A 72,089-nucleotide genomic window follows, 5' to 3' on the forward strand; every position below is an offset into this window, starting at 1 on the left:
CATGTTCATCAGGGATATTGGCCTGAAATTTTCATTTTTTGTTGTGTTTCTGCCAGGTTTTGGTATCAGAATGATGCTGGCGTCATAAAATGAGTTAAGAAGGAGTCCCTCTTTTTCTATTGTTTGGAATAGTTTCACAATGAATGGTACCAGCTACTCTTTGTAACTCTGGTAGAATTCAGCTGTGAATCTGTCTGGTCCTGGGAATTTTTATTGGTAGGTTATTAATTACTGCCTGAGTCTCAGAACTTGTTATTGGTCCATTCAGGGATTCGACATCTTCCTGGTTTAGTCTTGGGTGGGTGTATTGGTCCAGGAATTTATCCATTTCTTCTAGACTTTCTAGTTTATTTGAGTAGAGGAGTTTATAGTATTCTCTGATGATAGATTGTATTTCTGTGGTATCAGTGGTGATCTCCCCTTTATCATTTTTTATGGTGTCTATTTGAATCTTCTCTGTTTTCTTCTTTATTAGTGTGGCTAGTGGTCTATTTTGTTAATCTTTGCAAAAAAACAGCTCCTGGATTCATTGATTGTTTTGTGAAGAGTTTTTCGTGTCTCTATCTCCTTCAGTTCTGTTCTGATTGTAGTTATAATTGTCTTCTGTTAGCTTTTGAATTTGCTTGCTCTTGTTTGTCTAGTTATTTTAATTGTGATGTTAGGGTTTCGGTTTTAGATCTTTCCTGCTTTCTCCTGTGGGCATTTAGTGCTATAAATTTCCCTCTAAACACTGCTTTAGCTGTGTCCCAGGGACTCTGGCACCTTGTGTCTTTGTTCTCATTGGTTTCAAATAACTTATTTATTTCTGCCTTAATTTCTTTTTTCACCTAGTTGCCATTCAGGAGCAGGTTGTTCAATTTCCATGTAGTTGTGCGGTTTTCAGTGAGTTTCTTAATCCTAAATTCTAATTTGTTTACACTGGTCTGAAAGACTGTTTGTTATGATTTCCATTCTTTTGCGTTTGCTGAGGAGTGTTTTACTTCCAATAATGTAGTCAATTTTAGAATAAATGCGATGTGGTGCTGAGAAGAATGTATATTCTGTTGATTTGGGGTGTAGAATTCTATAACTGTCTATAGGTCCCCTTGGTCTAGAGCTGAGTACAAGTCCTGAATATCCTTGTTCATTTTCTGTCTCATTAATCTAATATTGACAGTGGGATGTTAAAGTCTCCCACTATTATTGTGTGGAAGTCTACATCTCTTTGTAGGTCTCTAAGAACTTGTTTTATGAGTCTGGGTGCTCCTGTATTGGTTGCATATATATTTAGGACAGTTAGCTCTTCTTGTTGCATTGATCCCTTTACCACTATGTAATGCCCATCTTTGTCTTTTTTGTTCTTTGTTGGTTTAAAGTCTGTTTTATCAGAGACCAGCATTGGAACCCCTGCTGTTTTTGATTTCCATTTGCTTGGTAAATATTCCACCATCCTTTTATTTTGAGTCTACGTGTGTCTTTGCACATGAGATGGGTCTTTTAAATACAGCACATGGATGGGACTTAATTCTTTATCCAATTTCCAGTCTGTGTCTTTTAATGGTGGCATTTAGCACGTTTACATTTAAAGTTAATATTGTTATGTGTGAATTTAATCCTGTCGTCATGCTAGCTGGTTATTTTGCCCATTAGTTGATGCAGTTTCTTCATAGCCTTGATAGTCTTTACAATTTTGTGTTTTTTAGTGGCTGATACCGGTTTTTCCTTTCCATATTTAATGCTTCATTCAGGATCTCTTGTAAGGCAGGCCTGGTGGTGATTTTCTTCTCTCAGCATTTGCTAGTCTGTAAAGGATTGTATTTGTCCTTTGCTCATGAAGCTTAGTTTGGTTGGATATGAAATTCTGGGTTGAAAATTCTTTGCTTTAAGAATGTTGAATATTGGCCCTCACTTTCCTCTGGCTCCTAGGGTTTCTGCAGAGAGATCCACTGTTAGTCTGATGGGCTTCCCTTTGTGGAAAACCCAATCTTTCTCTCTGGCTGCCCTTACCATTTTTTCCTTGATTTCATCCTTGGTGAATCTGACGATTATGTGTCTTGAGGTTGCTCTTCTCGAGGAGTATCTTTGTGGTGTTTGCTGTATTTCCTGAATTTGAATGCTGGCCTGTATTGCTAGGTTGGGGAAGTTCTCCTGGATAATATCCTTAAGAGTGTTTTCCAGCTTGATTCCATTCTCCCCATCAATTTCAGGTGCACCAATCAAACACAGGTTTGATCTTTTCACGTAATCCCATATTTCTTGGAGGCTTTGTTCATTCCTTTTCATTCTTTTTTCTCTAATCTTGCCTTCACACTTTATTTCATTAAGCTGATCTTCAGTCTCTGATATCCTTTCTTCCATTTGATCAGTTTGGCTATTGATACTTGTATATGCTTCACGAAGTTCTCGTGCTATTTTTTCAGCTCCATCAGGTCATTTATGTTCTCTAAACTGATTATTCTAGGTAGCAATTCCTCTAACCTTGTTTCAAGTTTCTTAGCTTCCTTGCATTGGATTAGAACATGCTTCTTTAGCTCAGAGGAATTTGTTATTACCCACCTTCTGTTCATTAGTTTTCCTTCTAATAGTCAGGCCCCTCTTCTGCAGGTCTGCTGGAGTTTGCTAGAGGTCCACTCCAGACCTTGTTTGCCTGGGTATCACCAGTGGAGGCTGCAGAACATCAAAGATTGTTGCTTGTTCCTTCCTCTGGAAGCTTTGTCCCAGCTGGACACCCACTAGATGCCAGCCGGAGTTCTCTTGTATGAGGTGTCTGTCGACCCTTTTTGGGAGGTATCTCTCAGTCAGGAGGCCTGGGGGTCAGGGACCCACTTGAGAAAGGCAGTCCGTGCCTTAGCAGAGCTCAAGCACTGTGCTGGGAGATCTGCTGCTTTCTTCAGAGCCGGCAGGCAGGAATGTTTAAGTCAGCTTCAGCTGTGCCCTCAGCCGCCCCTTCCCCCAGGTGCTCTGTCTGAGCGAGATGGGAGTTTTATCTATAAGACCCTGACTGGGGCTGCTGCCTTTCTTTCAGAGATGCCCTGCCCAGAGAGGAGGAATCTAGAGAGGCAGTCTGGTTACAGCAGGCTTTGCGGCACTGCGGTGGGCTCTGCCCAGTCTGAACTTCCTGGTGGCTTTGTTTACACTCAGTTGGAAATGCAGAAATCACCCGCCTTCTACATTGGTCTTGCTGGGAGCTGCTGATGGGAGCTGTTCCTATTCAGCCATCTTGCCCAGGAATATAATTTTGTTGTTTTAAGTCGCCAAGTTTGTAGTAATTTGTTACAGCAGTGCCAGAAAATTAAAACAAGGACTTTCCAAGCATAAAACCAATAGAAAAAATGGTTTAAAAATGCACTCGACAACATAAAATCTTAAACCTACGTATGTCGAAAATAAAATGAAATATAAACTGTTCATATGGTTTTGCTAAAAACATTAAAAAGGATTAATAATTTCAATATATAAAAAATGACTAACACCCCCACATTAAAATAAGACAGAGTTATATATAGTGACACAACCTCTGGAAAAATAAATTCAAGAGATAAAATATACATGTATATTATATATCCAAAATGAAAAGCAATCATATAAATGCAAATGAACTAATAATTGCTACTAACTTGTCAAAATTCTCAAACTCTCTTTTTTTTCAGTATAGATGAGGGTATAAAATTTAAACACTAGCATCCTCTTCTCATGGGAGGACAAACTGTATCATCCTAGAAAAGAGCTTGATATGTATACAAGTACAATGAACTATAAGTGTGTGTTTTTGACTCAGTAATTTAACTTTTAAAAATTAGTCTTAAGGGAGTCATCAGAATGATTTATACCAGGTTATTTTTCACAGAGCTATTTATAGTAGAAAATGATTGAAATAAAAGCAAGAGCTTAACAATATGAGAATATATCTATAATTATTGCAAAATGATATAATGTAATACATAGGGATGACATGATTAAAAATCATGGTTTTTAAGTGTCATTAATGACATCAGAAATGTTTTTAGTGGTGAAGTCTAAAAGCCTAAGGAAAAAGTAAAATATCAGATTGATATTTGATATCAGTATATAAAGATTTGTGGCAGTAAAACAAACCAAGAAGAATTATGAGAAGGTACATTAAAAGAGCAAGCACAGAAAGACTTATCCGATTTTTATAATAAGTAATTCTGCATGGCAGTTATGTAGGTGAATTAGTTTTCTTATATTTAATCTCTAGTGGTTTTATAATGAAGCTTTATTAGCTTTACAAATTTTTAAAATATAACTACTTCAACTTCACAGAATATGTATAGCACACATCCATGCATTCAGCATCAAGATTAACATATTGTAATATTTGGTTCTAGTCTATCATATTTTCTAGTTTTTAGAAAAATTGAAAAAATGACAATATTAAAAGTAGACTCCTTCTCTGTTAACAGTTATCATAAAATTGGTATGGATAACCTATGTGATTGGGAAAAATGATATTAAAATTGTAAAGAAAATAAAACCTTTGGTTAAGAAGGGTTAAGCCAGTAAAGAGTAACACAACTTCCCAATATTTACAGCAAAACATTTTGACTGGCCAGGCAGACAAAGGAAGAAGAAGAAAAGGAAATTATCTGCAAGATGTAGAATAAATAGCTGTTTCTGCTGGCCAGGCAGACAAAGGAAGAAGAAGGAAAGGAAATTATCTGCAAGATGTAGAATAAATAGCTGTTCCTGCTTCTAAAATTCATTTAATAAACTCAATGAGCCACTGGAGAGTATGTAAACCATAGTAACTCCCCTTACCCCAGTGACCACTCACCGCCTGGTAGCTGTTGGTAGTTGTCCAGAAGAGAGTGCGAGAGTACTGCTGCCTAGAAAGTATGAGTCTTAGAAGAACTTAAAAAACTACAGACAGTAACGACTCAGTGTTTAGAAGGTAAAGTATGTGATAAGTTTAAATTATTTCTTAAAGGTCCTTTAAGCATGATTTACCTTCTGGATTACATCTGCATGAATTGACTACCTAGGCTCTTTTATAGTTTATATTTTATGTTTGTATTTTCAACATGAATCATTCTGCTTTGTGTTGGACAGTATAAGGAAGTCATTCTCTTGTCACCATCCAATAAATAAATGCGTATGTAAACAAATAATCATTCATACTATCTACCTTTATTGCTCCAGTATAAAAACTGACATATGTGGTCTTCTTTCCAGTAAATGACAAACATAATGAATGCTTAAAAATATGTATTTAAAGATAGTTTTCCCATATTGATATTTTCCCTCAATTCTCTGCTTTATCTTCAAATAATTTTTAGTTCGTCCTTTAAAATGGCTGTTAATAATTTATTTGAGGGAAAATTACTAAAATTGATTTTTTTTAAAGTACTTCAAATTCTTGACCATGCCACCCTGACAAATTAAAAGCACAAGTATTTTCTGCAGCCCTCCTGTGTGTGTGTTGTATGCCCGGCATGCAAATACTTCACAGCAAAAGGGAACTGGGAGAAAAACCTTTTGCTTGGAGGCTGTGGCATGTGGTCAAGCAAATAATTTCATCATAAACTGAGCATTCACATGTCTTTTTTGTGAGAGTCAGCAGATACACATTTATGTTCCTCTACAATGTGTCTCTATTCTGCCTAGTGTTAAAAACTGCCTTTTTTTTTTTTTTGGCTCTGTTATCTATGAGTTAAAATATTTTTTTAGACACATGTTTCAATAAACAACACGTCAGTGATTGCTTATAGTGTTAAAAGGTTTTCTCTAAGCATATCACCTAAAACAACTCCACTCTTTGATCTCTCTCTCTCTCTCTGTTTCTCCCTCCCTCCCTCCCTCTTTCTCTTTTTAAAATTACACAGTGTGTTTTAGGAGGGCCTCTATCTAGGAGAAACTACAAAAATATTCCTTAAGATGTAATAGCCCAGCATTCCCACTATGAGGAAGTGTAAAGCTTCAAGGAACAGGAAACGTACTGCTCCTCAGAGACTGCTTCTTTCCTCATGGCATGGTCTGGGTCAATGGAAGGCTACATGTGACTAGATGTCTATGAACAAGTTCTAACCTCATGAGGAATGAGAGTCATGGGTGTGTCTAGGCTTGGTAAATCATATACAATATTTCATGCAGTTCAACTTTTAGCTTCCCTGTTTCAGAAGAATAAAGTGCTTCTCTGAACTCTGCTAGATTGCCAGTCCTGTGGCTCCTCAAGGGAGCCATGTTCCTGGCTTAGCTACTGTATCTGGAGATTTCCCAGAATCTAAAGTATCTCTTAAAGGGTCATTCTTCAAACCGGCCCTTCCACTTGTATTTACCCACACTGAAACACTTTTGTAACTTCAAGTAGATAGTATTTGTTCTGAGAATAGTAATTAAGACCAAGATGGAAAGGAAATTAGTAAAGAGGAGATTTGTGCTGGTCACAGTCTCTCTGTCTCTCTCTCTCGGTCTATATAGATATAGATATAGATATAGATATAGATATAGATATAGGTATAGATATATACATATTTAACTTCTTTTTGCCGCCACATGCAGGTAAAATAAACACATCTGGCTTTTCTGTTTCCCATGATGATGGGTTAAGATATATTTGTCATATATACAAATTTCAGTAAATAGTATGTCAACTATTGTTTATAGTGTTAAAAATGTATTCATTAGGAATGCCACCTGTTTTTTAAAGAGATAAAACCAAATACTCTATAATACTTAAAAGAACCATGATTCCAGATCTTATGTCATGTACATGTAATATGTGGAATTAGCAGTGCATTTGAGTCTGGTTCCAACTCTTAAAACATTAAATATGTCATCTTGGGGAAGTTACATCATCTTCCTGATATTCCTTTCTAAAAAAAAAAATGTCAAATATCTCTCTGCCTTATACAATTATTTCAGAAGTCAAGTGAGATAAAAAATATGAAAATTACTCACATAAAATAAATAGACTGTGCTTGCTTAATGCTCTAAGGAAGGAGAAACAGTTGCATCCTGTTTTTTCTTTTTTAACTCTGAGACTGGTGTTCTTTCTAATTGACTATGCTCAAACATATGAAATATTATTACCACATTTCAACAAGCCTGATTTCTTTCCTCTCTAATCCAAAATTATAGACTTCCCAAGTCTTCAGACAACATATTGCAAAGAGAAAATCTTATAATCAGTTACTTGCTGGAGACATACAAACTATACTGCTGTGTGATTTCTTTTGAAAAATTAATGTATAGAAACATATAATTAGGCATAAAATGCAATTTCTTATGTATCACTTTATTACTCAGAGATATATACAAATTTTCATTTTGGTTAAATTAATAATTTTTTTTTCCATCTGTGGTTTAAAACCAAACCAAAAAAAAAAGAAAAAAAAAAGTAACATTTAACTGTTTTAATTGCTTCCATTTTGTTTGGGAAACTTAACCTCAATTTAACCTTTGTGGCTACTGTGCAAGTCAAAATCAAATGACTTTGACGATCTCAGTCCCAGAATAATAAACTCATTGGGGGCTTTAAGACTCTTTACCTTAAGCAGGGGGAGCTGAGCAGTCTTCAACTTGTTTGTGTTCATTGATTGATAATGAGCAGTTTCTCTGTCTACATCTGTGTGGGACCATGTGAGGTCTGCTTTGGCCTGCTGGGAGTTGAGAGGAGGGAGAGGCAATCACAGTGTGTTTAAAAAATTGTTCTAAGGATGACATTTGGGAGGCAAATATTTTGGCCACAAGCCAATGTAATTTTTTTAATGCTAAGACAAGCTTGGCACTTTACATTTTAACTTTAATCTGTTTTCATAATTCAATATAAATTGACACATCATTATTTCTATGTAATGGAAAGTTTCTTCAAGTGGTTACTTCTATCAATAAGTTATTTTTAAAATACAGTTACAAAATTTTATTCTGATTTCATCATTTGCTTAAAAAAATCTATTAGTTCCCAACTCTTACTTGTCAATCATTAAATACCAGTTTCTTACTTTTGTTTTCTATTCAATTTGACAAAGTATGCATGTGTCCAGGATGTACATAATCTCAAGAGATAATTTTTTTGTATTAAATGGAGATGAGACAGTAGTGATTAAATTCTTAGAGCTTACTGTTACTAAGGGTTTCTCTTATCTTTAAAATTTCAAAGTATAAATAGGTTCAAATATGACCATTGCATTTTTTTCCATTTATGTAACAAAAGAAAGGTATGTCAAATTTCAACATATCTATGGTTTAATGACACCATTAATTTCTTTGTTCTTTGCTACTGACTAACTTTAATTATATCAACATTCTGGTTCAGTATTGTGTTTTCAGGAGTATTGGTTAAAATGAAAAATGTCATTTGTTGATCCAAGGTACTATGTTTTGGAAGTGATCAGGAGAGCAGCTGGGCTGGAATTTCTGATTGAGAAATTCCAGCAGGTTAGGAGCCAGGAGAGCTGATTTACATGATTGTTAGCCAAGAGTGTGCTTCCAAGTGGACAGGAGGACTTGAAGCAGGTACACATGGTCAGAAGAACTAACTCCAGCATAAGCAGCAGGTTCTCATTTATTTTTAAGTGAGGACATCTATGCTAAAGTGAAGACAGAGAGATTGTCTTTGAGCCAGAAGGCTGACTCAAGAAAACTATATTCCTTTATATCTTGAAAGGCTATTCATGGAGTGGGTGTCCCACAGAAACCATGCTACACAGTTAGTGACCGCCCTAGCACTCTTTACATAAACCTTATTATTATGTGACTCATCCAGCCTCACCACATACTGAGCTTCTCCTAAGCAGCAAAAGCCGTTTGTTTTATCCTGAGAGTAACTGGTAGGATTTCCTGGGTCACTGAATCTGTAGAATTCTTACAAAATTTAGAAACTCTTTTCTGATTAACCTAGAACAAGAGAACCTAGACCTTCTTTTCCTACTCATGTGAGCTACTGATTAAAGAATGAGGATTGATATAGTTAAGAATGTAATTCAGTGTTCACAAAATAAAAAGAAAACAATTGCAGAGAACATATACTTATTGAGACTAAAGAATTTGGAGGGGGAATTATTCTTATAATTAAAACCATGAAAATAATATGGCTTTCAAAATGTCCTATAATTCCAAAAAAAAAAATTCTACCTGAGGTCAAAATGATGTAAATTTGAATACTCATCTGAATCCAACAATGGACTCTACTGAGTAACTGCTAGACTGGATAGAAAGTACATGCTCCCAGCAATCCTCTTCTCTGAAAGTCACTGTTCCCTGCAGAGACTTTGGTAAGCATTCAACAGCAGTAAGATCAGTGTTAGACCACTTAATTGTTACCTGGTGGGCATTATTCTATGGTGTTGTTGAAGGGTAGCATCACATAATTTAATAGTCATGGGGAAATAGGATTGACAGTCACTTATGAAAGAAGGAAGATGGGAAAACAATTCATAGTCAAATAGAAGAGTACTGACCTCCATATAAGGGCAAACCACACAATAACACAGAAAGAAAGAATTTTTCCAGATGTGGCATTGAGTCTGCCATAGCACACACAACAAAATGGGCTACATGTAACAGAGCCATTGTTGAAAGTGAAGTCTCCTTCATCAGTTATGAGACTGTCATAAAAATTACTGCTTACCTCAGATACTTTCCTAATGCTTGAAAGACATTTACCATTTATTGAAAACCAGATTTCCCCATATATCAACCAGGAAAACAAATTGTTACCTATACAGTAATTCAGGATGACATGAATGTTAAGAGCTTCTGCCATATAGTGAATAATAAAAATATATGGATGATATAAAACATGATATTTCACTCTCTTATCTATTTATAGAAGTTATATATATAAAATTATCAATTTATTTTAAAATACTAAGTGTAAATTTTAACAAAGTTTCTAAGAAAACTCGGATCTAAAGAATTTGTGTGTATATATTTCTGTGCTGAAGTTACTTGTCTTTATTTTTATTTTATTTTTATTTTTTTGAGACAGGTTGGAGTGCAGTGGCAAGATATCAGCTCACTGCAACCACGACCTCCCAGGTTCAAGCGATTCTCCTGCCTCAGCCTCCCAAGTAGCTGGGACTACAGGCGTGTGCCACCATACCGGCCAATTTTTGTATTTTTAGTAGAGACAGGGTTTCATCATGTTGGCTAGGCTGGTCTCAAACTCCTGATCTCAAGTGATCCACCTGCCTCAGCCTCCCAAAGTGCTGAGATTACAAGCACGAGCCACGGAGCCCAGTCCTGAAGTTACTTAGAATCATACTTTCTACAAAGGCCTGGTTAAGAGCTACATGGCGTTTTATAACATTAATTAAATCACACAGTAAGTGTTTCTTGGGCATCTTCATTGAAGGGTTTGGAAGTATATGAGTAGCAAGACAGAACTAGCCTCAGATTATACAGATTCTCTAGCCTGGTGGAGAGTCCAAAAAAAAAAAAAAAAAAAAACCCAAAAAATGTGCTAAGGGTCACAATGTATCTCTTAGATTAAGTGACCCAGTTACTTGCTATCTGCAACTTTAATGAGGTCAGTTTTGTAGAGATAAAATGTGTGCAAGATATGGATATATATTATGTTATATATTTATGTGTAAACAGTATCCATTATGTTAGATATGGATGTATAATATATGTATTCCATATATATGCATATAATATGCACGCTTTATATTTAATACAGATGGTGCAAAATTGGGGTGGTTCTCTCTCATCTGATGGTTAATATTTTCTCCATTGCAGTAAGAAGTTGAATTGTAGCTTGGAAGGAGGGAGGGATAGAGGAGGGCAAATGCTTTAAGAGAAAAAGATAAAGATACCTTGAAATGACTTTTGTGGAGAATTGCAGAGAGGGAGTTGACACAACTAAGAATCTCTGGGCAGCATTAAGACCTGGCTGCTGCTGGTCATCATGAATGTGTACCATTACCAACTTTCATTGATCTGTGATTTTCTCCAGTAGTTCTAGTGGAAGCATGGAGATGCTAGACTAGTACAAACGATCCCAAATTGGGGTTTGGCAGAAAGATGCAAAGGTTTGATGAACTTAGATAAATAAAATATTAACATGATAGTGAATTACAAGGAGGATAGAAAGGAAATGACAAAAATGACAACAATTGAGAAAATAGAGAGATCCAGCCATCAAATGTGTGAATGAGACAAAATCTTGAACTGCTCTCCTCAAACATCTGAAAGAAAGAACTGGAAAGAAGGAGGCTGTGAGAGATTTAGTTATCTCAGTCTTTTATTCTAAACTTCTCATGATGGCCAGACGTGACTATTGGGATTTTTTTTACTGAGGTTGAATCAAGTGGAGATGAGTTCAAGGAACTGAAAGGGCAGGTTGTCATCTGAGCAAAAATAAAGACATTAAATTTCCTTAAGATAGCTATAGGTTTTGTGTGGGGAAAACAAAACAAAACAAAAACTTGAGTTGGTATGCTAAAGTTTTCAGCAAATTACAGGAAATGATTTGAATGTGAGTGAAACTCACTAGGAAGTAGAATGAAGAGATAGATAGAGCTGAGTGCTATGGCCTAAAAGTATATGTGTTTGTACCCGAGTTGATCTTCAGTGGCTTAGAAAGTTCCCTGAGAATTAAAATCAGAGGACAATGACCCATAATATTCCAATGGGAATTCTAAATATTGTACATTTCGTGAAAATCCTTAGTTCTTGAGATAGCTTCTTCAAAAATGTAAGCAGTTTTACTATAGTATGATTATTATAAAGTACACATATTTTAACTGCCAATTGATACATGTTTACAAAGTGGACTTTCTATGTAATCACCACCCAGTCAAGACATGGAATTACCTACAACCCTTGCTTTGTAAACCTAATCTTTATCCATACTCTGACTTTTGTCATCATGGATTGGTTTTGTCTATTTTTGTCTGCTTTTATAAACTGCTTGACCTATTTGATGGCCTACACATATGAACCAAAAGACATTTATATGAAGTTAATGAGTATTATTTGCAATTGACTTCCTCAAATTTTAATGAAATAAAATTTGGCATGTACTTCATTTAAGAAGAATGTGAGTCTTTTCAAGTTCTAGTTTTTGACTGCTGGGGAAAAAGTTCAAGTGAAAAGCAGACAGAAGTAAGATGAGGCTCCAAAGCTTTGGAAGTAGAAAGTGGATTGTCATCATGGAGTGAAGCACTTGAGGACATTACGTACCTGGCTATATGTATGAGTACTTGTCCACGGGCAGGACTTCGTTCAAAGGTGAATTTATCAAAAACACCATAGCAAATAGAAATATTAGTTAATTTTTTATTGAGCATGGATCACAATACAGGCATTCTTTTAATAGCTGCGTATATATTATCTTGGTTATCTTCACAGCCATTCTGTAAATTTGCTGTTCTCCTACTTCCATTTTATATCTCTCTAAACTGAAACATAAATAATTGAGATTGTCTTCACCCAGGATTTCCATCCAGACTATCTCCCCCAAAGGCAACACTCTTTCATAGCCAGACTCCTTTCAAACCAAACCTTGACCCCTTCACAAAGATTGTAGAATTCCAACTGGAAATCGACAGGAATACATCTGTTACCCCACAGCAACTCTGATGAAATCTGATACCTGAAGAATTACTCAAATAGATAGTCTTTGGTGAGTGTTTCTGGAGTCTAAATTCTCCCTTTTCTTTGGTCTAACCTAGAAAACTTTAAGCACAGATCTCTCCTGTGTTCTTGTCATAATTCCATTGATTGCAAAAGTCTTAATGGTTTTATGCTAAGGTCACATTCATTATCAGCCTCATTATGAGAGCTGATTGGTAAAGAGAAAAATGGCACATGGATTAGTAGACATATCAAAATCACCACCAAAAATAAGAACAGAAACACTCGGCATTGATTTTTTTTCTCATCCTTAAACAATTGCCAACTGATAAAATAGGCAAGACTTTTACAATTGTAATGTCCTCTTTATTATGATGGCAGATAAAACAATCCTGCTTCTATCACTTTTTAATTCAGATTTATTGAGTATCTAGAGGTTTATAATCCTTTCCCCAAGCACAAGAATAAAATGTAATATATAATTAGCATCTGGAGTTTTTTGAAAATGATGTGATTGATGGACGTGACAGAGATGATGTAAAGGTGTCAATAGCACTTAAGTCAACAGCACTCTGTATGTTTGATTGTGTGCATTTACAGTCCCATACCTGCTTAAATACATACCATATGCAGAGAAAAATATGAATATGACTATCTTCCACAAGAAATGACATGCTACAGTAGGTGAAAGAGTGTTGCTTTAACATATTTAGTAGTCAGTAAGTGATATGTGAATTTGTGAGGTGAATGTAGTACATACAGATGCACTATATACCCTGTGATACTTAAAGTTACATCATTATTTAAAAGTAATGATTTGTCCCTAACTCATTTATCTTTGAACAAGGTAAATATATTCTTAAAGCCCTATTGAAGTGTATTACAACTGCTCTGAGACTTAGAGATCCTTTGGACATTTTTAAAGCCATTATTTAAATCACTATTTTATCTAAAAATATTGTTTTAAAAAAAGGCAAAAAAGGAAAACAAATGCCTAGTGAATTTTAGCATCTGTCTGAAAGTAGTCTAGTAAACCACTGTAATAAAAATGATGTGATATACTGAGTTTGCTGAACAAAGGGAGCTTACAACACACTCCAGGGTAGCAATGAAGGGGTTACTGTTTATCATAATGTACAAGGGGATGGAAAATGCATACTGACTTTCAAGTTCAAAGGGCTTGAAGAAACTTTGGTAACTTTATCCCCTTTAGTTACAAACTGTGAGATGACATATGGTTAACATCCTTTTTTTTGGTGTTATTTTTAAACTTGTTTATAAGACATAAATGCAAAGCATTCTAAACCCAATAATGACTTTTCTCTCTGAGTGGAAACTTGATTGTGATCGCCACACGTTACTTCTTGCAGTTTGACTATCTGATGAATTTTCTCTTCACTGGTGAAGGAATAATGGATGCTGGAGAAACCAGAATCTAAAAGACTAATATATTATATTGTTGCTCTTCTTTTTTTTTCTCTTTGAGTTTTCTCACGGCATAGGTATTCCAGACATAGACAGCTTCGATGGTTGAAAAGGGGATTTAGAGAACTGTCAAAAATCACTTGGAGAAAGAGAGTGTCTCCACAATTTTCCATGAATCAAATGGTAACAAGGGAATATTATTTTCTGACTAACTTAATTTCTGACTCTATAGCAGCTAAAGGTTTGGTCCTCCTAAATCACACAAGATTTTTTTAAACAAAAGAAAAGCCAAAGGAAGTAATAAATGTCAAACTCTCATCAAAAACAGGCTGGGCACTTTAATTTTTTTTTTTTTTTTTTTTTTTTAGTCTTCACTGGAGTTCTTTGAACTTGTAAAAAGTAACCCATCTGCAGTTCAAATCTACTGTAAAGCTGGTTTACCATGCTACCTGTTTTAAAACTTACATTTTTTTCCCAGGAGATCAGGAAACTGGGACCATAATACATTATTAAATAAAGGCATCTATTCCCTTTAATTTTCTTTGGTATATATTTAGACTCCCATACACTGTAATCAGGTAACATTTAAAGTATTAAGATGCATAAACATGTGGGTACTAGCTATAACACTGAAGTCATTTGTTTTAGGACAAGAATGTGTACCTGCTCTGAAACATTAATCCCCGCAGAGGATGGCCAGGGCCTCCCAGTAGAAATTAAACAGTGCCCGCTGTGATTTTCTCTAATCTGATTCATCAACTGTGTGTGTATTGGCTCTCCTTAAATGAGACTGAAAAGCAATAAAGACCCAGAATGAAACTTCATAAAGACACTACTTTTTTTCTAGTGCTTACTTGTGGCAAAAAGTGTATGTGTTTTTGTTCATAAAATGTAAAGAAAATGGTTTAGATGGAATGAATATCATGACACAAACAAACTAGTGAGACAAAACATGTGGAGCAAAATAATATAATATGATTAACATTTTATTTCTATATTAGACATATAAACAGAATGGTATTTCATTTCTTGTGTTTCTTACTTTTTCGGTGACAACTCAAATGTTATTGCAAATACTCGTGTGACATATCTGATATAAGACAGAACAATGTCTCATTTCAAGCTCTGAGGTACAGGTCATTGTCTTCGCGTTCAAAGACTTGTTCTCCCCTTTCTTCTAGCAACACTCCCTCACACAGGGTCAGCATATGACTGGTTCCCCTTTCTTCATCATGTGGATTCACATCCAGCATTTCATTGACTTTGGGTATTTCTTCTTGGGGGTCAATTGGTGGAAGAGATCTGTGGCTTTCAAGCAATCCTGATATAAGCTGGTATTTCCAAAGGTCAGATGCTGCTATTGCTTAGTTTGTAACTGTTATTACCTTGACCTCACTTCCTGTGTATAATAGGTATTCATGGATGGATGTTTAGTATTGTAAAGTTTCTACTGAACTCTTGGGGAATTCTTTTTTTTTTTTTGAGACGGAGTCTTGCTCTGTCACCTGGGCTGGAGTGCAGTGGTCGGATCTCAGCTCACTGCAAGCTCTGCCTCCCGGGTTTACGCCATTCTCCTGCCTCAGCCTCCCGAGTAGCTGGGACAACAGGCGCCCGCCACCTCGTCCAGCTAGTTCTTTTGTATTTTTTTAGTAGAGACGGGGTTTCACCGTGTTAGCCAGGATGGTCTCGATCTCCTGACCTCGTGATCCGCCCGTCTCGGCCTCCCAAAGTGCTGGGATTACAGGCTTGAGCCACCGCGCCTGGCCACTCTTGGGGAATTCTTTCCCACCACGTAACCATTCAAGGGAAAGAGAAAATGTGACATAGTAATCCAAAGAAAGATTTATATGCTATATTTTGAGAAGATAATTCTACCCAATTCAATATTATGCTCTCAACCCTGTGAAAAATAATAGGGACAGTCACTTTGGTTTTTGCAGGATTTTACACATTTTCAGACTAGCAAAAATATCCCATTTCATTTTTTGCTATCTGAGAGTTGAATAATATTTTAAATACTTCTGATCACAATGAATATTTGCTCGGTGTGCTTTTCACAGAATCCTAGAAACAGTCAGTCAATTTTTATTTATTAATCAGTGCTACTTTACTGCTCCATGAGACAATGAGTAAATGGTGCAACCAAAATTATAGCCCAAGATTCCTCACTTCTAGTCATAAATTCCAACCATAAAACCTCATTTTTCTTTTTAAGGTATTGCTGTAGGAAACTTGTTTTATTCCAAAGCCAACACTCGAGGGATTATCTAAACCAGAAGGGATGATTTTTTTTTTCTTTTCTGAGCTGTGGCCTTGCCATCTGCTATATTTCCCTTGTTTCACAAAACTGGTTTCTATGACCAACAAACTTAAGCTCCAGCAAAGAAATAAGATACCTTATGATGGTTTTTTAGTTTAGAGAACAGTATGTTTCAACAATCTCAATGTTGAGATACCTGTATTTTACATATTTTCATATTATTTAGTTTTTCAAAGAATAAAATAAAGCATTTGAGCATTACAAAATCCACATGTATCTTAAACTAGTCAGTAATAATTTCCAGCAACTTTTCACTTAGTTTACACTACAGATGACAGGTTGTATGGTATACTAATTTTCTATTAGTTCTATGCAACACATAATTTATGAAGAGAGTTTTGTTTCTTCTATACTTGGTCTGAATAGTATGCCACCTCCAGGATAAAGTATGACCAAAGAGATGAGTATGTTTTTTTCCTCTTTCATATCTCCACCCACTTCATTCTGAAAACAGAAATTGGTTCCCTACAGCTATGCAAGATTAACTTCTCAGTTCGAAGGTATGTAAGATATATATATATTTGTCCATGAGGTGGGAGAATTGGGGGTGAAATGAGGAAGGGGTTTGGAGAAAGGGTTACTTGAATATACAACTGAGAAAAAAAGGAAAACATGAAAATAAATAATTATTATTTAATTTTCCTGCAATAAATCCTAGGTACTTTTTAAAGAAGAAAATAAAGGAATATTTATGGTACTGAAAAAAAAAAGGGAATCTTCCCTTGCTAAGATTAAATGTTGCCCAGGAGGAGATACAGATGTCATTAATGAAAACCTTGGGTAGGAGAAAAATTAAAGCAAGCTACAAGTGAAGATCTAAGTGATTAGTGCAGTTAAAACAAACAAACAAAAAACAAAACAAAAAAGAAAAAAGAAAAGAAGGAAAAAAAAAAAGAGCAAGCAAGTAGAGTAGTTGGCATAAAACGGCATAAGATGAAGGCAAGCCCCTGGCTGTTCTCTAGAGAAGGGGCGTGGTCTAGAGCACAGCTCACTGTAGATGCCGATACACAGCAAAACTTTTGATGCTTTGTGTCATGTGCCTACAGTTATTTTCAAAGACATTTTCTCATATACTTTGCTGCATCTACAACAAACAGAATGATGCTTAGCATTTAGTTGGTAGTAAATAAATAATTATTGAGTGAACAAGTAAATGAATAAATGAGAGAATTAATAAAATATGAAAATAACTGAATCATCTAAGTGTGGTATACCTTTAAGAGATTCATAGAACAAAATAAGTAAAACGTTACTCTCTCCATAATACTAGGTCACTTTACATCAAATAAATAATGTGTACTATGTACCATAATAGGTATACTACTGATAGCAGTGGCAACCCATCTGTAGCTGCCATTGCAAGGATGCCAGCTGCAGGAGGAGAGGTGCAGCTGTATACTACATAGGTCCAGAGGGAACCAGAAACAGGCTAGAGCGCCACTCACCACCAAGTTTGTGGGGCAGGAGCCCACACTCCCAAGCTCAGCCACAGATGCCCAGACACAGCTCCAGACCCCAACATCCCTGTACCCTCCAGGGACCAAGAAGCCCTTTGCCCCTGAAGGCTTGAAAGTGCCTGCTCCCACCATTTGGCCTCTCCCCACTCCCGGCACCCACTCCAATTTTGGACCAGAGTTGTAGCCAACCCCAGGTGCTGTCACAACCCAGTCAGATATGAGTGTTCTCAGGGGTGGCTCTGACATGCTGGCCCCTGCTGCCGTGGCTCCCTCTGGACTTTGGGCACCAGTGAACATGGGAAGGAGGCCAAGGGGGGACTGGGGGAGGCTTGGCATAGGCCTTCAGGCAACCCTCGGCATGAACAGCCTGTGCATCATGGATGATATGTTGATGGCAGCAGAAGGCAGACAGGCTTAGGGGCAGAAAGGGGAGTATCCTCGGTGAAACCCCATCTTCAAGCCAGGGATGGCCTGAAGCTTGGGGCCCAGACTGTCCATTCCAGGTGGAATCTGTGGCCAGGAGCGAGAACTTATGGTGCTTTGTCTGGGCCCACCCATGGCTGTCCATGGACCAATCAACATGCATTTCCTCTCTTTTGAAGCCCATAAAAACCCCAGACTCAGCTCAACTCACACAGACATAGGAACTACCAACTGTGAGAAGGAGATACCCAACCTGGGTCTCCTCAACTCATTGGGATGACCTGGCTGTGGAAAGGAGCTACCCACTGAGGGTATCCTTTCTGATGAGAGCTGGAGAACCATCAAGACTACCTACTTTGAGTCTGTGGAGAGCTGTTCTGTCATTCAATAAGGCTCCTCTCTACCTGGCTCACCCTCCAGCTGTCTGCATATCTCATTCTTCCTGGACACTGAACAAGAACTCAGGACCCACTGAAAGGCAGGACTGAAAGAGCTATAACACAAATAGACTGAAACAACCCCCTTGCTGACCACACTGTGGGCGATGAGAAACGAAAAAAGCTATGGCCCTTAAGGGATCCCAGATCTATGGGCTCCCTGAGCCAGGACTGTAATACCTTATTTGGGGCTCTGTGATTTTTGGCATCTCCATGCTTCCAGAAGCCACCACATTTCCCTCATCCAGACATGGGTGCCCACAGCAGAAGCTGTTTGAGGTGCATCTGATCCAGCTGCAGGCTTGCACAGAGCCAGCACCTGTGCTGATGCCTGGAGCTGCCCACCTTGCTACACCAGCTGGCATACTTGGCTGTGCACAGAGGACAGATCCAATGCTCGCTCACTCATGCACACCTCACTGCTCTCCGCCTGGTTCACCCTTGGCAGGCATGGCATCCAGGCTGGCTGTGCAAGCTGAGCACAGCCTGCCATGCCAAGTGTGTGGAACAAGCCCAGTGGGCCCAAGCAAAACTCAGGCAAAGGTGCCACCAGTCACAGAGGTTTCAGCTGGAAAAGTGATACCATAAGGATCTTGTGACACTACTAATATTTATAATACTTATAGTCATTCTTTAAAGTGAATATTATTGTCTTTTTTCTTAGAGAAGAAATCCTCTTTTAGTAGATCTGCAGGACCCTTTTGAAGCAAAACCATATGGAAAAGCAAGATTATATATTGTGACCTTGTTTGTGAAGACTTTGTATGCTTACATTGAAGATTATCCCTAAGTTTAATGACACTTTTTAAAAATCAAATTACTGCTTTATATCAATGGAGAAACCATAGCAGGTTTACTTTCAACTGATGGTCAGCACACTTTTTAGACTTGCCTCTATTTTCAATGTTTTTTTTTTTTTTTTTGAGACCGAGTTTCGCTCTTTTTGCCCAGGATGGAGTGCAATGGCATGATCTCGGCTCATTGAAACCTCCGCCTCCAGGTTCAAGAGATTCTCCTGCATCAGCCTCCCAAGTAGCTGTGACTACAGGCACCTGCCACCATGCCCAGCTAATTTTTGTATTTTTACTAGAGACAGAGTTTTGTCATGTTGGTCAGGCTGATCTTGAACTCCTGAGCTCAGGTGATCCACCCCTCTCAGTCTCTCAAAGTGCTAGGATTACAGGTATAAGCCACCATGACCAGTCAATGTATTTTCAGTCATATTAATATATTTATTCAATGAAACTTATTCAACATTTTTAAAAGATGGAAACTTTTGCTTTAAATTACTTTTTATGAGAAGAAGAGCTAAGGAAATCTATACCCATATTCATATGTACTTCTATATCTGCAAACTTGTAGATATATGGGTGATAAAAACGCTTTCTTAGAAATATAATCAGTAGAAGTGCTTAAACTTAAACTAGTTTTTATTAACCAATTCTGAGAAGACTAGTCTAATGTTTGGCAAATACCTAAAAAATTTTCCTGTTCATATTCTATGAGCCTTACATGTCAGATGAATATTTCAGGAAGAGTAGACTAAGAACTTATATAGCCTCTGCCAGGCTTTATTCAGTGTATCAGGGTCAAGCTCAGAAAAAGAACAGATATTTCATGGATGACCCGTGGAAGAGGAAAACATGTGGTTTGTTTTTGGAGGAAGTGAAAGGTTTGGCTTTAAGAAGCTATAATGTTGGGTATAACATATACATTTATAAGTCTTCTTAAATGTGGCATGATTTTAAAAATAAATTATGACATTTATACATGTTCCCAAATGTGACTTTTTCATTTACTTATAGAATCTTCCCTCTATATTATATTTTGGGCAAAATATTTTCCCACTTCCTTAATTTTTGAAATATATCCCAAAATTCCAAAATACATTGCATTATATGGTTATGTGATGGAATTTGTGCTCTTATTCAGTCTTGTGGACAAAGAGCAGGCATGTGTAGGTGGGAATACTTGAGGTCTGGAAGTCCCAGTAACTCCCACTTGGAAAATTGTGTAGGTAGTGCAGAACACAAGGTCAGACTTCATTGCCTCAGAACAAAAATATCTGTCTTTTAACAGCGTGTAACTTTAATATTGGCAACAAGAACTATGGTATTTTTTCTTAGCTTGTCTTTGTATTACTTTTAGTTTCCCCATTGAGATATTTTATACTGTATATACCTCCATGTCTATGGAATGGGTTTAATAAAAGTATCTAATGCACAGAGTTGTTGTAAAGATTAAATCAGTTTATACACATAAATCATTAGCAACATGTCTGGTACATGGTCAATGCCATATAAGTGTTTGCTATTATTATTCTCTCTCTCTTTCTTCTCACTGACACCTCTGCCTATTGCATTTAAAAGTTATCTCTGAAAATGATATTCCATGCTCATTACTTCCTGTATCAGTTTTTGGAGTATTTGAATGGAGATCTGTTCTATATCGTTACAGTGCTTAGTAAAGATGGAATACTTGTTAGGTATACATGATAATCATATAATCATAGCCATGTCTCTTGTTCTTAAAAGGAAATAATGCATTTCAACCTAAATTATATTAACAATTAATAAAACTTTTCTTTATAGAGTTACAACGGAGATTTGAATAGCGACAACACAATCTATTCTGGCATATTTCAAACTGTTATATGTAAAATATAGCATATACTAACTTATTTTTAAATGTAAATTGTAAATAAATTATGAAACAGTCAGCATTATCACTGCTACAACCACAAACAGATATTAATAATTGACCCTCCACTACTGTTTATGATAGTATATATATTTGTATTTTTTTGCATCCAGTCTTCTTTATTTTAATACAATAATGAATATTTTAAATGTTTATAAGTCTGTCTTCCTTCTAATACAAGTTTAGAAATCTTTCTCAGCTATTTGCATAGATGGAATACTTTAGAAAATTTAACCTGATGATTACAGAATGTGTTAGGAAAGAATGTAAACTTTTGACCTAAATAAATAGTAACCTAAAGCAAACTACTTGGGGGGCCTATAACAACAATGTGGATAATTCTTTTTCTTGTTCTTTTTAATTTTCCTGAATATTTATGCACTGGGCTTCTGGCTAAGGATGGCAGCAGAATAGCCAAGAGTCTGTAACAAAAATTACTCCTGTGGTTTTTTCTGGCTGCTGTAACAGCAATAAATTCAGGGATACCAGATACATTAAGATAACGTATTTTCATTAGCTTTCTAACCCAATTGTGGATCCATGTGGTTCAGATGAAATGCATTCATTTTTTTTTTTTTTCTTTTTTTATTTTTTATTATACTTTAAGTTCTAGGGTACATGTGCATAACGTTTATATCATGTATAACTCCCCAATGCAATCCCTCCCTCCTCCCCCCTCCCCATGATAGGCCCCAGTGTGTGATGTTCCCCTTCCCGAGTCCAAGTGATCTCATTGTTCAGTTCCCACCTATGAGTGAGAACATACGGTGTTTGGTTTTCTCTTCTTGTGATAGTTTGCTAAGAATGATGGTTTCCAGCTGCATCCATGTCCCTACAAAGGACGCAAACTCATCCTTTTTGATGGCTGCATAGTATTCCATGGTGTATATGTGCCACATTTTCTTAATCCAGTCTGTCACAGATGGACATTTGGGTTGATTCCAAGTCTTTGCTATTGTGAATAGTGCCGCAATAAACATACGTGTGCATGTGTCTTTGTAGTAGAGTAATTTATAATCCTTTGGGTATATACCCAGTAGTGGGATGGCTGGGTCATATGGTACATCTAGTTCTAGATCCTTGAGGAATCGCCATACTGTTTTCCATAATGGTTGAACTAGTTTACAATCCCACCAACAGTGTAAAAGTGTTCCTATTTCTCCACATCCTCTCCAACATCTATTGTTTCCTGACTTCTTAATGATTGCCATTCTAACTGGTGTGAGATGGTATCTCATTGTGGTTTTGATTTGCAATGAAATGCATTCATATACGCAGATCTGAAATGCTCATCACAACCAAACTGAACTCAATGCCCTGGAGCATGATTCATCATGAGAATGAGCCTCATTCATGCCTAGAAAAACAAAATCCAGTTTGTAATTTGGGTTGGTAGGGGGAGGGTTTGGAAGGTCTTTTTTAGACTGCTTAGAGCTGACTTGAGCCAGGGCAGACTCAGTCTTCTATCTTTTCTTTGTTCTGCAGTGAAAATTTAGGTACCAAGTCACTGTCTCCTGGAAGTAATCCTGGGTCATAGCACCTCATGTTGACTAGTTTGTTCCCAGATTCTAATAAGATTTCAAATTGTCTAAACTTGTGTCCCTATTTTCTGAGCCAGGTTTCTTGTGTGATCTCCACTTTGCTTTCTCTCTCAGTCATCAGTTTGCTTATCCATTTCCCTAGTACACTAAGGCTCTACCAATAGCACTACGAATAGCACCCACTTCCCAACCCAGGATACCCCACTTCGATGATGAAGGCTTCTACTTGAGTTTTGTTTGGAATTTTCAAAATGTTATATGGTGCTTAGGAAGTTAAGGAACTCCCCAGGAACGAGGACTAATAAACAGCAAAGCTGAGTATATTATTACACGTAATCATATTCATTTCATTTCAAAGCCTGTAAATTTCTAAGCTATTACTTTGATTTAGCTTTTGTCTTTTGTTTCCCATGAATATAAAGAGTACAGAATATAAAGAGTACTTATATACATTCTGGAATCTGTACCCGATTCCAGAATGGAGCACAGCAATCCCTGGAAACACTCCTTAAATGCTGTTGGATGCCTGATCTTGAAGTAGTATTTAACCTGAATCCACTGTAACTGCATTCTGCTTTCTTTAAATATAATATAAGTGATATATATTTTTAAATATAATATATTATATAATATAAATATATATCTTATATATACTAAATGTTATATAATATATAATATGTATTATATATAGTATATATAATATGTATTTTATATCTTATATATAATATATATTTATATGTGTCATACATATATATTTAAGACATATATATATTTGAGAGGCTATAATACCCCATTAACCAATATTTTGAATGAACTGGAACTAAATATTTCATTCCTATTTGTCTACCATGCCTGCCTGAAAATTTGAAAATCTCCGTTCTTAGTAGTTCTGTCTACACTCCTAGGCCCAGCCTAGTAGACTAAGCTAGTAACAGGTCTCATCCCTGCCACCTCTCCCACTGTCCCCTACAATTCTGAACACTTAGACTTCTGGGAGCAAAAAGTCTTTCTTAGGTGAAGCCAAACTATGGGTGAAAGCACAGAAAACGTAACTGACATATTGGCTACTTGTTATAATTAGTGAGAAACAATGCTAGAAAATTTTTAGGATTATGGCATGGATGATTTCTTAAATGCTAAATAATCTGAATATAATTTAGTAATAAATAAGATTCTATGGACTATTTGGATAGGTCAGAGTAATATTTTAGAAAAATTTTTCTAGCTGGGCATGGTAGCTCACTTCTGTAATCCCAGCACTTTGGGAGGCCAAGGTGGGTGGATTACCTGAGGTCAGGAGTTTGAGACCAGCCTGGCCAACATGGCAAAACCCTGTCTCTACTAAAAATACAAAAAAATTAGCTGAGCATAGTTGTGCACTCCTGTAATCCCAGCTACTCAGGAGGCTGAGGCAGGAGAATTGCTGGAACTCAGGAGGCGGAGGTTTCAGTGAGCCAAGACCATGCCACTGCACTTCAGCCTAGGTGACAGAGCAAGATTCCGTCTCCAAAAAAAAAAAAGAAAAAGAAAAATTTTTCTAATTGTATCACAGTAGCAGAATAAACAAGAGGCCATTTTAGAAATATGGAGTATGGGTGAGAATGGCTATAAAAGAGTGACTGCAAATTGAAAGGCTTTTTTGTGGGTCTGTAAGTGTCCAATATAAAATCATTATTCTTTGATTTGAGCAAATTTAGAGAAGTTAGATTTTGAGTTAACAAAAATGTAAAAAATAAAAAAAATAATAAAAAAAAAAAGACTCATGAGTCATCCAGAGAGAAAGGTGTACTACTTAAAACTGCAATGAAATGGAAGGCCAGATATAACTCAAAAACATTAAAAACATAATTGAAAAGAAATGTAAGGTGCCAACTGGCCCATAAATGGAAGGAAATTGCTTTAGCTGGTGAGTGAGAAAATAGAAATGATGAATTAGCTGAGGTTTGGACACCACAGGACTTGCTAGTATATTTCAAGAATGTTATGAATATTACACACAAGAGCTTATTGAGAATATTTACAACCTTAAGTATAATATAAGCATTACCTAATCATTGGTGTGTCTATCAAATTACAGTTACAGATTATTTATCATTATTATAGACACAATACAGATTAAGTGAAATATAGTCAAATTTATGGAAATTGTTTTACATTCTCTAGCTTTATTTTTAATACATTGCATTAAAATATATAAAATCAATTTCACTTATTTTAGCAAGGGTACATATATGATGCCATCCTTTGAAATATATACACATTACTGAGTACACAGGTTGAACATCCCAAATCCAAAAATTCTAAATCCAAAATTCTCCAAAATTCAAAACTTAAGTGACAAAATGAACTCAAAGGAAATGTTTATTGGAGCATTTCATATTTTTTGATTTGGGATGCTAAACCAGTAGAATACAAATGTTCCAAAATTTTAACAAGTCTAAAATTCAAAACACTTCTGGTCTCAAGCATTTCAGATAAGGAATACTCAATCTGAATTACCAAAATAATATGTTTTCATGACTCTCTTACCCTTATCCATCTTTCTTGTTTTTTTGTTTTGTTTTGTTTTTTGGAGACAGAGTCTTGCTCTGCCACCCAGCCTGGAGTGCAGTGGTGCGATCTTGGCTCACTGCAAGCTCCACCTCCCAAGTTCAGGCCATCCTCCTGCCTCAGCCTCCCAGATAGCTGGGACTATAGGCACCCACCACAAGGCCTGGCTAATTTTTTTGTATTTTTAGTATAGACAGGGTTTCACCATGTTAGTCAGGATGGTCTCCATCTCCTGACCTCGTGATCTACCTGCCTCGACCTCCCAAAGTGCTGGGATTACAGGCGTGAGCCACTGCGCCCAGCCACCCTTATCCATCTTTCTTACACATGCATGTACACATGAGCACAATTAACAACTTCTCAATGTAGGAATTGTTAAAACATGTTAAAAATTCCCAGAACCTATTACTTTTGCTTGACAATGAGTAAATTTGTTAGTAAATAGTGTTAAACTATGTCCCTTAGCATATCCAGCAAAGTATAAATATGATTTGTAAACAATATTTCATGGGTGTTTAAAAATTTATTTTTTTCTATAAATATCTGTGCACATGTAGGCCTATACTTGAAAAGTATACAGTTTTATTTGAGAGTTTTGATAAAAATGATGACGTGTGTCACAATTAACAAAATGATTTTGTGGCTGTGTCTGCAAAAAGTAGACTGAAAGACAGCTAAAATAAAAGTGATTTCATGGTCATTTACATGTCTAAAATATTTAATAAAATCACCAACTGTTCTTTAACATACACATATGCAAACACATACACATAGACTGCTAACCAAATTAAATCAGCATTATATTTTATATATAGCTATGAAGTTCAAGTTGTAATTTTAAGGCAGCAAAACTTTATTCTTTTCTAAATATTTATAAATGCTTGCTTGTACTTCTTATGATTAACAGCCAGCTTGGTGTGTTAATTTCTACTTTTGTTTATAATGTGTCTGATTTTCTTATAGAAATAAATATACAAAGTTTATCTGAATTACATTAGGGCAGCTATGAAAGTGGAACTGATAACTGTGTAACTATATTACTTTATTGCTATTCTCTAAATACTATTGAAGCGACTAATTGGATTAAGTAGACATAGCACCCAATTTACTTCTGGTGGGGGCTGCACTTCATTAAACAATGGATATTGTACCTTTTCCATATGGTCATGGTGATTTTCCTGTAAGACGGAAGGGGCACCAAACTGAGCAAAGCAGAGATTTTTCCTGAGAGACACGTGCGTGTGTGTGTGTGTGTGTGTGTGTGTGTGTGTGTGTGCAGGTGCTCTGAGAGAGAGAACTCTGCCTTTCCTGTTTTTCCCTTTGGAGTTTCAAGGTAGGATGAGGCTAGTTGTGACATTTTCCTTCTCACCTCCAGCTTGGTAAAACACATGGTCTGCAGTACAGAAGAGTAAAGTTCACTTGGGACTGGGTGAAAATGAGAGGGTAAGGCTCTGTGAAATATCTGAGTGCCTACTTCAGTAGAGCCTGAAGCAAAGCTGACTCCTGTCCTTCCTAGTATTTTCCCTTTTTCTTTAAGATAAATTGGGTTGGCTTTGTGTAACTTCAATCCGCAGTATTTCCTTGACGTTCTCAGCAAGAGAGGGACTCACCCTCAGGGTTACGGACAATTTACAGTCCTCTGTTACACCACCCTTCTTTTCCTCTCTAGATAGAATGTCAGAATGGAAGCAAGGAGGTTATTATTACAGGCTTAACCTAAATGTGTTCTGATTTACTTTAAAGAAAATCATTTGCAAACTTTGCTCCTTTAACAAATATCAAATTACTTGAAATTCACCTCCCAACTAATCACGATCCATCAGTGTATCCACACCTCTTTTGAGAATTGCAACTCCAGCACAAGGAAAATGAATGGTTTTAATTTGCTTCTCATGCATAGACCTAATCAATGAGCAATTTCACAGTGACTCCTCCTCCTGCTAGCAAAATGGACTTTACTGTACAACTAGAAGAAGGCTTTCATTACTCTTACTACTCCTTGCTTCTTTCCTTTCTTCATTCTTTCTTCTTTTTATCATTCTTTCTCTCAGAAATAATTTCTCCTTTCTCCCATCACTCTGGATCAATAAATAGCCTGAATTTGTTATGAGTAGATTTTTTTTTCTGTTTGTATCTCATATGTATACTGTATTGTAATTTTCATCATCCCATACAACTGGAACACTCTGCTCCTTCCATAGTTTATCTTATTTGGTTTAATTTATTGGAGTTAAAATGCTAATTATTTGATGAATAAACTTTAAATGTATTTTAACAAAACCTATAAAAATGTGAAACATGGTTTTGAAGTACTTTATTCTTGGATACACTACACATGTCAGTAATCTTTATAAACCCTGACAAAAACTGGGCCATGTGAACTGATGGAGATGGGAATTATGTGAAGTTAGCCTTCTAGCATCACAGAAATTTTAGAGCTTATAGGGACCTAGGAGATAGTGCAGTCAAACTCTCCAATTTTAAGGATAATTAAATTTAAATCAAGAAAGGGTAGGGGAATTGTATAAGATAAAACAGCTAATTGATGGCAGAGCACAGATGAAAATTGGGGTCACCTATCTCACAAGTCAAACATCTTGCTTCTGCAACATGATCTATGTTAGTCTAATGTTAAGGAAATAAACATTTCTGTATAATTATAGTGTATTTTTATTATTATTTAGGTTTGCAAAAGCAACTCTCCACTTAGAGCTTCATTTTCTAAATAATGTTGGTTGCTTCATATTCCATTAACATTTACCTCTGCAACATAAATTACTTTTAGGTAAAATATTTAATTTAGTGTTTTTGGCATATGTATGCTTTTTTTAACCAACTTTCATGAAATATATAAGCACATTACAGTAATCATTTTAGAATAAAAAGTAATTTTTTAAAAGAAGCTTAATTTAACTTCTGAAGATGAAAATAAAGAAAGCAATTTCTTTATAATGAAGTCACATTTTCTCAAAACAAAAAATGCTTTTCTCCTCTACAAAACTTGTTGAGCAAGTGTGGTTTAAAGCAGGGATATTTAAATGGAGAATATGATTTGGTATTCCCTGAGGTAAGATCAGTTTTCAAAGGATTAAGCTTGGGAACTTTCTCAAATGATTTACCTGCTAATCTGGTTGGCCATGAGAGCCGGAGTGGCACTCCGTTTTGCTTTATTTTTCAGCCTGGGTGGGCTTAATTCTGGGAATAAGGTAGAGAAATTTGTGCTTGGAATAATGGAAAATAAAAACTGAAACATCTGTGTGTCAAGTACAAATATCTGTATGTTTTGCAGAATATCTGTGAAACACACAGTATCTCAGAACTTTATTTACCTGCTGTGCAAGAGAATACAAGTGAAGGGAGTGAATGAAGTTGAAGATGACAAGATGAATAAATAAATCCATCTCTTTAGTTGCTCTCAGCAAGTACTTCTGACTGCTTGTTAGTTTTGTTGTTTATCAGCCTTTGGCAATAATATCTTTTTCTTTCTATTCATGTATATATGAATAGATATATACACACATATATGAATATATATATTATGAATATGTATATTCATATATGTGTGTATATATATTCATATATATATTCTATTTATATATGATACATATGAATATATATTATATTAATATATATGAATATATATTTTATTCATATATGTGTATATATATTCTATTTATATATGATACATATGAATTTATATTCTATTCATATATATGAATTTATATTCTATTCATATGTATGAATATATATATACATATATGCATCTTTTATTTGCTTAGCTTTCTTGTTTGGTAAATCTCAGGAATACATTAGGAATAAGTGTTATTGGTTATAAGAATAAAAGTACTTGCAAGTATTAAATTTTAAAATAATCTAACAGCATTTCTAAAAATAGAAGCACAATTTATAGGCAGCAATTGCGCTTTGCAAGTTCTAACAGTAGGGCAATTTCTATAAAATGGAACTTTCAGGCAGATTACTTCTTTTAATCCCTCATTCTACCTGGTTCATCTATTGAATGGGTTGACATTTTTTCAGATTAGTAGTACTCAGTTTTGCTGTTTCTATTATTGATTTATATTCGGAATCAATTTGCTATTATGGGACAAATTTAAGAATAATTAAATTTTGTAAGAAATATATAAGGACTATATATTGTGGACAATATCATCTTTCTAATCACAATCTGATTTCTTCTTTCCCCTTTCTTTTTTCTATTTATTTTTAGCTACCTCCTCTGATGTGTACTCATTTTAATGTTCATATTTTTTTGAGACAAAGTCCCACTCTGTCACCCAGGCCGGAGTGAAGATGCATAATCATAGCTCACTGCAGGTTCAAACTTCTGGGCTCACGCAATCCTCCCACCTCAGCTTCCCATGTAGCTGGGACTACAGGTGTGTTCCACTACACCCAACTTGAAGTATGCTAATTTTAAAGACACAAGTACACACATTTAAAGAGACTAAGATAATGGACCAACAAAATGAAAGTGGCTCTGTAGTTTTCAACTTCAGAATAGCCTCCCTCAGGTCATTATTCTAATATCTGGACAACCACAGTCACTAAATCTTTAATAGAAACACAAATGTAAATAAAGAGAAAATGAAAATATCAGCCATATAGAACCATGTTATCTGCTTTCTGACAACTGTTATAAACCTGTTGTATCAAGTGTCTAGGTAATTCTGACACTTGAGGAGAATACTAATAACACAATCCTAAGCAATCTTACATAAGCCACCAACTCTCTTTTATGTTGCAACCATGACTCCCTTTTTAACCTTAGCAACCAAAGATGCAAGATGAGGCAATGGAGTGGGCACAAATCTGTCAGTACTTTTCAAAGTTCATGCCCCACTGAAATCTAGTCAGAAAAGTCATCCTCAGAAATTCCAGAAAGCACAGTATCAGTAACGTAAACATAACAATTGTAATAAAAACCTTCTCCTAGTTCAACCTTTGTCTTTGATATAAAATAATACTTTATACTTCATGGGATTTCTCTCAATTACTAAATGCAAACACTGAGTCTGTTTACTTGCCACCGTCTGTTTTTCTCACCGTGCTATAAGCTCCTTACAGCAGATACTATGTATGTCCTGCTGATAGATAAACTCAGAGTGTCTAGCACCTTGCCTGGCACAGCTAGGATACTTGATGTAATGAATGGATGAAATAACTAAAATAAAATATGAGCTTTATAAAAGTGATATCATAGATTATGTCAATAGGGTCATTACAATTAGTTGCAGGAAAAGATTGAAAAACAAAGAAAATTTAGAATCTGTGAAAAAAGAGCAAGATATATTGGGAACCGGGGTAATTTCATGTGCACCTGCTGTTGATTTTGTAGACTTTGGAATCTGTTTCAGTGACAATCAACAACATAAAACTTTCAGATGCTTGCCTCTCTAATAAGTTATTAACTGAATAATTATTTAATTGTTTATTGTTACATAATGGACTATTCATATACATTCTGATCAATAATTAATACCAGATTTAACTGAGTATTAACAGCAATGAAGTGATAGAAAAAAAAATTGGGTTTTCTATTCAAATATATTAAATGATTATGGCCAAAGGAACCTAGTTCTGAGGAACTAGGAAACAAAATAAGATTATATTGGTAATAGCATCTAGGACCTTCTTAAATACTATTTTATTTCACCAATTCTATTGGCTCTATTTTATTCCTCAAGATTTTATTGATTGTAAATGAGACTAGATTACAAAGCCCAGTGCAAGGAGATATTTTCCCACACTTCCACCAAGTTAACCTTAGTATAGGCAGGTCAGATTACGCCATTATCTCTGAGCATCTGGAAAACGGTACTATTTGGTCCCTAGGCATCTCCAAGCAAATCTTTAGGGAATTTTCCATTTTTCCAGCTCAGCTTTTTTCCACTTTAAGAAATAAATAATAATCATGAGTTGAAATGTAAATGCAATTATTTACAATGGTTTATTTTATCATCCCAATAGCATCAATGATGATTTCCTACATTATACTTTTGACAGTATATCTATCTTCTTGTAAAAACGTGCATATTGCTTAAAATAGATATAGATATGTGCATACTAACCTTTATCAAATCAGAGGTTTAATACTCAGGAATGTTTCAATATTATTTGTCAGGTTCCTAGTCATGCAGGTCTTTTGCTGATACATTATTATTTTGCTACTACGTTATTATTAACGTACACATGAAAATAACACTGCTGTTTCAGATGTAGAGGAATGCCCAAATAATTAAGCAATGAAAATACAAATTTACCTAAAATATTTTGAAAAAATTGTACAATACTATCTTTGATATTCTTTAAACTTAGGTATTCATGTCAAGGTCAAACACATGCTAGGAATAGAAATAGATCAGCAACATTCCTCTAGCCCCCAATTTCCATAATGTTTTCTGTGGAATAGAAATATTCTCCTAGAATATTAATAGGTTGTTTTCAAACTAAAAGTTCTGTAGTTTAAGAAGCATAATTAATGATAGAAAATTAAAATAATCAGTGCTTTTTTGAAATTAAATTGTTTTAAAATTGTACCATCTTATTTGTGAAATAATCCATTCAAAATTTGTTTTTTAAGTACCTACTATGTGCTGGAAATTGTGCTAGAATGAAAGACATAATTAAATCATGCCATCAAAGACTTAATTAACAACCTGTTTGAAGAAAAACATGTGCTGCATATATATCAGTTATAAGGCAATGTTTTTTATGAAACAGACAAAACACTATAGAAGTATAGATTAAGGAGCCAGTGAGTGACTTCAAGAAAAGAGAGAGTAAGGGTTAAAAGGAATTTTTCCTTTTAAGAAATGAGAAGAATTAGAGCTCTTATGTTAAATGAGACTTGGTTCATGTTCATCTATCTTCAGTGTTATACCCTTGTGCGACAGTGCCTACTAGTTTTGCCTGGTTCAGTGTAGACACTCAATAAATATTTATTGAATAAACAAAAGAATTAAAGAATAGATATTGAGTGAATATCAAGTAACATATAGCTGGAACTTAGGGCATGGGACAGAGAGTGGAAAAAGGCAAGTCTGGGAAGATCAATTGAGGCACATAATGAGTTATTTCACTACCACTTTACATGACCAGGACATTATTTTGTGGTTTTAAGCAGTATCATCCAATAAAAATATAATATGAGCCATGCAAATAATTTTAAATTTCCAGGAGGCATATTTAAATTAATGTATATATATGCTACACTAAACATTTATATATCATAAAAATAAAATTATTTCAACATGTTATCAAAAATTACAATTATTAGTGAAATATTTTACATTCCTTTTTTGCCCTACGTAAGTCTTTGAAATTTGGTATGCATTTTACATTTACAGTAATTCTCAACTTAGACTAGCAACATTTCAAATGTTCCATAGGCACATGTAGCTAATGGTTATTATATTAAAGAGTACAGGGGTAGGATTCTTGGTACTCAAAATGTGATCCCTAGACCAGCAACCCCTGAGAACATTCTAGAAATGCAGAATCTTGGCTGCACCCTAGATCAACAAAATTAGATCTGCATTTTCTCAAGTTCTCCAGGTGACTGTATGTAGATATCAGAGAAGCACAAGTCCAGGTGACTCAGCTGTAATGTCAGCTGTGTGCATCCCAGGTGGTAAACAATATAAATGCTATTGGTCTTCAAGAAGATTGGATTAGGACAATAAAGTATATTAATTTTGTCTTAAAAGTACAAAGTGAATTAGAGTTTACAAATATTTGATATTGTATTGATATAGATGCCTTTATTTGATCCAAATATCAGATTGTCTCATGTCATTAATATCTGGCAGCCTGAGGTAAGACTTAAAGTTATGAAAAAGTGAGAGAGTATATATCATCTCTTATCTATGTCTGGTAAATAGATGTGTGGATGTCATTATTATATTTCCTAGCATTGATTAAACTAACTCTCACAAAATGGAGGTTATAAAATATTTTTGCAAATACATAAGAAAACAAATGCAGAGCTAACCTTTTCAATCCTTATAGAAAGTCATTCTCAGTTTGAATTATATGTAAAAAGTAATAATAGTATCATCAGACTTATTAAGTGGCAGAGTGAAACTTGTAGTAAAATTATCAAAATATCTACTGGAAATGTAGATTAACAACCCTATAGTTAATGGTGAACTTGGCTCCACGTAAGTATCATACTTACAGATATTACCTAATGATAATATAAAGCCATTATAATTAGTAAAATATTGTTACTACTTTTTATTTAATCTGTGCTAGGCATTTTTATGTTCAGGTTTGCCTAGGGAGTTCCAATTGATTTGAGTTGTCTCAGTGTAAGTATTAAAGCACCTCCTTTTGCTTTCAAAAGGAGCCCAGCCCTATTTGCAAAATAAATCTTTTAATCACCCTGCTTATCACATGCACACACAAAAAAATGTATCTTTTGGGTATTTTATAATATATATAAAATTTATAAGTACAGTCGAGTACATATGCATAATTTTAGAATGAATGAACATGCATTCTAGTAGAGATCCATTTATTTATTTTCTGTTATTTTGAAGATCACACATGAAGACTTGACTTCTGAGAAGCTGGAATGTTTCCCAGTTTCACTCTTAGCCCATGCTTAATTGTTCCGGGCAACCCCTTTCAGCCTGGGAATGTGTTCCCTCTCAGACTGATGCAAAGTGACAGTCTAAGCAGAACTGTGTACTTTTCTCTACTCTCTTTCTTCTCTCTACTCCCTTAATTGTGGGAAGAGGGAGAAATAATTGTTAGGAATTTCAGGGGCCTTTCCTGCATGGTGGATTGTTTACTGACCAAAGGAAAGGCACAAGAACAGGAGGCAGCAACTTCACCAAATCAAATCAGAGTGGCCTGTGAGACCTTACAGGCCCCTTTGCAAACCACAAAGTGGATCATCCACTTACGGTTCACCTGGGATAAGTTACATGTATGCTGGAAATAGAAATTTCATGTTTAAGCAGAAAGAACAAAAGTTGAATTTTAAATGGTTAAAAATGGGCCAAACTCTAAATAAATGGATTCTTATGTAATTTCTGAAAATATTTTGAAACTCCAAAATTCTATATCAAGAAAATAAAACTTACATAAATGTACTTTTCCATTCCATGTAAACATAATTTTATTTTTTATTTAAACTGAAAAGAATAAGATTAACAATTTTGGAGAATGCACTATGAAATTTCAATGACCTGTAATGAGACAGACCAATCATGTGAAGAGGGATATACTGAATCAACAATTAAATAACCCTGCAATATGGAAATAAAAGAAATGTAGGATTATTTGTTATACATGACTCTAGTAGTAAGGAAAAGAAAAATAGAGCAGGACACAGAACCTACAAAAATATAACAAGCATTTGACAAGGAATGACAAGGAATACATTGCATGTATATATATTAAACTACAGAATGTCTAATCACCATGCGATTGCTCCCTCAGCACCCTCAACACTGCCTAAAACAGTTGTTAGTATTTTTCACATAATGATGGTTTGGGTGGGACAACATTTCTCAAAATGTGTTCCTTGGAACACTAGCTTTTCTAACATGCTTTGGGGAAAATGTGCCACATTCAAGTAAATGTAGGAAACGTGTGCTCTATTACTGTCCTAAGTAAAATTCACTTTATGCATTCATGTGCTAAAATGTCTTAGATTTCCTTGCAGTAGCCAGTCTAGCTGTTTAACGATTTCCTTTTGACATGGTTCATTCCAACCCTTCTTTTGTTATTACAAATATTTTATATAGTAATGTACTATCAAGCTCAGCTGGTTTAAAATCAATTCCACACAATTTGATCTATGCCTGACTAGTGCTGTTATTATACTTTAAGCATTTCATTTGGTCCTTCTGAATACTGATCTCATTAACAAAATGGATTTTTGGCCGGGCGCGGTGGCTCAAGCCTGTAATCCCAGCACTTTGGGAGGCCGAGACGGGCGGATCACGAGGTCAGGAGATCGAGACCATCCTGGCTAATACGGTGAAACCCTGTCTCTACTTAAAAATACAAAAAACTAGCCGGGCGACGAGGCGGGCGCCTGTAGTCCCAGCTACTCGGGAGGCTGAGGCAGGAGAATGGCGTAAACCCGGGAGGCGGAGCTTGCAGTGAGCTGAGATCCGGCCACTGCACTCCAGCCTGGGTGGCAGAGCAAGACTCCGTCTCAAAAAAAAAAAAAAAAAAAAAAAAAAAAAAAAAAAAAAAAAAAAAACAAAATGGATTTTTAATTCCTGCTACATGTTTTGTTGAAAATATTGAAAGATTCAATTTATGAAATTGTTCCTAGATCATGGCAGTCCCTCAATAAATATGAAACTTAAATAGTTCAGACTTAGTCATTTTATTTCCTTTTTATTAACTAAATGTAAAATAATGTTTTGTGGGTAAAGCATTAGGCCACTTACGAGTTTCAAGTCAAATTTAGGGCTTTACATGTACCTAAATGTGCTGCTTTGCCAAGTAGTTTCATTTCCCTCTATATCAATTATCTTACATGTAAGATAAGATTAGACAAAATGGCACCCCTCTTCTATCTACAGTTGTATGAGTCTTTGAAGATGATGATGAAGTCTTTTTTGAAAATTAGCAATAACAAAGGCCTTTTAATATTTTCCTTCCCTTCTTTCTTTTTCTCTCCAGTTGCAAACAATATTAGGCATGCATGAGTGATAGTAGGTTAAAATTGGGAGTATTGGTATGAAATCATGGTTTAATATATAGATATAGATGTAATGATAGATATAGATAGAGATATAAAGTTGTGTGGGTGTGTGTGTGAATACATATACTTCCTAGTTCTGTCCACTTAAAGGGCCTGTGAATAGTGCAATCCACAAAATAATGAGCACATCTAGTACTGAAATTTTGGTTGCTACATACTTTCAACGGAAAGAAATCAGTGCTTCTTAAAAAATGGGCTGTGACTGAGAAGAACCTGAAATATTGTGTTGTGGCAGATAGCAATGAAATACTCAAAGAATGATGTTGTGTTAGTCCATTCTTGCATTGCTATAAAGAAATACTTGAGACTGGGTAATTTATAAAGAAAAGAGGTTTAATTGGCTCATGATTCTACAGGCTGTCCAGTAAGCATAACGCAGGCATCTGCTTCAGGGGAGGCCTCAGGAAACTTACAATTATGGTGGAAGTTAAAGGAGAAGCAATGTCTTGAGGCTGCAGCAGAGTAATGGGAACCTAGGCCTGGCTCACAAAAGCATTCTTTCCTTCTAGGCTTCAAGACCTCTGATGGGACTGCCTGCTGCACAGGTCTCTGAAATGCCTTGGAGGCCTTTTTCCTATTGTCTTGGATATTAGTACTTGACTTCCTTTTTGTTATGCAAATTGCTCTAGCAAGTGGTAGCTACACAGCCTGCTTGAATTTCTCTCCCCTAAAAGCTTTTTCTTTCACTGCCACATGGCCAGACTGCAAATTCTTCAAATTTTTATACTCTGCTTCTTTTATAAATATAAGTTTCTACTTAAAGTCATTTATTTCCTCCTGCATATGAGCATTGGTTGTTAGGAGTAGCAAAATGACATCCTAAATGCTTTGTTGCTTAGAAATTTCTTCCAACAGATACCCTAAATAATCAATCTCAAGTTCAAAGTTTCACAGATCCCTAGGGCAGGGGTACAATATAGCCAAGTTTTTTGCGGAAGCATAACAAAAGTGACCTTTGCTCCAGCTCTCAATAAGTTTCTCATTTCTATCTGAGACCTCCTCAGCCTATACTTCACTCTTCATATCACTATCAGCATCTGGGTTACAACAATTTAATGAGTCTCTAAGAAGTTCCAAACTTTCCCTTCTCTTCCCTGTCTTCTTCTGAGCCCTCTACCCTATTTCAGCCTCTGCCTGTTACCCAATTCCAAAACTGCTTTCACATTTTCAGGTATCTTTAAAGCAATGCTCCATTCCTTGGTGCCAATTTTCTGTATTAGACCATTCTTATTGCTGTGAAGAAATATCTGATGCAGGTAACTTATAAAGAAAAGATGTTTAATTGGCTCATAGTTCTGCAGACTGTACAAGTGTCAGGCCTCTGAGCCCAAGCCAAGCCATCGCATCCCCTGTGACTTGCATGTATATGCCCAGATGGCCTGAAGTAACTGAAGAATCACAAAAGAAGTGCAAATGCCCTGCCTCGCCTTAAGTGATGACATTCCACCACAGAAGAAGTGAAAATGGCCAGTCCTTGCCTTAAAGCGATGATATTATCTTGTGAAATTCCTTTTCCTGGCTCATCCTGGCTCAAAAACCTCCCCCAGGGAGCACCTTGTGACCCCCACTCCTGTCTGCCAGAGAACAACCCCCCTTTGACTGTAATTTTCCTTTACCTACCCAAATCCTATAAAACGGCCCCACTCTTATCTCCCTTCGTTGACTCTCTTTTCGGACTCAGCCTGCCTGCACCCAGGTGAAATAAACAGCCATGTTGCTCACACAAAGCCTGTTTGGTGGTCTCTTCACATGGACACGCATGACAACAAGAAGCATAGAGATATCTGCTCAGCTTCTGGGGACATCTCAGGAAACTTACAATCATGGTGGAAAGCAAAGGAAGAGCAAGCAGAGCACATGGTGAAAACAGGATAAAATGAGAATGTTGGGGAGGTGCCTCACTTTTAAACAATCAGATCTTATGAAAACTCACTCACTATCATGAGCACAACACCAAAGGGATGGTGCCAAACCATTCATGAGAAATCCATCCCCATGGTGTAATCACCTCACACCAAACTTCATCATTATCATTGGGGATTACAATTCAACATGAGATTTGGGTGCGACACATATCCAAACCATATCACATGTCAAAATGATTAAGGATCTAGCGTAAGGGACTTCCATTCATCAAATGTGAGACAATAATAGTAATTATTAGAATACTCTGAATAAAATAGGTGTTCATTCATTCACACTGATATAAACAAATGAATAAATGAGTGAGAAGGTAAATCTTTTACTTAGAATGCCAACTAATAAATGCATTAAAATAATTTGAAAATAACAATTTGACAACCATCATAGTAATAATATAGGCAAGATTATCAACAGTTTATAAAATAAATGGATAAAATGTGATTAAGAATGGGATATGTATTTAGTTTCAAAGTATCTCTCTTCAAAGTACTTACTGATTACAAAGGAAAAAAGAAATGTAACTTTCTAGTGGAGAAACCTGACAGTGACCAGGTTACTTGGTCACTTAAGAGAACTTGATAAAGATAACCTAATATCACCAAAAATGGAACACATCAATATTATATACTAACTAATGGGATGTAATAAGAAGGACATAGCATCACTCTTGTACTTTCCTACCCAAAATGCATAAAGTAGATAGAGCCTTGGAGAAATCCTGGAAAATTCCACATTGAGGAACATTCTACAAAATCAATACCCTATAATCTTAAAAAAAAAAAAAAAAAAAAGTCAAGATTGTAGAAGTTAAGGAAAGACTAAGGAAATGCTCTTATTGAAGGAGATGAGAGAGACATGGCTACTGATTTCAAGGGACCATCCTGGATTGGATTCAGTTGTAGTAAATGCCTGGGAAAATGGGCAAAATTGAATTTGGGGCAAAGGTTATGTGGGAGTTCTTGTCACTTCTGCAATTTTTCAATAAGTTTGAATGCTTTCCTAATAAAATTAATTTTCATAAGAAGACATAAAGCCAACAAAAGATTTTCTAATATGAAATAATAGACTATACGTGAAAACTTCTTGTAATCAAATACACAATAGTTGGAAGCCAGTGTACTCACTAGGAATATGTGATATTGACTGTATCCATGCTCTCCATTGTTACATTTTTCTTTTTTGTCTCTTAATAAGTAATAACATATTCATGTATTTCTATTTTTACTTATTTATTTATTTTTGGCATAGGGTCTCACTCTGTTGCTCAGGCTGGAGTGCAGTGGTGTGACCACATCTCACTGCAGTTTCGAACTCCAGGGCTTATGTGATCCACCCACCTCAGTTTCCTCAGTATCTGGGACCAAAGGCACATGTCATCATGCCCGGCTGATTTTTGTATTTTTTTGGAGAGAGAAGGTTTCATACGTTGCCTTGGCTTGTCTCAAACTCCCGGTCTCAAGCGATCCTCCACCCCGGCCTCCCAAAGTCCTGGGATTACAGATGTGAGATACCGCACCCAATCTCTTATTTTGAGTGAAATTTATTTCAGCCGTTGTTCGTCCTCCCAGTCAATTTAGATGTTACTCTTTCTGTATGTCCACAGCATGCTTTCTATACCTTTATTAGCACAAATCACAGTATTTCCTAAGCTAAAATATGAGATCTGTGATGGCAGGAAGCTTGTTGTAAAAGACCACTGTACCATGGTAATTTATTTCAGAAATGAAGTTACGCTATGCTCGTATTGTGAATTACGTATCATTTATCAATATGTAATTAATCTTTTGTTCCGTTACATCTCTTTATTCTTTAAAATGTCTGTATAGTGGCCAGGCATGGTGGCTCACATGTGAAATCCCAGCACTTTGGGAAGTCAAGGTAGGCAGGTCAGCTAAGCTCAGCCTGGCCAACATGGTGAAACCCCACCTCTACTGAAAATACAAAAATTAGCTGGGCATGGTGGTGCATGCCTGTAATCCCAAGTACTGGGGAGGCTGAGGCAGAGGAATCCCTTGAACCCAGGAGGCAAGAGGTTGCAGTGAGCCGAGATCGCCACTGCACTCCAGCCTGGGTGACAAAGTGAGACTTGGGGTCATAAATAAATAAATAAATAAATAAATAAATAAATAGGTTGTATAGAAATAATAATATAACAATTGCATTGGCATTTTTCACAATAGCAAATTTTAAGCATTTGGTCTTTCACATAGTTTATCATTGAATTTAGTTTATTTTTTTTCCCTAAATGACAGATGAATCTTTTAATATGGGATGTTTCCACTTACTATTATAAATGATACACTTCTATGTCCTTTTCTTTAATGCCATGGCTCCTTGCCATCTCCTTTGCTTTTGTTATATGGGTTATGTGTAATTTTATTTTGAATTCACTGCTATGTTAGAAACTGAATGTCACATTTGGATTTGCCAGCCATTGCTCTTGAATTTTCAAAAGCAATTTTAAAACCGTTAGTATTTTTTTCTAGTTGTGAGTAAAGATTGATCTCTAGGGTTATCCATTTCTGATAGAAGACTCTGTCTCTTTACTTCTCAGTTACTATCATAATGAGGGTTGGATTGAGGAGGATGACAGTGGAATAGAGATATCCACAGAGGAGGTCTGCTGTGCTGAAAGGAAAAACTAGCCTTATGATAACCACTTGAAGAGAAGAAACAGCAGCCTGGGGATACTGTCGACATGATCCACCGTAGATCCAAGGACTTACATAGAAACTGGGTGGAAGTTAGTCAACATGTGGAGTTAATGTGTTAACAATCATGTGAGCATCACCCAGGGATTACACTTGGATAAGATTAGATAGGGATGACCCAGACTACTTTCCACAATAAAAGGGATAAACAGTTTAGTTAATGATAGCCTGGGTTTCTTTCATTAAAAGTATTTTTCTCAGTTTATTCCAACTGGAAATCATTATCAATTTCTTATAGATTTTGGTATTACACAGTATAGTGTGGTGTTCTAAAGAACAGACTCTGTATCTACATTCAGTGGGTTCAAATCCCATCTCTGTTGCTCATTAGCTGTGCAGTCTTGAGTGTTTTACTCAGCTTCCCTGTCTCAATGTCTTCAGCTATACAATGGTGGAAAATGTGGATAGCCATAAAATATTTGAAAAGAGAAACGGAGTCAATATTTATGGCAATACTTTTTTGGCATAGCTAGAATTCAACAAATGTTCATCATTATTAAAGTGCGTTTTGATAGTGTTGATATGTTTTCTTTTTCTTCTATATCTTCATGGATATTTAAAAGAACAGAGAAATTGCCATTTGGCTGCTACCCATAAGCCATACTGAAATGGAATTTCTTGGTCATCCATTTTAAATGATATTTTCTGTAATACTCAGAATCACCTGAGCCCTTAACTGCACCAACCTTGCACTGACCAAGATGATGTATATAGAAATCCCACCATCTGCATGCATGTCACAACATCATCCTTTTTGGAATAAATCCACCACTATTAATTAGCTCCACAGTAAATTCATGATTTTTAGTCACTGCTGGATCCTCAAAGCTGGTTTACAGTTAAAATAAATAAATAAACTATTCCTAGTTTCCTAGTTGACTCCTCGTTGCATTTCCTTTTGTGGCTATTATAAAATAATTTCATTCTCCTTGACCTTGCCAATTATTTACTTAACTTCCAGAACAGCTAACCGCCAAAAGCTTTGTAAATAAACCTACTTTTTATGTTAACAATTAAATTAATATGTGTTCTAAGCATCCGCATATATTTAGCAACATCGTAATTTATTAAAATGTTATTATCTTTACTAAGTTTTCTCCATTTATTAACAAACACAATTGTCTTTCCTATCCTAAAACATCTTCTGTTATCTTCTCATTTGTGAAGTTTGTAGGCTTCTCTCATTCTAACAACTGTGCTGTCTCTCACACTTTCTCCAAGAAAACTCCACCAAAACTAAACAAAAACTCCCATGACAAAATAAATTTTGGGGCCAGGTGCAGTGGCTCAGGCCTATAATCCCAGCTCTTTGGGACGCTGAGGCCGGCAGATGACTTGAGGTCAGGAGTTTGAAACCAGCCTGGCCAACATGGTGAAACTCCATCTCTAATAAAAATATAAAAATTAGCCAGGTGTGGTGGCGGGCACCTGTAATCCCAGCTACTTGGGAGGCTGAGGCAGGAGAATCACTTGAACCTAGGAGGTGGAGGTTGCAGTGAGCAGAGATTACACCACTGTACTCTAGCCTGGGCAATAGAGTAAGACTCCGTCTCAAAAAAAAAAAAAAAAAGCAAAAAACCCCCACATTTTTTTGAAGTAATGAATAAAATTATGTAAATTGTATTTACAGAAAAATAAGCATTTTAACAGGTTAATGTAAGTTGTTAATCTTTAAGAGTTGTGTGTGTGTGTGTGCGTGTTTGGGGTTTAAAGGTTATGAACAGTAAGAGGAAACTTGGCTTCCAAACCTACTGGAACACTTAAATCTTCTCAGCACACCCAACACTACACCATTCTAGAACCAGTATATCAATGAACACATACTAAACATTTCCAGAATGCATGGAAAGCAGATACATCAATACATGCATGTGTTAAACTATGGGTTGGAACTTCTAAAGTAATGTATCAAGTCAAATCTCATGAAACCTACACTAATTTTTCTCCTTAATGTTTCTGTTCAACTTTTACTGTTAATGTTACACATCATTAGGCTTAAAATCCGAGAAAAACACTCAAAGTAGTATTTGATTATTTTCCAGTGCTCTAATTTACTAAGTAAAACATAAATAGGACCAAAAAAAAGATGTTATCAATGAAAATGGAATTACAGAAATAGATCTATTTTACGGAAGAATGTATAGAAGTTGGCAACTGATTGCATGTGGCAGAAAAAAAAGAGGATATTAACAAAAATGACATAATAGAAACAAAGTATCAAGCTAGCTGCTTATTAGATATATATGCAGGGTTTTTTCCCCACATAATTCATATAGTAAAAGTGTTATTAAACATAATAATAAAATAATAAGATACTTGGAATTTACTAGTTTAAAAGTAAATGCTATATATGCCACTGATTCACTAGTCTTATTTTAATTTTGCATATGGAAACATAACTTCTTAAATTCCAGTTACAAAGATTGTCAGAATTTTTAAAATGCCACTTTCTTTCATTGTATAAACATACTTTGCATTTTTTAAGAATAAAAAAATTAAATTTATTTCTTAAATTTTTTTCCCTGGATATTGGACAATCAATTATGTAAGATTTACGTTCTTTGAATGTGTTGGTTCCAGAATTGCTGACAATCCTAGATTGGGGAGGCAATAAAAGCTAAGTTGCATACAAAAGATATGAATGAGGCCCTTATGGTTATTAACATCAAATCTGAAAATGACCTTTTTGATTTGTTTTAAAATTTAGATAGTTGTATGATACAAGGAAATCAGATGACTAATTTATTTATTTACTTTTATTTTATTTTAATTAATTATTTATTTATTTTTTGAGACAGAGTCTCACTCTGTCGCCCAGGCTGGAGTGCAGTGGCGCGATCTCGGCTCACTGCAAGCTCCGCCTCCCGGGTTCACGCCATTCTCCTGCCTCAGCCTCCCGAGTAGCTGGGAGTACAGGCGCCCGCCTCCATGCCCGGCTAATTTTTTTTGTATTTTCAGTAGAGACGGAGTTTCACCGTCTTAGCCAGGATGGTCTCCATCTCCTGCCCTCACGATCCGTCCGCCTCGGCCTCCCAAAGTGCTGGGATAAGAAGCGTGAGCCACTGCGCCTGGCATGATGACTAATTTATATTTAATTTTATATTTAAAGGAAATTTGAGCATTTACATTCTCTTTTAAAGTAAGTGCTATGTGTATCTGTCTCTGAGCAGGTCTTTGTTTCAAACTTTCGGCTGACACTAGTTGGTAAAAACAGCAAAAGGACTACCTACTAAAGGAATGTTCAATCTAGTTCTGACAGTCAAAGGATTCGATTATCATTTCCTAAGTATCGCATTCTTTTTGTTCAATCGCTGTGATTCAGGAACAATCTTCAAAACTGACTTTGAAATACTGAAACAAAGACAAAACGGGAAACACAGCCCCAAATCTGTCCTAATTGAGAGTATTACCATCTAAGTTCCTCAGAATCTCCTCCCCGAATTTTGGGGTGAGATCAGACAAGGCTAGGGAGACGGCCAAATGTAGAATGGTAAAATGCTTCCTCTCCTAGAACTCATCAAAATGAAAAGAAAACTTGACCTTCAGCTTCGGTATGCCTTTCTGTAAAGAGTATTGAGCACTTTAAATAGGATACTGAATTCCAGTTCGAAATTGTGTCTTATGGACTGAATGATTTTTCTTTTCAAAGGTATTGATAACAAGGGTCATGAAGGAGGAGAGTGTGCTTATTTTTTCAACTCACTGTCAAATCTATTCTCCAATTTTCTAAATTATGTTCCTTTTTTTTTGATTGATGGACCTATTAAGTTCTGGGAATAAAAGGCAAACACACACATCATACAGAGGTTTGCTTTAGGCACACAAATTCAAGTTCTGTTGAACACAGTGGGCTCACCAAACATCTAGTCAAGCCTTTGCCAATGTTTGTGTTTTCTTGCAATTAGATGAAAATCAAAGCCATGTGGACACCAACAGGGAAAACAGCAGGGCTCAATGTGTGTTTGGCAGTGCGCATTCTCCACTTCTCTTGTACGCTTTTATTTTTTTGACAATGTAACCAAAGCTTTATTTTATTTTATTATTTGTGTTGTGGTGGTGGTGGTGGTCTCAAACATTTTTCTCCCATTTTACTTACATTGTTTATCTACAATTCCCAGGTGGCTTCCGAAAAGAAAATCAAACTTCCCCCTGTAATAAGTCTACTTCCGCAACTGTTTAAATACAGAAGACAATATAGCAGGTGCCTAAAAACCTGCGGGAAGACATTAAACAAAAGGCAAATACAAAGGCTTTTTGACTTTATGCTCTACCAAAGGTTTTTTCCAGGAAATGAAAGCAATACAGGCATAACAAAAGTATATAAGAAAAAAATATGTGCACATATACACACAAGCATCCATGCAAAATTCAATTTTTAAAACATGCAGTTATGGAAATAGGAATCAATAAATTCCTATTTATTTAATAGAAAACTTACTATATTTCTTTTTCAACTAAATATTAAAATGTAAAGGCTGGTGATGCCAACAATTCTAAGTGACTAATATAAATTCAAGCATAAGAATGTATTACTTTTCAATTTTCTCAGAGTTTCATTTAATGTTTTGTTTGTTTTACCTTTGGTTCTCATAAGGGAAGTTGAATATAAAGAAATAGCTGGCAGGGCATGGTGGCTCACGCCTCTTATCCCAGTACTTTGGAAGACCTAAAGTGGGTGGATCACTTGAGCTCAGGAGACCAGCCTGGGCAACATAGTGAAACCTAGTCTCTAGAAAAGACATAAATATTAGCGGGCATGGTGGTGTGGACCTGTAATCCAGCTACTGGAGAGGCTGAGGTGGGAAGATCACCTGAGTCGGGGATGTCCAGGCTGCAGTGACCCGTGATTGTTTCACTGCACTGTACAGCCTGCGTAACAGAATGAGACTGCATCTCAAAAAAAAAAAAAAAAAAAAAAAACAGAGGAAGAAAGAAACATTTCCTTTGTTAACAAAAGCATGGCCCTTAAATTCAATGTATAAACTGTAAGGATTAAAATTCCATTGAAGTCCTGACAGGTTCAATTTTGTGAAAAAATTTTAAAAGTCACCTTCTTTTTATATCTCAACTTTAAAAAGTGCATATTAGTGGACTTTTTAATCTAAGGGAAGAAAAATTAAATAGATGTGAGGCACCTCAATGGAGCTGTAATGCCTTTGATTTGACATTCATCCAAACTAAATTCTTTCATTCACATATTGAGCTCACATCGAATTCAGTGCCAGACAGTGAAGGAATGTAGAACAGACAGAGAGTAATGTAGAAAAAGGAAGGAGTGGGCATAGAATTTCATTGTGAAGTATGATGCCATCCTTTAAAAATTATTTCAAGAATTGCTGAAAATTTTGTATCTAAAATAGTAGACTTTGATAAATAATGAATATAAATATGAGTCTCTAGGAAATAAAACAGTATTTAAAGCTCTCTGATTTATTACCTTTAGTTTTATAGGATTCATATTTTATTAGATAATGATAGCTAATAATTGTTTGATAAAAATTATGTTAGTACTTTTCCTGATTCATCCTCAGGATGGCTCTTTAAAGATACATGGCTCAGAATACGGGTAAACGTTCAGAGAAATAGAAGACAAGGTAGCTAGAATTCAAAGATAGTCCACTTCCCCCACCAAAAAAATCCCCTTTCCATCCACACCCTAACTCAGAGCTCTTATTCCTCAAGAACATGTTGTACTGTTTTAGGACCTTGGCAAGGTTTTGTTTCAACTTTTTAATTGCAAGAAACTATATTTGCATCATTAAAAAATGTCTTAATCATGTATTTCCAAGGATCTAAATATTTGATGTAATTTATATCACCAATAATCTATATTTAATATTTAAAAGAAATAATTTATATGTTACATAGAATAACATATAATGTTTAAAAAATATATTTACTTTTTATAATACGTACACAGAACAAGGAATTCCTTCATGTGTTTGACTCAGTACATACTCACATTAATTAAATAATTCAATTTTTAAGAATGACTAACTCCAGCTACATACCAAGGACCATACTAGGTTCTGCTTCATACTATAGTCAGGCTATTTTTATCTCTCGATGAAAGTAAAAAATAAAGTTTGTATTACCTTAGTTTATTATTAGTAATTAAACTTGTCACGTTCTCTTAATTTTTCATTCCAAATCATCTGAAGCCTAGAATCATAGCATTTTGGTTGTTTCAATATGATTTTTTCCAACTTTATTGAGGTATAATTGACAAACAAAAGATGTATATATTTAAGGTGTACAATGTAATTATGAAATAATTACCACAATCAAGGTAATTAACACATTCTTCAACTTACCAAAAAACATCACTCCCATTTTTGTTTTGTTAATTTTGTCCTTACTCTTAAGGAAATTTAAAAAAATTTTAGTATATTCCATTTGTTTGAATGTATTTCTGTTTTTCAGTAATTTCAAAAGAGCATGTATTTCAGAAGTCTTTCTAATTGGAAGAATGGATTGTGAGTAACTGTAAACCTCAGTCAACAATCTAACAGATGATCTTCTCAAATAATGCAAATTTTCACTTTACTAAATCTCCCTATCACTTTCTTCAATTTGTTTAATTTTTTCCCTATCTATATATTCCTTTACCTTGAAAAGTGGATAAAACTAATTACTTGGAGGAAAATGTATATTAAATGAAATTAGTACCACTAGTATTCTGTTCAGTGTACCATCGTGTAGACCAGCCACGCCAAGCACTCAAATGTTGTTTGTTTGCCACTGATTTGCCATAGTTATCTGAAAACTCAGCATGTACTTTTGTGGTTTGCATTAGAAGGTTCTTATAGGACAGTGAGAAGGACGATTTGACTAGTTAATTTTTCAACTCATAAAAATATACAAAAATAATAGTAATAGGTTTCAAAGCTGGGTTTAAAAAAATGGTAACAAAAGAGAAATTTTCCTTTTATATTCCAGTATCTCTCTGAGAATCATCACTGCACCACATGTAAATACAATGTGAAGCCCAATTTTCCCATGCTTCAGGAAATAGATACTTCCATCTTTATTGCTTAAAAATTTAACATCTTAAAATGTTTATATATGCAATCTTTTTTTAAATTTTATATTTTTGGAGGCAGTGTCTCACTATATTCCCAAGGCTGAATTTGAACTCCTGGGCTCAGAAGATCTTACTATCTCAGCTTCCCCAGTAGCTGGGGCTACAGGTGTGGCCCACCATGTGTAGCTAATCTTTAAACAAATTTAAAGTCAATTTTTCTAAAAAATATTGAATTTTTAAATGAATTAAATTTATGCTACCCAATTTCACAAATAAGTGGCACCCATAAAGTAATTTACAACATTTAAAAATAGTCAGGATATAAGATATTTAATCTAATCAATGCATTTTATAAATGAACACAATGAGGTCATAGAAGTTCAAAGACCATTTGGGAGGCCAAGGCAGGTGGATCACTTGAGGTCAGGAGTTCAAGACCAGCCTGGCCAACATGGCAAAATCCCGTCTCTACTAAAAACACAGAAATTAGCCAGACCTAGAGGTGCACGCCTGTAGTTCCAGCTACTCAGGAGGCTGAGGCAGGAGAACTGCTTGAACCCGGGAGGTGGAGTTTGCAGTGAGCTGAGATTGCACCACTGCACCCCAGCCTGGGCAACACAGCAAGATTCTGTCTTAAAAAAAAAAAAGCAACCATGTCTGTGTGTTCTTTGACCTTGACTTACATATTGTTTGGTGGGAATGTGAAGTAATACAGCCATTTTAGAAAAGAGTACGAGGTTCCACAAAAAAACTATAATCCAGCAGTCCCACTACTGGGTATATATCCAAAAGAAAGGAAATTCGTATGCTAAAGAGCTTACGGACTCTTCCCATGTTTATTAGAGCACTATTTGCAATAGCTGAGAAATGGAAAAACCTATGTATCCTTCCATAAATGAATGGACAAAGAAAATGTCATATGTATACATCCAGTGAAGTACTATTTGACTGTAAAAAAAAAAAAAAAAAAAGGTAATCTTCTCATTTGCAGCAACATGGCAACATGGATGAGCCTGGAGGACATTATCTTGAGTGAAGTAAGCCAGGCACAGAATGACAAATACTACATTTTCACTCATATGTGGGAGCTAAAAGAGGTGATCTCATAGAAGTAGAGAGTAGAATAGTGATTGGAAAGGGTAGTCTGGAGGACAGGATAGGGAGTGGTTCATTAATGGGTGCAAAACTACAGTTAGATAGGAGTAATTAGGCTTCTGTGTTCTATAGCACAGCACGGTGACCACAGTTAACAATAATTTATTGTATGTTTCAAAATAGCTAGAAGAGAGGATTTTGACTGTTCCCAACATAAAGAAATGATAAATGTTTGAGATGAAGAATATGCCAATTATCTTCATTTGATCACTGCACATTATACACAAGTATAAAAACACCATACTATACCCATAAATATGTACAATTATTATCAATAAAAAATTAAAAATAATACAGATAGACACACAAACATAAAATAAATGCAATTAAAACCACAATGAGACACTACTTCACAACAACTAGGATGGCAATAATAAAAAAAATACAACGACAAATGTTAGCAAGGATATTGAGAACTTGGAACCCTCACATGTTGCTGGTGAGAATGCAAAACGATGCAGCTGCTGTGGAAAACAGTGTGGCAGCTCCTCAAAAAGCTATACATGGTGTTACCATGTGATCCAGCATTTCCACTTGTAGATATGTACCAACAACAAATGAAAACATGTCCATGTAAAAACTTACACAAGAATATTCATAGTATTACTCACAATAACCAAAAAGTAGAAAAAATCCAAATGGCAATTGATTGATAAATGGTAATATAAATTGTGGTATATCTATTCAATGGGATACTATTTGGCAATAAAGAGGAATGAAATGATGATACATGCTAAAATTGAATGAACTTTGAAAATATGCTAAGCAAAAAGTCACAAAAGAACATAAATTATACAATTTCTTTGATATGAAATGTCAAGACAGGAAAATCGATACAGGCAAGAATTTGATTAGTGCTTGCTTAGGGTTAGAAGTGGGAGAGAATGGGATGTGACAGCTAGTGGTTTCTTTTAGGGAAGATGAAAAAATTCCATTATTAGATTGTGATGCTAATTATACCACCTCGTAAATGTACATGGCATTGTATACTTAAAATTGGTGAATTTTATGATATGTAAATTATACATTAATAAAGCTGTTTTTACAACCAAAAACCAAACCAAACCAACCAAACAAAAAAACTGTCTGTGTCCTTGACTCATCTAGAATCTGAGGACCTCTTCTTTGATCTCAGATACCCTTGAAAAAGGGTTATCTTTTGTATTGCTTTCCATGTTATACTCTTTCCATTTTTAGATTTTACACATTTAAATTTTTTGCCCTGTTTATCTTAACTGTGTCTAAGGAGCCATAATATTCTGAGTACTAGCCAGTGGATTCACACAGTTGAAACTTCACCTTCCTTTCATCATGTGACAGCCTTCAAATTGTCTCCTTTCCCAAATTCCTACAGCAACCCCCACAACTCCCATGGTATGGTAAGTCGGTAAGTCCTCTCACCAGAAGAGCAGTTCTCTTCTGAAGTAAGCCCTTTTTAAAAATTAACTATTCATTTGAAATCGAACATAATTTTATGGATGTATTAAATGGGCCTATTGCTACTGTTGTTTCATATACTAAACTTCAAGTAAATATGTTACCTTTACTGGACCACTTCATTCAGAGATGAACATTTAACTGTGGATTCAATGACTGTACCCTCTTGAAAAGATTTTACATGAGCAGATTGAGAAATAATTTAGAACAGAAAACCCTTTTCTTTGCCCCTAAAATCTTAAAGCATTATTTGTCTAATCATTGTATTATATTTCTTTTACTTTGAAAAGGTCAGGTACCTAAATGAGAGCTAGCATTTCTGATAAGATTGCTGATTAACTGTAAACCCATGTCGATGTTCCATAAAACCTGGACTTTAAAGAGTTAGACTGTATACCACATACGGTTCCTGCTGGTACCAAGGAATCAATCATAAATTATTCCCAATAAAGTCCTTTCTGTGTGTTATATTACCTTGGAATGTTGTTTGTAGCATCTCATTATTTATCATATTATATTTAATGAACTATAAGATAAACATTTTAGATAATGAATTTTTAGATAAATAGATAAGTTTTTAGGTAACATTACTTAGTATTTCTTTGTGTAAAGCTTAAAACAGAATTTATTATTTGCATGACATAGATTTGCATTTCAAATTATTTATCTGTTCTTAATATATTTTACCCATTATTGCAACATACAATATTTGCACATAGCCAGTACAGAAATCTTGGGATCATAAGACTATGGATTATCAATGGTGTATCTAACATTCAATTTTTATTTTAAATTTATTTTATTGAATTCCTTTTCCTTCTCCATTTCCATCTAATTTGCATGACCTATCAGAAAAACTTAAAAAATTATGTAATGCTGTCTCTTCCATTAAAAATAAAAAAAGAAAATCTATTTCATAAAACATTGAACATTTCCATTTGGAAATTTGTGTTACCATGTTCTTTCAAGTTACAAAGTCAGGTAGTATGATCCCATAAAATTTTTAGAATAAGAAAAGGCCATCCAGAAATATAATAGAAGATGATTTTCTTCCCATAAGTTGTTTAGTCTTTATTTATTACTAGGCTAACATTATTGACATCTGACACTGGCCATTCCTCAGTTCAAAAGTGAAAAGCTTCTTAGAAAGCAAAACCGCTCCTCCATTTTAATTCCCTAAAGAGTTTATTCCTTTGGGCAAAATAGTCATGTGGAGCACTTGTGGTGCAAGTGCTAAAGAAATATCAAGCAAAACCCAGCCACAGCTGTGCTGTAATCATTGAAGTGTGCCCAGTGCATAATGGCACATTAGGTAGGCATTGATCTCTGCCAGTTTATGAGGTCTCTTACAGAATTAGGCAGACTTTTTCACTGAAACCCATGGAGCAGAAATTGCTACTTCTAAGCTAATCCATTTTCAAATTACCAACCAATTGTGACTGATGACCTCACTACAAATCCGCTTATCTACCTCTAACCATTCAACAAGCAAGGGAGAATAAATCATTATTTCCCTCTATTTTCAAATCTTTACAAAAGAAAACTCTTCTTGCCATTCTTAATCACCTTCAATGCCACTGCAGCTGTGAAGATAAGCATGATAAATGTTAAATGCTGCCTAATTGTCAGTGGTTATTTGTAAGGAAAATGAGAAGGTAGAATATCTACTTACTATGATACATGGTTTTATTAAGATTTAGTTTAAAAATTTCTGCTAAGCATTATTACTAATTTTATGTATTTATTAAAAATAATTTATTCAGAATTGAGTGATATTGAATACTTGATTAAAAAAAAAACCTATTTACACATTATGCAACCATTTCTTGGTATAAACCCTGAGTCTAGTTTAATCACCTGAGTAGATAAAATTCAAAACATGTAAGAGAGGAGCCTTGTTCTGAAAATAGAAGCAATGCTCAATACCTTTGTTAACTGAAGTCAATATTATGTAAAAATCTGTAGGAGGTAGAAAATGCACAAATTAGGGTTGGCCAAAACCTACTCCTAAACTCTCCCTACAAACTTTACCACAGAAGGTAACATTAGTGATGTTATGGTCCACAAAACTTGATAGTTTCAAGAATGTGTACAGAAAGAATGTAATAAAGTAATGCTGACTTGCATTTCTTTCTATTAGAAATTATATTTTATTTTACATTTTATAGCCTTAGGATATATTTTAAATCAATATTTCAATATATTTTATAGGTTATTTATGTTGTGAAAAATATATTGCCCTATTCTCTGAAAGATTTTCATGTTGACCATGTAGATGAGGCCTAAATGGTAAATATATTAATATATGTATAAGACATTCATTTACGTGTTTATTGCATTACATTATATAGACATAGAAATTTAAAAACAGTTCTAGCAAAATTGTAGAATTTCTGTTTACAAATTCACTGGACAAAGCACTAGTTATAAAAACTTAGTCTTTGCAGTGTGACGGATAAGGAAGAAAAATCATTATTTCTATGTTTATACTTAAAGCACATTTTAAAAAATGTTTCTAACTTGAACTTAATTAAAATTCAAAGATCTGGACCAATCATTGCTGTAAAGCATCAGCCTAGCTGTTTTATCCATACCCTATGCCATAGACTGACATAATTCCTATACAGAGTCAGTTAGCAACACTTCGTTTTTTTGAAAGAATAGCTTCTCAATGGAGTTAGAATTGCTTTCTCATATTTGCCTTTTGATTGATGTAACTATGTCAGAGTTTCTTTCTGAACATGAATCAATAATTTTTTTTTGTATTTGCCATGTAGTCTAGGGCAAGTCATTTGTAAAGCAGGACAATATTATCTACTCCAACTTACTTACTGATAGGCATGAGAAAAGGTATCAAATTAATTTTCAGGCGCAAAAAATATAACAATTACATATTTTGTTAAAAATCTTAATTTTAAAACCAACATTAAATTCTTAATTATCTATACAAGTGGATGGAGAGAAGTCACCGTTCCATAAATTACAAACATTAGTAATAAAAAATACTTCAAGTTCATTCCTGTCATTACTTTACACCATTTATGTTTTTATTACAATTAATATTGTCAAGCAAAATCATAATAGGTTTACCTAAATTAGTCAAAATATAAAAATCTGTGTAAGGGGAAAAATGAACAACAATCCATATATGAACTGCATTTCTTCTGCTACAGGTTTCTAAGGTTAATAACAGCCTTTTCCATATCCTTCCTCACACAGATGAAAAGATGTATACCTATAGATCATACACAATGAGTTTTATGTTATTTGTTTAAAAAACAGTATTACAGTGTCACAATAAAAACACTGGGAAAAATGACTTTTTCACAAAACATGTCAAAAGAAAGCCTCTAGTCAAATGTATGGATCTGACCAACACTTTTAATCAAGGTAAAATGTTCAATAATATGGATCAAAACCATAATATTTAACTTTTCCCCAATGATGAACATTTTGGATATTTTTGGAGGATTTTTTTTCTTTTTTTTCTTTTTTTTTTTTTCTTTTCTTTTCTTTTTTTTTTTTTTGAGACGGAGTCTCGCTCTGTCGCCCGGGCTGGAGTGCAGTGACGAGATCTCAGCTCACTGCAAGCTCCGCCTCCCAGGTTTACGCCATTCTCCTGCCTCAGCCTCCTGAGTAGCTGGGACTACAGGTGCCCACCACCTCGCCCGGCTAGTTTTTGTATTTTTTAGTAGAGACGGGGTTTCACCGTGTTAGCCAGGATGGTCTCGATCTCCTGACCTCGTGATCCACCCGTCTCGGCCTCCCAAAGTGCTGGGAGGATTTTTTTTTTTCACTTCTCTCCTTATTTGTCTTGTTAGTTATTATTTTATTAAGATTATATTTGTTTATTTTAGTAGATATTCCTTTGCATGAATTAATAGCAATTTTGGATTTTTACAAGCCATGAGTGTGCCTACTTCCTGGCACCCTAGGAAACACTGACTGGCATCCCCACTTTTAATTTTCACTGACCTGAAGGAAGGAAAACAATATCTCATCGCTGCTGTAATTGGCAGTTTCCTACTAGTAAGCTTTAGAACCTTTCATATGTTTGCTTCATATTTTAGCCTGGCTTGCAATAATCCCTTATTTATAGGATTTGCCCAGTTTTATATTAGGTTATTTGTCCATATTTATCACCATAATAAAATAAATTAAATTCCTATATTCTTCTCATGGGAGTTATATGAAGGCTAAATGAAGACTGAGAAGTGGGCACTCTGCCATTTTAGCACTTAACATATTTCACTGAAAAGTTTACTATATTGCTCTCATGATGGCATTTTTTTTTGATTGTAGGAAATTTACTTTTACTCCTCTTTTACTCCAATAATTTGTAATAATACTTGTAATACTCTAAATATTCAGAAAATAAAGGTTGAACTGGTAAAATGGTGAGAATACATCTTCAATTAAACTGTCAGATACTTTGATCAAGCTGCCAGTGAAGGAATCACATCTCAGACATACCCCACAGAAAGTTGTTCAGAAAATACTTCTGAGTTAATTGTAATTGGTTGCTCAATCTTGAAATCTTTTTCCTAACCTTCCCAATTCCTCCCTGGAAGTAACAATAGGTCAGCATCAAGTTTAAATATGTGAGCCGAGAATGCTGGGGGCCCTTCTTTCCTGCTGCTCTCTGTAGAACATTTATATAGTAAAAAGTTTTTATGTTAATTTTTCTTAGTTTCCTTACTTTTAGTATTATGTTCATTCCATCCAAACTTGGCAATTGAAGACTGTGTGGAATTTCAACTAACACATCTCAGATGTGCATGATCTCAGCCTGTGGGATATAAAAGGATTTGATTTAGAAGGCACCTCCATCCAACTTTGTAGTCTAGACTAGCAATTGGTCTAGAATATTTCTATAAGACAATGGACTCTTGGTTCAAAATAGACATTAATCAAAATGCTGACAGTATCATTTTGTTGTTAAATGAGTGACATTAGATTCATTTTTTTTTGGATATCCTTGCATTAAGTCAACCAGGCTGTAGAGGTAAAGATTTCCATCACTCACAAAATGTGAATGTTGCAATTTATCTTTTGCTTGGGGCAAAATTTTTCAAAAGAATACATTTTTAAATTTGGAAAATATCTGAAATGAAATCCACATGTTTGCAGTCGGAAAACTGTCTTTGTAGGTCTCAAAATAAGGTTTCCAAAACTAGGCTTTCTATCAACTGTGTGATTTGAGACAAATCATCTTGCCTTTCTTTTTTTCCAATCATTTCATCCTTATACTTAAATAAATTATGCAGAACAATCTATAAAATCGATTCCAAGTTTAATTTTGCTGTCTTCGGTTTTTAAAAAAGCAACTAATAAGTTAACAAGTTTGTAACTACGCCCTCTAATACTCAAGTCAAAGTTTAAAAAATGATTTTTTTCCACTACATTTTGTACGTCTTCTTGGTTGCACTTTACTCTCAGTTATGATAAAATACTTTCATTATGATTCTGAAAATAAACAAACCAATATATTGAGGATAATGATTGTAAAATATTTTGATAACATATTACCATGTCTGGATTTGATAACTCAAGTTATATCTATACATCCATAATTCAAAGCCACTTTACAATACATTACTCATACTGTGCTAGAAGCAGCAAGAAACCATGAAAATAATTCAGCAAAATACATCATATTTAGATGTAAGCTTATTTAATCACACAATCAAGTTACTAATTGAGCAACTACAAGAAATAAAACAGTACATAGAAAGAGATTTAAAATTACCGACTTAAAAGAAAATGTAATATATAGAAGTCCTGTCTTAAGAAACAAGTATACTCCCACTTCAGCTACCTGAGTAGCTGGGATTACCATAAAATATGAAGGTATTTATTTATTTATTTATTTATTTATTTTGTGGTAGTGCTATTTAGCTAAGATATAAAGGTTTGCATAGAGTTAGCTAGATTAGAGGATGAGATTAAAATTAGGCATTTTGACAGACGAATCATACGATGTAATTCTATTAAAATGGCCACTTCACATATATACCCTCTTTTTAATCATAAATTTGAGCAACATACTCATCTACTAGTTTAAAAATTACATGAGATTCATGGTAAAAGGTGGAAGGATGTTTGTTTTACATATTATCCAGTAATAAAAATTTAAATTCCTCATTCCGTCAGGTCTCATTGCTTTCTTGGATGTATCGATAGCAGAGTGGCAAGCCTATGTAGCAAGTTAGAGTTGTGTTGCTTTAGAGGGGCTTCTTTACCACTTAAAAAAGAAATTTGGGATGTTATTTAAATTTATTATAAAACTGCAATTGATTTTTTTCTAATGGTATAAACAACTAGAATCTAGATGTCCTGAAACATTTTTATGATTGCATATGCTTTTATTTTACTCATCTTTGTATCTCCATACTCTTTGTGATAGCTTTTAAATCAGTATCCAAGGGAAATTTCATATGTGAGTAGCAAATTCTACAAGATGTTAGGGGAACAATCTTTTTAAATGCCGTTATTATTTTATAAAAAAATGTTTTTATGGCAAAATTCCAATAAAAATGTCATACATCGATGAAATGATAATATATTTAAAGGTTGAAAACCACTTCAAATTATGTGAATTTTGTCACAGTATTCAGTAAGATAGCTTTTTGAAAACAGTTTGGTATTCTTTTCTGAGATTTATTTTTATTTTTATTTTGGGGATGGAGTTTCGATCTTGTTGCCCAGACTGGAGTACAATGGCGCGATCTCAGCTCACTGCAACCTCTCTGCCCCCCAGGTTCAAGTGATTCTCCTGCCTCAGCCTGCCGAGTAGCTGGGATTACAGGCATGCGCCACCATACCCAGCTAATTTTGCATTATCAGTAGAGATGGAGTTTCTCTATGTTGGTCAGGCTGGTCTCGAACTCCTGACCTCAGGTGATCTGCCAGCCTCGTCCCCCCCAAAGTGCTGGGATTACAGGTGTGAGCCACCACGCCCAGTCAAGACTTTTAATCACACTTGATAAAGCACTATTAAAATATAGATGGTTAAGTAATTTTATCTGAACTTCTCTGCTCTTCTGATTGAAAAATAATTCCATAATTTGATCTTAATTTTTTTGACTTCACAATTGTAGAAACCAAACAGAATTGTCCTTAACAAAGAAAGCTCAAGGGCATTTGCAAAGACATATTTATAATAAAATGAGATAAAATTCCCTAAAACTTTGAGGGTCTACTTTTCAACTTTTGTAATACAGATGAAAATAATTTGTTCCAGAATACCAATCAAAATACCTAATCTACATAGATCTATGTGCAATGATCTACAAGTCTCACTTTTGTTAATGCCCTGCTGCTCTATAATGATTTCTTCACCTTTGTTATTGTAAGTTCTGGCTAACTGTTGGTTACATTTCCACTAAGGAAGAGGGAGTGGGACAGTTTTCATAGCAACTGTCTCATACCTCAGGCAAATTCCCAATGACTGTGGGTAGCACTCCTAGACATAAATTGTTGCAAAGTCGAGTTGTAGCTCAACAGGGATTTAGTTTTAATGAAACCCAGATGAGCTGCAACTGTATTTCAGTCTATACTCCCACTTCAGCTCTAGTCAATTACCTATGGTAATAGGAGGACAGAAATAACATGAGTAATGAAATCTGCAGATAATCCCAAAGCATCATTTTAGCCAATAATTCCCAATCTCTCCTGTATTAAACCTCTTACTAAAACTTCTTAGCATGTATTAAAATGGACAGATGTGAATCTTTGTCTCTTCCTATGGAAAATATGCCAATAAATTATAAAATGGTCCTAAAAATATGGCCACAAAAGAGGGAGAACTGATTAATTATTGGCATTGTAGATATTTATTTTTGGGAACCTCAGGAAATTATTTCTTCTGCCTATCAAACCTATGGAAACATATTGCCATCATTCATAATAACATTTGAGTTAAATAAACCTATGTAAAATTATGTAATTATTTATTAAGAACATGATATGAATTCTAATTAAACCAGACAGATTAAGCACAAAAGTCAACCTCCCCTCCTTTTCTTAACCCCAGGAAAAGCATAGCAGAGAATTAAAACAAACAAACAAATATATTCATCCATTAAGACAAGGGGGAAAGACAAAGTGACCACCTCAACATAAGATTTCAAGGAACTGGGGGAATAATGAATTCACATAACATTTATTAACTTAGCAAATGGGAGTTAGAGACCTCTCAGGATAAGCAAGCCCATTCACTCTAAGGAAACTGGGAGATAATCAGCACTTATGGCATACTCTACCAGAAGAAGAGATGAGGAGGCAACAGTTCCCTACACCTTGTTCCAAAAATATCAGTAATCAGCAGATATTTCTCCTTTGCCAAATATTAAAGAAACTAGAAAGCACTGAAGAACTTTCTACATATTATCTGTGATGGTTAATATTGAGTGTTAACTTGGTTGGCTTAAAGAATGCAAAGTATTGTTCCTGGATGTGTCTTTGAGGGTGTTGACAAAGGAGATTAACATTTCGGTCAGTGGACTGGGAGAAGCAGACTCACCCTCAACCTGGGTGGGCACCATCCAATAAGCTACCAGCAAAGCTAGAATAAAGCAGGCAGGAAACGATGGAAGAGCAGACTTGGTGTGTCTTCCGGCCTTCATCTTTCTAGTGGGCTAGATGCTTCCTGCCCTTGAACATCAGACTGCAATTTCTTCAGCTTTTGGACTCTTGGACTTACATCAGTGGTTTTCCAGGAGCTCTTGGGCCTTCAGCCACAGACTGAAGGCTGCACTGTCGGCTTCCCTACTTTTGAGGTCTCAGAACTAGAACTGATCCACTACTGGCTTCCTTGCAGAACTTACAAAACTTGCAGAACTTAGCTTGCAGAACTTGCAGGCAGCCTATTGTGGGGCTTTACCTTGTGATCCTGTAACTCAATTCCTTTTAATAAACTCCCTTTCATATGTATCTAAAACAGTACATATATATATATGACTAGTTCTGTCCCTCTAGAGAGCCCTGATGAATCATTTGGTAGTCCTGAGTAAAAAGACAGATACACTTATTGGTCAATATAAACAGCAGTCTAATAATCTACAAAACAGCCTCTAACCTCTTTCATACCCAGTCTAAATCCCACCCAGCACAGTACTTTCAAAAATGGCTTTATTTCTCACTTATAAATACCAATGGACAGCTTAGCATTACTTGACCATGAAGAAGAAAGCTGATAATATAAATAATGAACAAAACCCTCCAAAATCTCTAATATAAAGAGACTTGGAGGAAATAATGAGGAACGTGAAGACCATGTCATGTCAAAACTATGATATTCTCTAGCAGTAAGAAAATGCATTTAATCTATTAAAAACAAACAAGCAAACAAATGAATAAAACTATTAAAAACTTACGGCTGGGTGCAGTGGTTCACACCTGTAATCCCAGCACTTCGGGAGGCCGAGGCGGGTGGATCATCTGAGGTCAGGAGTTCAAGACCAGCCTGGCCAACATGGTGAAATCTCGTCTCTACTAAAAATACAAAAAAAAAAGCCAGGCATGGTGGTGGATGCCTGTAATCCCAGCTACTTGGGAGGCTGAGGCAGGAGAATTGCTTGAACCAGGGAGATGGAGGTTGCAGTGAGCCGAGATCACGCCATCGCACTCTAGCCTGGGCAACAAGAATGAGACTCAGTCACAAAAAAAAAAAAGAAAGAAAGAAAGAAAAAGAAACTTAGGAATTAAAACTATGATAACTGAAATAAGAATTTCAGTAGAAGTGTTGGAATATAAAGTCAAGAAAGCTTTCCTTTTTTTTTTTTTTGAGACGGAGTCTCGCTCTGTCGCCCCGGCTGGAGTGCAGTGGCCGAATCTCAGCTCACTGCAAGCTCCGCTTCCCGGGTTTACGCCATTCTCCTGCCTCAGTCTCCCGAGTAGCTGGGACTACAGGCACCCGTCACTTCGCCTGGCTAGTTTTTTGTATGTTTTAGTAGAGACGGGGTTTCACCGTGTTAGCCAAGATGGTGGCGATCTCCTGACCTCGTGATCCGCCCGTCTCGGCCTCCCAAAGTGCTGGGATTACAGTCTTGAGCCACCGCGCCCGGCGAGAAAGCTTTTCATAAAGGAGAAAATAAAATGGAAAAAATAAAAACAAGACAGAATTAGTGGATCAGTTAAAGAAGTCAAATATCATATTTTTAGGACTAACAGATTAGAGGGAAGAACATATATGCGTATATTTCATATATATACATTTCATACACATATAAACATATTGCTATAAACACACAGAAAATTTCCCATAACTGAAGGGAATGAGTTTTCAGGTGGAAAGCGTGTACTTAATCCTTAGTATAATGAAAACAAAATAAAACAAATCCCAAAAGGCATAACATAATTATACTTGAAAATATCAGTGATAAAAATAAAATCCTAAAAGCTCTTTATTTTGGTAGGGGCTACATGTTACATAGAAACAGAAATCAGAATATTTTAAATATTCAACAGCAGTACTACACATATGGCTTAAAATGAAGACACAAATAATAAGCATGAGAATGCTGGAATGACTATATGAATGTCAGCTAAAATAGACATAAAAGCAAAAACATTATCAAATATAAAAATAAATATTGGATGATAACAAAATAGTCAATTTATAAGTCCTTAAAAGAATTACAAAGTACAAATGAATACTTGACTGAATTGAAGGAAGAGAAAGAACATTGCATAGTTATTATAAGAGATTTTATTTTTAAAAAGAACCACAAATATTGATGAAATCTTGGTGCATCTAAATAATGCTTTGAAGCATCTTGACCTAGTTGACATTTTTAGAGGATATAGTCATTAACTGAAAAGTAATGTGAGTGGGCCAGTCACTTAGATCTACACATTCTGGGCCTTAAAACAATTTTGAATAGATTTAAATTATTTCTATCATAGTATGTTCTCTGACCATAGATTTAGAAATTAATAGTAAAAAGATAACCAGAGAACATTGTTTTATGGATTAAAAAAATTTCAATAAAAATTTCAGGAGATGTTTTTCCTGTAGGGTAGGGGAGTTAAATAGATCATAAATAGATTATAAACTTTGAAAACTACAAGTATAAAACTCTTAGAAGAAAATATTAGAGAAAATTTTTTAACCTTGGGGTAAGCAAAGGCATCCTAGATAGTACTCAATAGCACAAGTGAAAAAAATAAGAAGAAAAACATACTGTACTTCATCAATAATAAAATTTTTGCTTTTCAAAATAAACTGAAAAAGAAAATCACAGAATGGTAGAAAATATTCATAAAATACACACATGCATATATCAAAGAATTTGTCTTCAGAATGCATAAAATGCTCCTGTAATTCAATAATAATAAGTCCAGAAAGTCAATGAAAAAGATGAGCAAAACTTTTGAATAGGTACTTAAAGAAAGAAGATACGTGCAGATGGTAAATACACAAATTAAAATATGCTCAATATCATCAGTTATCAGACATATGCAAATTAAATACCTATTTAGATACCACCACATACACATTTAAGACTCATAACATGAAGTTTTGCTAGGATGTAGAGCAGGAGACAGCAAAATTTTTGTTTTAAGGGCCGAATAGTAAATATCTGATGCTTTGATGGCCATAAGGTCTCTTTCACAATTACTCAAATCTGCCTTTGTAATATGAAAGCAGCTCGCTCATAAACAAGTGTGCCTGTATTCCCATATATTTCTATTTACAAATAAACCCAAATCTGGCTTAGGAATTATAGTTTGCAGATCCCTGATGCGGAGTGACAGGAACTCTCACACACTGCTAGGGAAATGTCAAATGGTACAACCATTTTGGAAAACTGTCATTTCTTCAAAGTTAAACATACACCTATCAAATGACCCTGATTTTCCAGTCCACGTATTTTTCCAAACTAAATGAAAACACATATTCATACAAAGACTTGTATGCAAATACTCATAGGAAAGCAATTCACAAAGGACAAAAGATGGAAACAACTATATATCCATCAAGTGAATGAATAACCAAATGTATATCCATATAGTATATCCATTCAATGGACTACCATTCAGTAAAAAAAAAAAATCAACTACTGATACACGTAAGTCATAGATAAATGTACAAATTATTTGTTAAGAGAAAAAGTATACACTTACATTTATATACTTATTTACATGAAATACAAGTTAACGAATAGTATCAAAAGAGGAAAGAGGAAGAATTTTTCCTGGGTGATAAAAATATTCTAGATTTTGCTTGTGATAATGGCTTAAAAGATATACACTTCATTAAAACTCAAGAAACCTGAGCCCTTTAAAATAGATGAAGCTTGTTTCATTTAAATTATTCCTCAATTAAGTTAATGAAGAAAAATAAACATGTAGGGAGGACTCCACCAAAACATTTTTACACACCTCAAGGAGTTTCATGCAGAGTGTTTTGCCTTTCATATATATATCAACAAATATTTAGCCAGCCATAAAATCCCCTTCCCCAAACAGAGTGGTTTTCTGAAGTGCTAGATTAGATGTGTATTTTAAAAATTACCCAATCTTTCTTGCTCCATTAATTTTACTCATTGACAGACTTTTACTGGTAGAACAGAAGGTCACAAATTTATTTTGTTCACAAAAACAAAAATTGCTGCTTATGACAATGATAATAAATAATGGAAATAATGGAAACTATCAAAAGATCCCCAAAATAAATGAAAAAGAAAGTTTAGTAAAAGGAATATCTTGAGAGCCAGATCTTACTACATAAGGGCAACAAATGTAGAATTAGATTTGGGGTTTGGGGTTCTTGGTTTCTGTAATTTGTATTCATCTTTGCCCCAATTTCTTAATGTAAACATTGAGATGATTTTTCTAAGTTCCTTCTGGCTCAGAAATTCTGTAGACCTAAAAACATTTTGTACAGATTATCAAAGAAAAAGAAAAATAAAAGAATAGTTTGAGGAAAGAAGAACTAATTAGCCAGCAAAATAAATAAATAAACTACTCCATCTGAATTTGAAGTTGGACTTGTGAAAACATGCAATGAAGTTTTTCAAAGAGGTAGGTGACATTCCATACCTACTCAGAGCCATTCCAATCCCCACCCTCACTGGGAGCAGAGGAGGTTAGGCATGTATGCTAGATTTTCTTAGGGGCAAACTAAGCCTCTAAGCACTCTTTATGACCCTGTGGGCACTAACATTTGAGTCAAGGCCATGAGGTAAGAACTTGCTACTTGGCCGGGTCACCAAGGTTGCTTGTTACTAAAACTGAATTTGAACTCACTTGCAGCATAATTTTCTTAGTATGCCCAAGCCATCTCTTAAAAAAAAAAAAAAAAGTCTAGGAATTTTTAAACAGGGAAAACATATTCTAGTTCCATCAAACATCTTGTAAGTGGTCAGAAAACAGACTGAGATATAAATATGGTATAAGGTAAGACAACTTATTTGAAAATCAAAATTAAGTAACAATTAGTAACAGCTAAAATAATAGGTGAACATATTGACTATTCTTCATTTGGAAAAAAAAAAAAGGTATTAGTTTGTTAAATACGGATGGTCCCCAACTTGGTGCTGGTTCAATTAAAAAATTTTTCAACTTCACAATGATGCAGAAGTGATACACATTCAATAGAAACTGTGCTTGGAATACCCATACAATCATTCCATTTGTCACTTTCAGTACACCATTCAATAAATTACATGAGATATTCAACGTCGTATTATAAAATAGCTTTGTGTTAGATAATTTTGTCTGACTTTAGGCTAATATAAGTGTCTGAGCATATTTAATGTAGTTTAGGCTGCACTACCATGTTTGGTAGGTTAGTTGTATTAAATGCATTTTCAACTTACTATATTTTCAACTATGTGTGGATTTATCAGAACATAATCCCATTGTAAGTTTGGGAGCATCCATCCTAACATTTCCTAGATAATTTTAAATATTCTTAATGGTTTTGTTTTAACTCAATTCACTGACAATATTTCTATACCAAAATGTTCTTATTCCTTCTTTCACTCACTCACTGAAGTAATATTGTCTGTTCCTTTAAACTGGTGTGTGGAGGCAGGAATAAGGAAGAAAAAAATTGAGGTTCATAAAGCATTCAAAAGAAGCTCCTCATGGAGGAAGGTGTTTAAAAACCAGAAGCAAAATGCTTAATTTACAAAATAGATGTATTTCTGAAAAATGTGTGAAGTAAACATTCAATTATACAATATATTGAAGCAGAAAGCTCTGAAGTATACTGGGAGAAGGCACAGAATCAGAAGTCATGTTCTAGTTTCTAATCCTGGCTCTGCTTCATTAGCCTTATCCAAGTCACTTACTCTCTCTGAACCTGTTTCCTCACCCAAAATATATGGGTAATTTTCTATCTGCTCCAAGTACTTCACCGGACTGTGAGGATCAATCAATAATACAATTTTTGAAAAGTATTATAATAAATAATTACTTGTCAAATAAAGAATACTTTTCAAAAAAAGAAGAAAAGTATTTTTCACTTCAAAAAGCTTACAATCTTGAAAAGAAAAATAAGACATACTCAAACAATCATTAAAAACAGTAGAATGCTTTTACAAATAAGATGAATATAGTTTCAAGACTAATCACAGAAAAGAAAAAACTATTTCAAAATTCCATTTATAAAATATTTCAAAATATTTGGATAAGTTTAAGCAAATAAAATTAAGTACTACCAGCACTAATATATCAATGAGAAAATGAAATAAGGTAAAATAATTTTTTCAAAGTCAAATAGTGATACAGCTTGGAATTCCAGTACTATCTGAGTCTGCAGTGCAATTTCATATGAGATCATTTACATGCAAACCAGATCAAACTTATTCAATGATGATATAAAAATAAATGCATTTAAACTTGAAATAGCAAATTATATACTACTGTTGATCTTAGCATTCTGGTTTTTATCTATTTCCTTGTTATCTACATATTTTCAATTTCACTTTTAGCTAATGTGGAATTTTATTTACTTTCCACTTTTAAAATAAATGCTTGAAATCTTTATTATGAGATTGCTAGTAAGGCATGTGTATATATTTAATCTAGAATTTGTTTAGAATCAAACATACATGGAGTCATGTTGAGGGAATAGTCAACCGTGGCAGAACTATTCTGAGATTTGGACGAGGAAATAAATGTATCGTGGATCCTGCTATGTAGGCTTTGCTTAAGCAAATAAGTTATTTACTGATAGACAAGAAAAATACATTGTCTATGCTTTTAAATCATTATTTATGTAAGTTATTTCAAAACTCATTTGATATGTTAACAATTATTTTTCAGGTTACTTCCTTTAAAAAAAAAATAATAAATAATAGATGAAATGAAGGTCTGATAGTCCCCAATTTGAGATGATCAGATATTTTCCAACAAATTGATATTTATGTATGCTTGTTTATATGTGTATTACCCAAAACTTAAAATCATAAATTAAGTTCTGCAAATAGTTCTATTAGATGCAATATCCGGAAGCAAAATTTCATCAGATTTTAGTTCGATTTGCTAAATATTTTATAAATTTTCAATGGTTGACTTCTATACACTATCCTTTTTCAATTCAATGTGTATATTGTCAATTGCATTCGGTCATTTAAGACTCATCCATATGAGCTCTTGATGCTTTTATAAATTAATTTTTAAGAACTGGCTTGATTCCAAATAAACATTACAAGACAATGGTGGCAATGACAGTGACACTAGGTCTACGTATAACTTTGGCCTTTATAAATTTGAAACAGATTTTAATTAGTACTCAGGAAATTCATCTCATGAATCTTGCCTCCTTTACTGGTTAACTTGGAAGCAGTTGTAAGTGGAGGAGCAGAGGTTTATTATTTACTGAAAAAGGAAGCAAGTGTTTAGTCTGTATGTGTATGATGCACTCATGAAAAAGAACATCCAGAAAATTAGTATTGTGGAAGTCTGAAAATTATTCTAGCCAAATAATGACTATATACACATATGTATTTATTCATATATGTATATATGCACACATAAATTTACATATACGTGTATATATGTATGTATAAATGAACATGTATGTATTAGAGAAGTGGCACGACAAGTCATTTTCGAAATTTTTAGTGCTCTACCAGTTCTAAAGATATGAGGTCTATTTCCCATAAAAGCATCAAACATCCTTACCAACTTGATATGAACTCTAACGATTTCAACATACTTCTTAAATCAGTAAATTTTTGCCCTATGTGATAAATGTTTTTGTGTCTGTAAATGATGTTTCCATATAACATTACATATTTTTTCATAAAATTTTACTTTTATTGGTACTAATGTGGATAACCTAGAGACAAATGTATTCACTCACATTAAATGGGAATAATCATCCAGTTAAATCAAAAGGAACCCAATAAAATTGTGAATACTTCAGATTTACTGTAATAAAAATCAAAACGAAATTGACAAATGAATTTCATTCTACTCAAACTTCCATAAGAAAGAAAGAAACATATTTAAATTAAGTGTTATTTTCTCTTAACAGTCCCATACAATATAGATCTTCAAGAATATGTTTTCATTTCTTTGTTCATTGTAGCCATTCCTTCTAATAGCAACATATGTAACCATGGTGGAATGGTAAACTTAATATTGCCAAATTTTCTTCCTACTTTATACAATGAAATGAATCCTGAGAAACCTTCATGGTTGCAAAGCGTTAAAATAAGTAATACAGGATGTATACATTCGGATTTCCTGACTGTATTTTACTTTACAGGTGATATTTCAATCTCACACACGAGGTCAAAATTAAGATGGTGTAATACATTATAAAGTGACTTTTCCACCCTCAGTGTGGCACTCAGCCTTTGAGCGGATTCTGGATGATAGTAACCATATGTAGGCCAAGAAATGTAGAAGGGGCAGGTTAGCCAAAGGATTTTTGTGGATAGAAATATGCTCACATTTCAGCTATCTCTGCTCTGTGGCTCCTGGGGAACATCACAAACCCAGTGAAATTAGCAAGTATGGATATTTTTTTTTTTTTTTTTTTTTTTACCAAAATGGTGGTAGCAATCCACCTCTTGAGATTTTGAATGGCAATTCCTACAAACTGATTTTTTTTAAATGTTGGAGACCTCTCATCTACCCAAGTAATTCTACAGAAGATTATATAAACAAAAAAAGAAAATGCTCTTAATTTTTAAAAATTATCTTATAAATTATATGCCACAGAAGCACAGAAGTATCTCTAAATTTTCACTAAAACTTACTAACATGCAAATGTGTATAAGTTTAATTATCTTACCTTCTTTTAGGAAAAATTCTTAATTCCTGAGGTACATGTGTTCAGTCCAACTTGTTATTGTAAGTACCTGGACACTTTAAATACCCTATAAAAGTAAACAAGTTTATTCTTAAAATTTAATATAGATGAAACAATTACCAATCAATTAATATATGCTCCACTTAATTAAAAGTCAGTTTAAATTTCTTCAAACAACCCCTCTGTGTTGTGTGGAATAATGTAATGTATGAAGGTAAAGGAACTATGGAAAGCAGATACTGAATTTGGCAAACATTTTACTCTGGCTCATCCAAACAAATGACAATTTGTAATCACTAATCGGATTTGATGTACTTTGAAATAATTCATTATTTAGGCTCTGGCTCTACTAAAGAATAACTGATTTATTTGAGAATTAGGTGAAATACCAACATGCTCTATTGATTTGCCCATAATACTATGATGCCATTAGTATTTTTCACCTCTGATGATGAAAGGCTCACACTGACAACCCAGCTAAGCAGTAATTTCATGGCACTGTTAGTAAGTAACCAGATTTCACTTTAACAAAAGCTTTTCCTCTTTTTCTGGATAAAGGAAATATACCAAATATTTAAAGTAAATAGAAATTTTAAATAACTGAATTTTTCAAACGTGAAATTTAAAACATGCTTTGGAAAACTTTACTATACTAAAATAGATGCTTTGTAACATTAGTTGTACACATTTCATAGTTGAATAAATAATGTAAACAACTTACAAAAGAAAATAAAGACAATTCAAAGCTGGACCAAAGAATTAACATATTTGACAAAAAAGTAAAATTTGGTGAAAACAAACAAGTATGAAATGGAGGTTTATTAGCTAACTTATTAACGTTATTAAACATTTTAATCTTATTAAAGTTAAAAAAAAGATACAGATTCTAAAGTAGTGTGTCTTTCCAATCCTTGTTTGTTTCTTACTGTACTATTTTGAGAAATACAGAATATTTCTATATTACCATATATTTAAAAATAGAATATATTATCCTATATGCATTTTTCAGCAGACATTTATTGGATCCCTTATGTTGTGATAGGATTAGATAAAATTTAGTGAATTAATTTAAGCAAATAATTTATGCTAGGTGTATAGGTAAGTTATCAGAAAATGGTACCCCAAATGTATATACAAGCATTTAAAACTCAAATGTCAATACCATACCAAACATCCCTTGGATATATGCATCATGAGACGATGAAATTATTTGAAGCTAGTGATTAGATGAAAAACAAGTTCTTTGTGGGAGAGGAGTCAATCAACTGAGGAACTAGAATTTTTGAAGACTCATCTGGGTGGTTATTAGAATTGCTATAATGTATGACAACAATGGAGTTGAAGAGACTGACAGTAAGCTACAGCTAAAATCTTAACAGAAGAGGGGAAGGGGCCAGAGGTTGGTGGAAGACTTCTCTAAGGGGTAGTAGCAGAGTAGCAGAGAATATCTACTGATGTCTGGAGAACATAGCTAGGAGATTTCAGGGAGGAGAAATGGTACTGATCAGGAAGTGGCACTGAGGAGCAAAGAACACTATACCAATCCCAATCTCAGTAACTTAAGTGGAGTGTGAGAAAAATATCACTTTTTTTTTTTTTTTTGGGTGGAGTTTTACCTTTGTCACCTAGGCTGGAGTGCAATGACACCATCTCAGCTCACTGCAACCTCCGCCTTTCAGGTTCAAGCAATTCTCCTGCCTCAGCCTCCCAAGTAGTTGGGATTACAGGCACCTGCCCGCACACCCTGCTAACTTTTGTATTTTCAGTATAGACGGGGTTTCACCATGTTGGCCATGCTGATCTTGAACTCCTGATCTCAGTTGATCCACCTGCTTCAGCCTTCCAAAGTGCTGGGATTACAGGCATGAGCCACCACACCCAGCCAAAATATCCACCTTTTAAAAGTCGGTGTGTGATGCAGAGTCATCAGGCTTCATTTGGGGTGATGATAAGGGGGAAATATACAGAATGAAAGATAAAAGGGCTTTGTTGTTGAGTTCCAGAGAGGACAGTGAAAGAGTATCCAGAGACAGAGAAAATTAGAGGATGAGGATTAGAGTCATTAGGAATGACTTGGAAGTTCTGAGTTCCTTCTGGTGACTGACATAAAATGAGAAAATGAACATGGTGAGTTAAGTCCTAATTTTTCCTAAGCAGACAATAGTGATGAGGCTATGGAGGTCAGTGGGAACAGAGAGATGGTTGCAAGAGTCATGTCAGGAGTGTTCAGATTGTTCAGGTGTCCACTTAACTCTTGATGATGGGCTTCTCTGACACAGCAAAGGGTGTGTAAATTCCTCTTGACTTCTACTGATGGACCCCTCTAGGCTAGCAATGGGTCAGCCTTTCTGCCTTGATCCTAACCAGCAGTGGCCTGTAGAACATATACCACACGTAGGCTTCTTTCTGACATACTCAGTGTTATTAAATAATAGGATAGAAGGAATCCCAGTATTCATTTGCTTGGGACGGTCAGGGCAGTCTTCTGTATTGGTAACATTTTATCTGAGACCTGAAGAAAGACTATGCTGATATTTTAAGGAAGTGTTTACTAAACCGAAGGGGCAATAAATACAAAGACCCTGAGGCAAGATCATGCATTGACTATTCCAGAAACAGCAATAAAGTCAGCAAGCAATGCGTGAGAGAAGGGTGATGAGAGAAATAAGAAGATGTAAAATAAAATATGGTTATAACTATAAACCAAATTTAAATAAGAAAATAAACTGCAAACATTGGCAAGATCTATAAAACACAATTCTTATTCTAAAAAAGTGTATTGATCAAATCAAAATATTGTAGAAAACATACATAAGCTACGTTAAATATAATTAAAATAACCTAATTACACAATGGAGATTTTAACTATTTCAGGTATCTCCATTCCATATTGACTCAATACAGTCATCATATTGGTCGAAAATATCGCTCAAATACACAAAATATTGTTGAATTCAGTCCTGTAATGATAATTAGAATATACATGTCTGACAAGAAAAAATATACATCTTCTCTAATAATGTAGAGAATCTGCTGGTACAAATGAGTTTTTCACCTATCTTTGGGGAAATTATGTGAGCCAAGCAGGTACCGGCAGATACAAAATAACTGATTCAATCCGACAGTTTTTTTTTTTTTTTTTTAATTCACACCATATAATTTTTCTTTAAAAAAAATCTGTCAAAAGAGGTTCCATTAGTGTCAGGCAAAGATTCCTAACAAGCATACTTTTCACTTGTTCTAAAATGATAGTAACAAGTACAACTTAAATGGGAAACTCCTACTACAAATAGATGATAATTCTTTATCTTATCTATTTCTTTTCTTTGATCCTGGTGTTCTCCTGGAAATTCTAAAGGAGCTGTGACTTAGACAAATCTGATGTCTGCTAGTTCTTACAGGGCCGTACTAAGAACAAATAAAATATTATGCTTTCTGCTGTACTTGTTTTCATTAAGCCGTGATTTACTAGCAGTTAGAACTGCAACTTACACTGATCATTTTCTTTTAAAATAACATAGTGAAATTATTAGAAAGACTTAAAGCTGTCATTAATATTGCTAGAAAAGTTCATTCCAAATTTAAAATATTTCCCTCTCTCTTCTCTCCATCCATTTCACCTTCCATTTGTCTCTAAATAAATTAAAAACGAATCAATTAAGGTTTAATTTCATTTCACATGCAGATTTCCAAGTGATTTTTATTAGAATTAGTAGATGTAATATATATATATTTATATAATGTTATATATTATATATTTATAATATATAATATATATTATAACATATATATTATGTATATTTCTAATGGCTTGAAGTTGTTACACTGAATATTGAATGTATACTAAAATTATGTAAAGTTAAGTAATTTCAAACAATCTTATCTTTAAACATGCAATTTCAATATTTTATTAATAATCTGAAAATACTTTTTAAACATACTATATCAGGCAAGGTTTCAGGTGCAAAATTAAATTAGATATACAACCAAAATATAACCTTTTGGCCGGCTGGGACTTGTTTTTTAGTTGCTTCCATACCCTCAGTGAATAGAACAGTGCCTTCAGGGAGTTGCATTAAAAAATCTGTAACCAATATACATTTTGTGTGAATGTCTCTATTAGAATAAATGTATGTATTTGAGTAAATGAAGGAATGTGTTCCCATCTCCTTTCCTCTGTTTTACAGAGGGAGTCACACAAATAAGTTAGTACATTGTAGTATGTGATGAGTATAATGATGGCCATATATACTGAATGCTTAGCAAATGTAGAAGTAAGAATCTAAATCAGATTACAGGCGTTTTTGTGCTCCGAAGTCTATGAAGATAAGATTAAAGATGAATGGTAAAGATTTATGGTATACACTTCAGGGGTTGATATATACCTTAGGCACCATAGACCATTGCTCAAGGAAGGCAAGTACACTTTTCCAGTACCC

The sequence above is a fragment of the Trachypithecus francoisi genome, unplaced genomic scaffold (genome assembly GCF_009764315.1).
Source record: "Trachypithecus francoisi isolate TF-2019V2 unplaced genomic scaffold, Tfra_2.0 Lachesis_group4, whole genome shotgun sequence".
In the NCBI taxonomy this organism is placed as follows: Eukaryota; Metazoa; Chordata; class Mammalia; order Primates; family Cercopithecidae; genus Trachypithecus; species Trachypithecus francoisi.